Source organism: Tachysurus vachellii, chromosome 10 (genome assembly GCF_030014155.1).
Source record: "Tachysurus vachellii isolate PV-2020 chromosome 10, HZAU_Pvac_v1, whole genome shotgun sequence".
In the NCBI taxonomy this organism is placed as follows: Eukaryota; Metazoa; Chordata; class Actinopteri; order Siluriformes; family Bagridae; genus Tachysurus; species Tachysurus vachellii.
In genome coordinates this window covers 24,845,305-24,917,393 of record NC_083469.1, presented here as the reverse complement: position 1 = coordinate 24,917,393, position 72,089 = coordinate 24,845,305, and the positions used below count along the sequence as shown (strand labels likewise).

Sequence of the window (72,089 nt, the reverse complement as noted above, 5' to 3'; positions counted from 1 at the left end):
TAATTGTGTTCATTTGCACCTACAGAAGCCACACATGGACTAAACAGTTGAAAAAAAGCATCACAGCAGACCAAAAGTGGTGTATAAGATAAATATAAATGTAAATATCAATTTTAGGCTATGTTATCTAGATAAATATACAGATAGGCTTGATGGCCTTATAAGACCAAAGCAGAACCTTTTTTTTTTTTTTTTTGCAAAACTCTTAAAGATATTGTGTGTCACAGTGAAGCATGGTGGTGGCAGCATTATGTTATGGGGCTGCTTTTGTTCAGCAAAAATATCCAGCTATTTTGGATCAGCAGGAATCACAATCATCTCCAATCAAGGAAGAAACAACTTCAGAAGATAAAGATTAATGTTGTGGAACGGGCCAGTCTGAGCAAAGCTGTACACAAGAAATCCCTCTGCAATTGATGATAGAGTGCCGTATTGCAAGAAACAGTTGCATTAATGAAAACAATATTTAGGAGCGCACACATTTAGAGTAGAGTTTCTATTTGTTCTTAACTGGAATTTTGTTAACGGATCACATTCAAGGTGAAAAACGATCTGACGTAATTTATCTTATACCTTTCGAAGGGATGTTCTCCTTCCTTTCTTCGTAAGACACGGCGCACTCTTGCACACCCTAACTCATTTACTTGAATTTAGACAATTATTACCTCTGTGTATATTAGAGATCTCCTGCTCTTTAGTCACCATTTGGTAACTGGAGCAATCTCTGTCAGTCGTATTCTCTGAAGAAATACAGCTACAAAATTAGGTATCCTGATTAGCAGACACATGCAAGTCTGCCTCTCTAATAAGACCTCTGATTAAAATAACTGTTTACCAGGTCACTAAGCACTTTAGTTCACAGGAACCTGAAGGTGAATGTGAATTTCCTTCCACGGTTTAATGAGAGTCTGCTCTGTGGGGGATAGAAATGTCGTCTCAGACGACTTGTCTCATCTTTGCGCCTGAGATGAACTGAAACTGTACGGTGTCACTGCTGCAGTGGTAGTTAGATTATTTATGCATGCAGGGTTGCTGTCTCTGTTGCTGAAAAGACCAGCTGTTGTGTAACAAAGTATAAAGATGAAGAGTCCCACAGCCCACACATCACCGAGCAGCGTTTCTCAACTCCAAAGCTCTAATTATCGACCTCTTTTTCTTCGTGTTTTATTGTCGCTGTTGCATCAAAGCACTTTATTACCTGTGGAAGAAATCATTAGCGGTGATAAATGCTGTTATGGGAAAACAGTCAACTACAAAGTAGAGCATCGCAGCCTGATTCAAATTACAATTACTTTTACTACCCCAATTAGCTAATATGGACATTTTTTCACTAATTAAAGAACAATGGCATGTTTTTTTATCCATGGTTTAACACATGGAATTTTTAGATGTTAATATGATTTTTAATTTGTCCAGGAATCTGTTCTGTGGTATAAGAGAAATCAAACACTACAGTATGTGTTATTCTGAGAAACTTAAAGGTAGAGTCTCTGATTTTTGAGAAATGCTTCAGAAAACTGAGTCGGACCGAATAATAAACAAAACTAAAAACAAACGTGTAGCCAATGAGCAGAAAGGGGCGGAGAGAGTGTTCAGTGCGCATGTGTGACATTAGCAGAAAGCGGTTTTAACATTGACATGGAGGATAAAAACAAAGAAAGAAAGTGAAGAAAGACTTACGATAAGGCAAGAAGTAGGACGTGTTAATATAGGATCAGCTTTCCAGCGCTGGAGAGAACTGAAGGAGCAGGAAGTTGGTCACATATTCACAGATTGGAGTTTCCTGAGTCAATAACTCCTGAGCTAAACACTGTTACTACACAAATAACACCTCTTTTCTATCGTAGTAATGTAGAGACGAAGCTACAACCGTGTTTTGTGTAGTAACAGTGTTTAGCTCAGGAGTTATTGACTCAGGAAACTCCAATCTGTGAATATGTGACCGACTTTACTTAAGACGCAGAGGCGCTTTTTTCCTTCTCGATAGGTGAGTAACGTTGGTTTTGCTTTGTTTCATAGTTTGTTTTGGTGATTTCAAATGTCAACATTGGCTTTTTTCACTGTGAGACCCTACCTTTAAACTGCATACAACTACAAAACAACTTTTTGTAACCAGCACCTGTCATATATGGCTTTCAAAACCCACTACATTTTGACCCTCTTGGGTTTCCACATTCCTTATTTGGTCATTGCTTCCTGTTGCGGTAATCATTCATGCTGTTCATTTTCAACACGTTGTATTTGTTTCATTATTCAAAAGAGAGCAACAATTTTTCACCTCAGAAAAATGTCACATTTCGACTGCCGGAAATCTGTAGAGATTTAGGAATAAAATTTTCTGGGAATTTAAAGTTCTTTTAAAGTTAATGTTAAATATGAACATCTACTACTAATAATAATAATCTCTCTCTAATTTGACCTTAGTGTTTGAATGGGTTTGCGTGATGATCCAGGGTCTTCTGTACCGAGTATAAAGTCAATTCTTTCAAATCATTTCAACTCATACGATATTTCTACCACCGGGTTTGGCTAACATCCACACCAGAATTACTGACTGCACCTTTAAATACACTGCTGTCATTTTCTATTCTTGTTTTTCCCATGTATTTATCTGCTTCCTGCTTCTCTGTGTATTGTTATTCAGCCTGATTTCCTGATTCACGACTATTGATTCGTCTTTGTTTACTGTCTGCCAGGGTCTCGACACAGCTACAACCTGGGATATTGTATAAAGTTGAAATAAACCTCAACAGGAGGATGTTCACAGCTCTCCTGAGTACACCATGTTATAGCTCTGGCATAGAGGTGATAAAACTGAGCTACTTGGAGCGATGGGAACTGACTAACATTAAACAGGCCATAAAAAAAAAAAAAAAAAAAAAACAGGCTTTCCAGCCGCTAGGCAAAACACAGGATTATGTTAATGCACTGGCTTTAATGTGGATAGTGTTTCCATGGTAACAGCTATAATGTTCAGTGGGGTTTATTGAACATTGTATGGAAGGAGCCACCAGTGTCAGTGCTTTAGGGATGAACTTCTTCTACTAGAAATGTAACTATAAACAGATAACTTGAAACTATTATAAAAGTTGTTAAATGGTCGTGTTATAAGAGGATTAGGGTTGTGTATGGTGGAACTGAACTGAATACTGCTCTGATAGACACACAAATGGCAGCAAACCAGCAGTGACCATCTGTCCACTGTGAAAGTGTGTGGGTTAGTGGAAAATTGTCACCACAGGACGGGAGAATCTGTGTACGTATGAACGTGTGATCCACCGTCACTCTTCTCGCCAAACATTCACAAATACGAGCACATACGTTCGCCATCCAGTTTATTAGGAACACCGGTACACCTCGTATTTACCCGGTCGGGCAACACACTGAAGGCAGGTCAAGGACTTCGGTCTTGGCAAAAAGATCATGTGATGTTTACGGAGCTGCCTGTAGATTCCTGTTCTTGTCCGGTAGTCTGTTGTAGTCTGTCCATCTCTATTCTAAGATGCACAGTATACACGTGTGTTCATATTAAAGTGGCCAGTGAGTGTGTTTCCCCTCCAAACACACACACACACACACACACACACGTCATATGAATAGCCTGTGTGCTGCACCTAGAGGTCTTTCAAATGACTTTGTCCTCATATGCATGTGTCACAGCCAAATCAAGTCCTTCCCCATGTCCATGCCAAGAGGGCTCGCTAATGGCATTAAAAGAGCTTATTTTTGGCAAGCCATGATTAAAATAAAAGTTTGGTCAAAATCTCTCTCTCTCTCTCTCTCTCTCTCTCTCATCTAATTGGAAATATAATTCGAACAGTTTTAATTGTTAATTAAAGAGTCAAGGGTTCATCAGTGGCTGCTCTGGTATGATGAGTAAGAATTTTCTTATTAAACATTTTAAATCAGCTTATATCTTCTAATTCACAACACTAATAATAAACTAAAAAAAAACTAAATTAAAAAGTCTAAGAAATAATAATTGATTATGATCAAGTTTCTGTAACAGATGTTTATTTAACATTTATGAAAGAAGTCTTGGGGGGGGCACAGTGGCTTAGTGGTTAGCACGTTCGCCTCACACCTCCAGGGTTGGGGGTTCGATTCCCGCCTCCACCTTGTGTGTGTGGAGTTTGCATGTTCTCCCCGTGCCTCGGGGTTTCCTCCGGGTACTCCGGTTTCCTCCCCTGGTCCAAATACATGCATGGTAGGTTCTCAGGCGTCATCGGGCATCAAGGCAGGATGCACCCTGGACGGAGTGCCAACCCATCACAGGGCACACACACACACAGTCTCATTCACTCACACAATCACACACTACGGACAATTTTTCCAGAGATGCCAATCAACCTACCATGCATGTCTTAGGACCGGGGGAGGAAACTGGAGTACCAGGAGGAAACCCCCGAGGCACGGGGAGAACATGCAAACTCCACACACACAAGGCGGAGGCGGGAATCGAACCCCCAACCCTGGAGGTGTGAGGCGAACGTGCTAACCACTAAGCCACCGTGCCCCCCCTGGTGTGTCCAAAAAAAAATAAAAATCAGTTTTGTTGGTTAATGACTATTATATAATGTAATTATGTAAGTATGTGCATCGATTGCTTCATTAGATGCAAGCTCATTTGTGTAAACTAGATTTGTGACGATCACAGAGAGTAAATTAAATTATATTAAAGACGATACAAAGGCTAAGACGTTGTTACTGATAGCGAATTAGCACAAAGATCCGCTAGCTCTGTATTAGGTGTACAATTTCTGGCTTGGTTACTGCGTATCTGTCAGTGAACTTTAACCCCTGTACGAGTTGCTGAAAGGACAGCAAAAGAGACATGATATGATTAAATTATTGACTTTATAGAAAAGAGATAGATGCAGTGTGTGTTGGTGATGACAAGGTTTTGTAGAATGTGGTCTGATTCATACTGCAAAAAAACCCAACCAGCATAAAGTATTAATGAGCAATATGAGTTTGATTCATGTTTGGATTCATTTGATTCAGATATTCTTGTAAATCGATTCACAAGGAGTCACTGCAATCGAATCGTTTCTGTCCTACTGCAGTGCTGAAGTCAGGAATCAAATCCAAACTGTATGACCTGCCAAATGATCAAATCACGAAGCCATGACTCCCATCATGAGATTGTACTTGTCTTAATGTATAGGTTTGAAAAATCTGAAAATTCATTCATTCTTATCAAACGACTCATCCGAATCATTCCTGTAGTTCTGCAGCGCTTCAGGAGTGGTGAATCAAAGGAATCAGCATGTCGTCAAATGAGCAGTTCAAATGAATCAAGAGAGGGTTTTAGTCAAGAGTGAATACAGAGTGAGTCATTATAAAGCGAATCATGATGCCATCACTAAACTGATTCAGTCCATGAGTAAATGGACTGTGAATGGAATCGGCCATTATTGTGAATCGATTCGACCCCCAGTTGTTAAATGAATCTTTGTTTTTCCATAATGCTTCTGAGGCCTTGCAAAACAAATGAATCAAAACAGAAAGATATTGTTTAATGGAAGTAATCAAATTACAGAAGCAACTCATACATACTTCCTCCATCAAAGAGCTCTCTCTCTCTCTCTCTCTCTCTCTCTCTCACACACACACACACACACACAGTTGACTGAGATTAATAACTTAATCTACAGAATTAGTAAATCAAATCACAAGTGATTCATGGTGCCTATCATGACTTCCTCCTTTAATGCACTCTTCTTTAACAAGGCCATATATTAGCATTGTAGTTAAAAAAAATAAATAAAAAATTAGCAATCCTCCCATTTGCTTAGCCTTCAAGTTCTTTCAAATATTAATCAGCCAAACACACAAAGTAGCCGAGGGATAAATCGTACATCCACAAGACGACTGATGTAAAAGATCATAAGAGCTTCTGCGCTCTGTTGAAGAAATACACGAGGCTAACGTGATTACGTGTAATCAGAAACAGAACGTCTCAAAACAGTCTCCAGCGTTCAGGACCCAATTACCGAATGTAAGCGCTTGCAAAACGCTTTCTTTCTTCCTTACAAAAGTTGTGCAAAATTATTGACACCCCATTTAGACCGTGTCTTATTCGGCTCCTTTAAGGCAGCACGTGTCACGTGTCACGTCCTGTAACCATGGATGCCATGCAAATGGTAATGCAAAGCTGTGGACACCATTAACATGAACCTTCAGGAAGGAAGTGCAAGACTGACCTTAAAAAAAACAACCCAGAGGTAATAATTGTAGAATTGTTGAACAAGAGACACAAATGAAAGGTTTGAAAGGGTTCAGGGAAAGGAGGGATTATGGTGTTATATTATGAGGATTATAATCTGTAAACACGCTGAACCTTCTGTACGGCTCTGATTTTTGTGTTTCATGGATTACTTTGTGAATCTGTTTCAGTGTCACCTTCTCTTTGTGTGTGTGTGTTTGTGTGTGTGTGTGTGTGTGTGTGTGTGTGTGTGTGTGTGTGTGTGTGTGATGGATCATGTAAAACTGTACCTTCAATGCTGTTTGCCTGAAAGCCTTCATAAAAAATGTAAGATTCCTCTGTTATGCAAGGAGAGGATAAAATCAGGGTAGGAGCTTATGTAATATTTAGTGAATTGCTTCCACAGGAATGGCATCCATCCATCCATCCATCCATTCATTCATTCATTCATTCATCCATCCATCCATGTAAATTATATTAAAGGCTTCCTATAATATGCAAATCTCTTCTCGGATTCAAGCCACGCCCCCGAGTACAGCAGTAGGGCTGTGACTGGACAGTGACTGCATTTCTTCATTACCCTTGTTCTGTCTGTCTATCTATCTATCTATCTATCTATCTATCTATCTATCTATCTATCTATCTATCTATCTAGCTAGCTAGCTAGCTCTCTCTCTCTCTTATTGTTTGGTGGTTTTAATAACATACTCTAACTCCTATATCCTCCTCTGAGCAGTCTGAATTTTTAGGATTTTTAACTTGTATCATGGGGGCACGGTGGCTTAGTGTTTAGCATGTTCGCCTCACACCTCCAGGGTTGGGGGTTCGATTCCCACCTCCACCTTGTGTGTGTGGAGTTTGCATGTTCTCCCCGTGCCTCGCGGGTTTCCTCCGGGTACTCCGGTTTCCTCCCCCGGTCCAAAGACATGCATGGTAGGTTGATTGGCATCTCTGTAAAATTGTCCGTAGTGTGTGATTGCGTGAGTGAATGAGAGTGTGTGTGTGTGTGCCCTGTGATGGGTTGGCACTCCGTCCAGGGTGTATCCTGCCTTGATGCCCAATGACGCCTGAGATAGGCACAGGCTCCCCGTGACCCGAGGTAGTTTGGATAAGCGGTAGAAGATGAATGAATGAGTGTATGAACTTGTATCATGTTTCAGTATCAATTCCGAAAAAAATTCTGCAGATTTTAGAAAATTTCAGAAAAGCTTAAGAATCAGAGCAACAGCAGCCGGATATTAAATAAACAAAAGAAAACAAAACAAAAAATAAACAACAACTAACAAACAAAGCAAGCCAGAACAATTAAATTGAGCGCATATAATAATAAACTGAGCTCCTTTACTTTACTAAAATTCAACTGTGTCCCCAAGTACAGTCCAGTATTGTGACTACATTTCAGTGTAGCATTTCTTTCTGTCTTTCTTTCTGTCTTTCTGTCTTAACAACATGATGCAAAACCAGAACATTATGTGGAGCACACACGATGTGCACCAGTCGAAGTGAGTGAGCTGTTGCTATAGTAACGACAACACTTTAGAATAAGCACATTTCTACACATTTCTTGCAAATTTATTGAATATTCATCAACACCTTCTGACCAATCGGATTTAAGTATTAGGCAGTGCTTATTAAGTGATAATAAAGAACTATATCATAACATGCCAAAACCACAGAGTGAGGAGTGTGAAGCAGCTGTGTGAAATCTCTGTGTGTGTGTGTGTGTGTGTGTGTGTGGTCTAGCACTTGGCATAGAGCAGGAATCCTGTTTGAATAAATTAGAGCACGCGGAGTGAACTACGCCATTGCAGGTATGGATGAGATGGAATGCCAAATAGAGCAAGGATCAAACATACTTAAGCACACGCGCACACACACACACACACACACACACACACACACCTACAAGACAAACAGTCACCCAAGTGAAGGTTTACAAATTGACTCCAGACAGGAACAATGATTAACTAACACAACAGGAGAACACTGATGCTTCTTGGTAGCCGTGTGTGTGTGTGTGTGTGTGTGTGTGTACTATGATATACTTCAGGCTCAGATTAGCCCCAGTTTTCTCTCAGCAGTGTCCTAAATACAGTGCAACAGATACCTGATGCCATTCGTATCTTTTACAAATATGTATATAAAAGTAGAGAAAAACGAAATATGAAATATTATTATGTCGCTTTGTAGAAGCCAACATTCTGTTTTCCTATTTAAGCTTAGACAAAAATTTATCAAGAGTAACTCCTCCTAGGGCTTTCGAGCCACATGCACCAAATTCGGATATGTCGTAGACGCTGGTCTGAAGTTTGTTGCTATTACTTTTATAAGCGATCCGAGTACCGGTACTTCTGGTACCGGGTCTCAAAGTGGCCTTTTTTCCCATAGACTCCCATTATAAACTTTGGAGGTTTATAACTCGGCAAGCTTTCGAACTATCTACACCAAACTCAGCTCCTTTAGGGTGAGACTCTGAACAAACTATTAAATTGGTGTACCGACTGGCCTTTCGGTTGTGCCGCAGCCCCGCCCCCAAAATATGCAAAATCAAAAATTAGCACAACATGGACATGTGACATATCAAAACACTCCGAACAATGAGGGGAACTCATTCAGATAATGTCACATGCTTGTCTCCACTTGCCTCCAAATGTTTTGGCACCCTAGCTTTCTGTCCACTTGCTTCTAAAAGTAAAACTGTCCCTTATGTCCACTCGCCTCCATAAAGCACCGGCCTTTGCGAACACATGCTTCATCAAAGCCAACATCAAAGTTTGTTGTGACGAACTTTACAAATCTAGTTAAATATTTGTCATAATACTCAACATTGTTAAAAAAAGAACAAAATGCAACCTTAGTCTGAGACGGGTTTAACGCTTTTGTTTTTTAAAAGGTTAAATGCATGTTTTTGTACATTTGTACCATTTTAGACGTTTATTTTTGGACAAGAAATAAAACCCTGATTTATCACATCGGCGCACAAGCGTAAAACATTCCTGGTTTCTGTGACACAACCAGATGTGGCACAACTTGCTAAACGGGTTGAATGACGTTCTGAAAGTTTGCTAATCCCCAACACAGAAGATGAGATGTTTGGATCATATCCTTATACAGAACACTGGAATTTCCCTTGAAGCTAAAAATTCACTGCAGAAATGTAGGTAAAAGTGAATCAAGATCGCTTTTCATCCTGAAATCTCCACAATGGCTTGAAATCATATTTAAGCCCGAGCTGCGGCAGCAACACTCATGGGTGAAGATACCAACTGACCACATGCCACCATTCTTCAAACCTGAGATACTGTGTTTAGTTACTTAAATCACTGGAAATTAGATCAGATACAGTGGTGTCATCAAATACTGAATCGTTGTCTACCGAATCAAAATAGTTTTGTACAGATTCAGTGGCCTTATCAAACCTCAATATCATTATTACCTTACGAATCGAAATCAAACTGAATAGTTTCCTTATGAATCAGAGGAAACAGACCGATCATCTATCGAATCGTTCTGTTATGAATCAAAATTGTAATGAATCGCTACATTGAGTCAAAATGATACGTATCAGAATCAGTGGCCTCATCAAATATCACAGTTACCTTATGAGTCAAAATTGTATTGTATCAGATTCAGTGGCATCATTAAATATTGAATCGTTGTCCAATGAATCCAATTTTATTTGTACAGATTCAGTAGCATCATCAAATACTGAATCGTTGTCTACCGAATCAAAATTGTATTGTACAGATTCAGTGGCCTTATCAAACCTCAATATCATTATTACCTTACGAATCAAAATCAAACTGAATCGTTGCCTTATGAATCAGATTTAATGGATAAATCAACTATCAAATAGTTGTATTATGAATCAAAATTGTATGAGTCAAAATCCTATTGTATTTGATTCAGTGGTATCATCAAATATTAATATGTCGCCTCGTGGTTTAAAGTCGGATCATAACGGATTCAGTGCTGCCGTCAAATACTGAATCGTTGATTCATGAGTCAAAATCGTATCATTTTCAGATTCAGTGGACTCAAATATCAAATTGTTGCCGTATGAATCAAAATCGTACTGAATCGTTGCCTTATAAACCAAAATCGCATCAGATCAGAGCTATTGTCAAATATTGAATCTTTATCGCAAGTATCAAAAACATATCGACTCGTTGCCTTACGAATCAAAAGCTTATCAAATTGTTTCTCCGTGACTTTAATATAAACAGCAAACAGAAATGAACAACTGGGGGGGAAAAAACACCTTTAGAACAGTGCTGATATGGTACGAGAGAAAAAGCAGCTGTGTTGGGTTGTAATTATTAACCTGAACCCTGGAGGAATGTGGCTTGGGTTTAGTCAGGGGAAAAGAAAACAGTGAGCAATGACACATTCCATACACTGCATATATGCTGCATGTTTATTGCCATGGATAAAATACAAAAATAGTGATTAAATACAGTATATCAGCTTTACGTTATAATAGAGCATGTTATACATTTCAAAATATTGTATGAAAATAACATGAACCTTCTTATTTCAATAGGTTTTTTTTTCCCTTAACTTAGTTTAACACACGTTTAACATTGAAAGCCACTAAAAAAAAAAAAAAACTGACCTGATTTTGAAAATATTTTCTCTTGAATTTTGCACAGTGTACATAAACGAGTACAGTATACCGTGTGTAGATCCGCTATACAGGACGTCTGCGTCGGACATTTAAAGGGTTTATTAAAAAGACGAACGATATAAAGCGTCACACGAATAAGCAAAACTTCGACGTTTCAGTTCTGTAACACGTTCTTGTAGCTGATTAAGTGCAGTCCAGAGGTTGTGAACCGAGGTTTGAAAGTTTTAACCTTAAAGTCACCCGTCACTTGTATAAAGTTTAAACATGTACGATTAAGATCAGTGCAGTGTTTTTTGTGTATATAAAGAGCAACACCGTAGAATTACTAAATAATATTATTTAAAAAAAAAAAAAAACACTTTCCTGTGCTTGTACAAAACAACAGCTTTACATCTGACTGATATAAGGTGCTGAAACTGGAGACTCCTTTCCTTCCAAAACAAAATTTATTTATTTTTTTAAAATTGAGCACTAAAATAAACCTCGAGCTTCGGATACATAAACAAAAATGACACCTTCTGACCAATCGGAATCGAGTATTCAATAACGCTGTAAATCATGTACGCTGATAAAAACAATATAAAACAAATCATTGATGATATTCCGCAACTCAGCTGATGAAATCTGATGAAAAACAAACTCACTACACTACATGATGCAAATAAAAGAAACCAGATAAAACTGTTCACACGATCAGATCACGAATGCGTGTGTAAACGTATTAATCCGATTTATTTTCATCCGTTAACACAAATGAAGAACGCAGGTCTTTGGTGTTGCTCTTTAAGAAACACAGGAGATGAAATCGCTACTTCTAGGACATGACAAACGAATGTTATTACATCATAAAATATAAACAGCCTCTTATGTTCCAGTATGCAAATGAAGTAATACTGGTTTCCTAAAATGGAAAAAAGGGGCGGAGATTGTAAAGTAGTTTTAAAATGTTCATGCATATAAATATATATGTATTTTTTTTAAAAAAAGTGGCACCTTTACGTCAAGTTTCATTTAACTAACAATTTTACTTTGTTTATCAGACTGGATGTTAAAGTAAAAAGCAAGTTAGTGTGCGTTAATTAATGATTGTTTAAAATCTTTACTTCATTCATTCTTTTTGTATCGACTGTTAAGTCAATCCGTGATTGAAAAATCCAAAGAAATGAGCTGAAATTCTACATTATAAATTAAATCGAAAACATTTATTTATTTGTTTGTTTATGGATTTATTTTTAGCACATTACTGCAGATTCACCTAAAAAAAACTGCTACCGCCTGCAAGCAGTTCCTGACCACAACTGACAAAATCAGGCCCCTTTTTGCTCTCTCCTTAATCCTAAAATAGTGGAAAAGCTCCAGTTCCTATCTGTTTAACGCAATAAATAATAATGAGTGTCACTTATTTAGAGTTTTGTCAAAAAGATTAGAACAGTTTATAGAAAATAGCCTTCAGGGTGACTTCAATAGATTCTTCATGAGCATGTGTCTTCTTTTTTCGCATAATGTAGTTTAAAGGAACGCTTAAATCAAGTTTTAAGATATTCTACAGATATTTAACACTGCTTTCGAGTACAAAAATCCACCTGAGCTTCCTACAGTTCAGCTTAAAGAACTTGAGCAGGGTCTGGAATCGCTCGTCGTCCTACGTAAGTAAAACAAGCGCTCAGAACCGTCGTAATCATCTCCGAAACAGCTCCTCTAACGACGGACCTTTCTGATGGGATCCTAATAGAATAACTAAATTTGGTCCCGGTTGCTGTAGCAACAGCGAGTCCGCTGAGAAAAGTGAGCAAGGGGGCGAAGGGAGAAAAATGAATGCAGAACTCTGAGGTAAAAAAAAAAAAAAAAAACAAGAGGCAGTTTTAAAAACAAGGACATTCTTGTCCTACTGGGCTATTTTCACCCCGACGGCTGGACCCTTCAGAACGACCTATAAAAAGAATCCGGCTGAATGCGGCTGCGTTGTTAAAAACACAGCTATATATATATATATATATATATTTAAAATAAAAGAAAAAAATGTTTTTTCTAACACAACCTTATGTCCTAAAAATATAGAAATATATAGAAATAAATCAAGAAATATTTAAACAATTAAAAAAAAAAAAAAAAAAACTAAATAAAAAATCTAGCACAAGCACTAAGGGTTGGTGTTGTGTTCATGGTTCATCGAAAGCTACATTTCGATTTTTATTGGTATAAAATTTGATTTACTAGCGCTTTCGATAGCTAGCTAGTGTAATATTTGGTTGGGGCTTTGGTTGGATGACCAGAAATGTTCTTTTTTTTTTTCTTTGGTTAACCCATAATTCCTTTCATGGGTCTTGTTTTAAAATTATTAGTTCTTCAAAAAAAAAAAAAAAAATTAAAAGAAAATTTCAGTTCAAGCTGCGACATTAAACAGAAAAGTGGAGATGTGCTATGTTTATGTTTCTGATGCATAGTAAAGTAAATAGCAATCTTTAGCTCTTCTGCTACTGATTTAAAACGATCAAATTATTTTATATATATATATATATATATATATATATATATATATATATATATATATATATTATATCCAGGAGTTTAAATGCAAATGTTTTCGAGTTAGAATGAAATGAATAAATATGCCATGTTTCAGTACTGGTTTTAACATAACCTAGTGAACTTCTCCTTGGGGAAATCACTTTAAGGGTAGTTCTGTTAGAGCTAGCGTAAAATTTGTTAGCTGGTCTGTTGACGGCGCAAACGCTCGATTCAACGTAAATGTAGGCTTGTCAGAAGCGAAGACCAGAGCAACAAAATACTAGGAAATGTTTATTTTTAAACTGATTTATACAAACTTTAACTTAACGCTTAGCACTGAAGGAAATTCTGAAGTGCTATTTTATTTGGCTAATCGATTTAAATCCACTTTTTGTTTAAAAAAAAAAAAAAAAAAATATTAAGTTTATTTATTTTCATCCTGTCTAAACATGACAACTACATTGTATTGCCAAAAGTTTTGGGACGTCTGTCTTTACATGCACACGAACGTTAATGACGTCCTGCTCTTAATCTGTAGGGTTTAATATGGACCCTTTTCCAGTTATCAACTCTTCTGGGAAGGTTTTCCACAAGGTTTAGAGGTGTGTTTATGGGAATTTTTTTCCTACCGTTCCTCCAGAAGTGCATTTGTGAGGTCGGGCGAGAAGATCTGTCTGTTGATTTTACGTGGCCTACTGCTTCGTGGCTGACTTGCTGTTGTTCCTAATTGCGTCCACTTTGTTACAATACCACTAGCAGATGACTGTGGAATATTTAGTAGTGAGGAAATTCCTATCCCTAATCACGCTCGAATTCACTGAGCGCCTGTTTGTACAAGCAGTCTGCATGCCTAGGTGCTTGATTTTATACACCTGTGGCCATGGACATGATTAGAACACCTGAATGTAATGATTTGGAAAGGTGTCCCAAAACTTTTGGCAATATAGTGTACGTATATAACGGTAACGCTAAGAAATATTATCAAGTATTGTGATATGATATTTTTCGTCATATCGCCCATCCCTAGTGGCCTCTTGTGTGACGTAGGAGTTACGCGTCCACATCGCAAAGGAAAGTCGATAGAGGTATGTTAAAAAGAACACTGAAACACACACACACACACACACACACACGAGCGTTTTTCTACAGCGCAGTATATCGAGACACTGGAATAGAAATGTTTCTGCACTCAGTGAGAGCTGCTCTACTCTGTCGGTAATAAAATAAGACCGTGCAACAGCTCGAGTCGTGAGGAACAGGTTGCCAGCGTTAAAGCCAGCCTCCCACTCACACACACACACAGACACACACACACAGTTCTGCTGGGCCCAGCCGAGCGTGAAATATGATGCTACAGTAACTGAGCTCAGGTTCCTTCAGTGCATCTCTGCAGCTTGAATTTTTTTTTTCTTGGAAAAGAAATAAGTTAACACAACCATATTACATAACACGATTAATAATGAAGAATAGAATAATGTTCATTTTGGTGAACATTCCACAGATATTTTGGTGCTTGGTGGCCACGGAGGAGGTGATTCAGAGCAAAATAAAAAGCTCTCTCTACGGTGTGTGTGGGTGTTGCGTGGGTGTGTTCAGCTGGACGGAGAGTGATGTTGAAGCAGTATGTAGGTGTATGTAGGTGTGTGTGTGTGTGTGCGTGCGTGCGTAGTCGTGTGTAGGTGCTTGTTCAGTTGGATGAAGATTGATGCTGAACGAGCCGTGTGCATAGATTTTGGAATATGTGTGTGTGTGTGTGTAGATGACCAGGCAGATGATGATATTGGGGCAGACAACCGTCTACAGTAGGTGTGTTTGTACATGCATATGTGTGTGCATACATACAAATGTGTCCATGTGTGCAGTTATCTGTGTGTGCATGCAGGTACAGCTATGCATATGTATGTATAGGTGTGTAAGTTTGTGTATGCATGTAAATCTGTACCTAAGTGTGTATACTTTTGTGTGTGTGCATACAGAACTGTGTATAAATGTTCTACAGTGTGTGTGTGTGTATATACAATACACAGGTAAAGCTGTACCTATGTGTGTATACTTTTGTGTGTGTGCATACAGAACTGTGTATAAATGTGCTACAGTGTGTGTGTGTATATACAATACACAGGTAAAGCTGTACCCATGTGTGTATACATGTGTGCATATAAAGCCGTGTGTAAATTTAAAAGTATGTGTGTGCGTGTGTGTGTATGTGTAGGTCTGTGTTTAGGTGGGTGGAGGTCCATGGTAGCGCAGCATGATGTTAAAAGAGCGGGCGAAGTTGTTGGACAGCGAGCAGCTCGTGCCCTCGTCCATCAGGGGCAGGAGAAAGGCGAAGAGCAGCAGACCGAGGAGCAGCAGCTGCAGAGGGAGAGCCACACGACACACACGGTACAGGAACCCACAGCAGCTCTCCTGCAAAGAAACACACACACACACACATAAATGCTCTGATACACACACAAGCAACTTTGAGACATTCTGTGAGTCAGGATTAGAGGAACTGTTTGTTCTAATAAAGTTCCTGATTAAAGAAACGCCGCTAAACACGACTCTGACTCACTTCCCCCTGACTCATAAGTCAGAAAGAAATTAGCGCACGCATTTGAAAATAAAAACTCCTACTGCAGAAACGCAGACACAAACAGTGTTTATAAATCATGCCCCTAGCTCTGTACAGCTTTTGAATGATGGAAGTGAAGAACCACCCACACCTGCTAACAGCGAGCAAAGTGCAGCCTCTGATCCCTCCGTCCTTTCCATACACCCGTGTACCGCCTGTGTGTGTGTGTGTGTGTGTGTGTGTGTGCGTGTGTGAGACTCAGAGAGAAAGCCAGAGAGAGTGTGAGTGGGAGAGAGAGAGTGGGTGGATGAGAAGAGAATTTTTTTTCCTCTTTAGGCCTAGTCGACTTCTACTTGGCGAGTTCACTGTAATTACTGCTTGTCCGTCTCCGCCTGCGACTGAAGCTCGCAAAACACAAAGTGGGATGATACGGCGAGGTCGTTATATCTGTGTAAAGTCTCTCGTCATTCTCACGGGAAAGAAAAGATTAGAAGACTATGATTCGTGTCCCTGATGCTGAGGTTTCACACATTCAGACTCAAAAGCTTTTCAAGTTTTTCAGTTACTAATTCTCTCTATTGAGATTATGAGCCACAGAGGCCACACCTCCTCTATTGAGATTATGAGCCACAGAGGCCACACCTCCTCTATTGAGATTAAGAGGCACAGAGGCCACACCTCCTCTATTGAGATTAAGAGCCACAGAGGCCACACCTCCTCTATTGAGATTAAGAGCCGCTGTGTCCACACCTCCTCTATTGAGATTAAGAGCCACAGAGGCCACACCTCCTCTTTTGAGATTAAGAGGCACAGAGGCCACACCTCCTCTTTTGAGATTAAGAGGCACAGAGGCCACACCTCCTCTTTTGAGATTAAGAGGCACAGAGGCCACACCTCCTCTATTGAGATTAAGAGCCGCTGTGTCCACGCCTCCTCTATTGAGATTAAGAGCCACAGAGGCCACACCTCCTCTTTTGAGATTAAGAGGCACAGAGGCCACACCTCCTCTTTTGAGATTAAGAGGCACAGAGGCCACACCTCCTCTTTTGAGATTAAGAGGCACAGAGGCCACACCTCCTCTTTTGAGATTAAGAGGCACAGAGGCCACACCTCCTCTATTGAGATTAAGAGCCGCTGTGTCCACGCCTCCTCTATTGAGATTAAGATGCACAGAGGCCACACCTCCTCTATTGAGATTAAGATGCACAGAGGCCACACCTCCTCTATTGAGATTGAGCCACAGAGGCCACACCTCCTCTATTGAGATTAAGAGCCACTGTGTCCACACCTCCTCTATTGAGATTAAGAGGCACAGAGGCCACACCTCCTCTATTGAGATTAAGAGGCACAGAGGCCACACCTCCTCTATTGAGATTAAGATGCACAGAGGCCACACCTCCTCTATTGAGATTAAGATGCACAGAGGCCACACCTCCTCTATTGAGATTATGGGCCACAGAGGCCACACCTCCTCTATTGAGATTAAGAGCCACTGTGTCCACGCCTCCTCTATTGAGATTAAGATGCACAGAGGCCACACCTCCGCTTTTGAGATTAAGAGGCACAGAGGCCACACCTCCTCTATTGAGATTAAGATGCACAGAGGCCACACCTCCTCTATTGAGATTGAGCCACAGAGGCCACACCTCCTCTATTGAGATTAAGAGCCACTGTGTCCACGCCTCCTCTATTGAGATTAAGATGCACAGAGGCCACACCTCCTCTATTGAGATTAAGATGCACAGAGGCCACACCTCCTCTATTGAGATTAAGATGCACAGAGGCCACACCTCCTCTATTGAGATTAAGATGCACAGAGGCCACACCTCCTCTATTGAGATTAAGATGCACAGAGGCCACACCTCCTCTATTGAGATTATGGGCCACAGAGGCCACACCTCCTCTATTGAGATTAAGAGCCACTGTGTCCACGCCTCCTCTATTGAGATTAAGATGCACAGAGGCCACACCTCCGCTTTTGAGATTAAGAGGCACAGAGGCCACATCTCCTCTATTGAGATTAAGAGGCACAGAGGCCACACCTCCTCTATTGAGATTAAGAGGCACAGAGGCCACACCTCCTCTATTGAGCATTAGTAAGTGCAACAATAAAAGTCGACACCAAGTCGTCTTCTATATTGACTGATGATAAAGAGCTCTGCTTGGCACAATCCCAACCATGCTCATCGCTCAGAGAGAACCATTCCTAAAGTGAAGCATGGTGGTGGTAGCGTTACCCTCGGCATCGTTATTATGGGCTATTTAATGTAGGGTCATGACGCTACATATAGAATTACAATAGCCTCATAAAAGTGTCATGACAAGATTCTCGGTAACGTTTGATGAGAACAGAAAATCTAAGCTCACTCCTCAGTTCGGGATCTTTTCACTTCCTCCAGGGTCCTAAATCCCACCCTTTTATAGATCTCGTCTTCGCTGCTTAAACGAGGTTTAAGTCGATGTATGATTTGGATCACTATCATGCTTAGTGATCCAACTTGGATCTAGTAACCTCCAAGATGGTTCTTAAGGCCTTCGGAGGAAAAAAATTCCCCTCGCAATTACAGCTCCTCCACCATGAAGACCTTTCATAGGTTGGTGGAGTTTGCTCTATTTTCTGCAGCCTATGTATTGTCAAAAGATTTTATTAAGGAACTATTTGTAGTCAAAATATAGATCCGTGTATTTGAACCGGATCGTGAGTTAATAGCCGGAACGGTAAACGACGTAGCAACGTAGTAAGACGTTAAAACAAACAAAATGTCCTAACTCTAATTTCATACAGCTGCCTCTAACTTCTGAGCCACGTGACCTACCAGAATAATAAACTTAAACGTTAACTGCAGTGTATTAGAGCACTGATCAGTGGATCTGCTTCTCCTCCAGGCCTCGTCCGGTCCTCAGAGAGACTGAACAGATGGAAAGTCGGTCGGGAAACGAGGTGTGAAACAAGGTGCAAATCCTTAAGAATTTAGGAAATGAGCCAGAAAGCCGAACACGCTGCCTACAGAGAGACCGCGTCTGTGATGTTTCATAAACTCGGTGTCCCACAGAGCCTCGGAATTAAATTTGCCTTGTTGATTGAGAAAGCTCGTTAGTTCGAGCGGATTTAGCCAAAGTGATGGTCGGTGCCGGCCGGCTGCGTTTCGTCGAAACCTCTCGAGATCCGACCGAGTGGCGTCGTGTTTCCTTCACTGGAAATAAGGAGTGAAAGCACTTCACACGAATGACTGAACGTTTTTTTTTTTTTTTTTAATCTGCAAAGTGCTTCTTAAATAGAGGAAACGTGACCTGAGTGAGGGGAAAGAACACAATTGTATTGATGTGAACCCTTTTAAATAAACACATTTAAGTGAACTCTGATGGTGACGAGTAAAAGAAATTAAAATTTTTTTTTACATGTCAGGAATCATGAGCATAATTACTGAAAATAGAACCTGTGTTCGGTCAGGAATGGAAATATTCTTGACGTTTGTGTTCTATTGGGTTCGAGTTACTGTCTTAAATGACTGTTGCAAAGCTCTTAGGTGGAAAAAGGTTCTGAAGCAATATTTGTCATCTTTTCCGGATCCTTCTGTGCTTTGGCTTTGTGCTGCTGTGTGAGGCTTCCACATGGACCAGACTGGACTAGTCTCACCATTGCTACAGTATATGATCTCACCTAAATACTGTAGACTTGAACCCGAGAGCTTCTGCTATAATCAGAAAGACTGTCCTGGACCGTCCTTATTTCGAGATCTCGTTACTTTCTCCACCATCTTGCTGACGTGAACGACTGAAGCTTTTCTTTTTAACACGGGTTCTTTTTTATAGGTAGCGCTTTAAAGGACACCGGCAGCGAAATTCCCATATAAAGCATCTATAACATGCAGCAAAATGTCCCAACGTCAGAAAATAACAGACAGTTGAAAAGAGCTGACCGGCTCGGTTCAGATTTTGGGGGCGGGGCTAATTTGCACATTACATCATAACATTTATTATGGAGCTGCTGCACTATATACATACACATAATAAATAAATAAATAAAAGACCTTTCTGGACCGAACTAGCTCCTCCTGCTGAACTCCTTTCTCCTGCAAAAGACCCAAACATTTTTAGATCAATTTCTGCACCAAGAGCGCCACCCAGTGGCTAGAATTGATCACAGCATGTACAATCATAATCCTGTCTGATCCTTTTTTTTTTTTTTTTTTTTTTTTTTGCCAAACTAACAATTGACTAAAAGCAAGTGATTACGGCTTGGATATATTAGGAGGAATAATGACTAAGCAGGAGAAAAGAAAAAAAATAAGCGTTCTATCTCCGGGTACCTGGAGTTGGAGACGAGCTTTAACACCTTCAGCTTCCTTTAGTTTGGATTTATAAAGCATCCATCTGTAGCGAAGCTCCTCCAGTTCCACATCCTCTGTTCCTGCTTCAACCTGCCAGGAGCTCAGTAGCTGCTGGAACTGAGCTTGACCCCATGGTATGCCAGCGCGCAGCTCCTGCACACACACACACACACACACACACACACACACACACAAAAATGGTTTAATTAAAAGAGAGAGAGAGATAGAGAGAGAGATAGAGTGAAATCGAAAGAGAGAGAGTGAGAGAGAAACCAAGAGAGAGAGAGAGAGAGAGAGAGAGAGAGAGAGAGAGAGAGAGAGCGAAAGAGAGCGGACTCGGTTCACCACCTTCAGAGTGTTCCGTCTAATCGTTAGTTCTTTGGTGCTCAGTGCTCTTTGGTTGCTCATAATCCCTTCCAGTTTCTCATTTTTTTTACACAGCCAGGCATCGAACTCTCCACTGAGAAACTTCCAATCAGGTCTGTTCTCTCTCACCTGTGAGAAACGTACACAGTGTTAAAAACAGGCTGGTGGACCTCAGACATATGAAGACAGTGACGAAAGTGAGGGGAATCCTACTATTAAAAAGGGTGCTAATAAATATGAGCAGCAACCTGCAGGACCTGAATCCTCAAATCCTGTGTTTGGTTTTGCTAATAAACTTATAAAAGTGATAAAGTGAATTCCTGACCTGGGTGACGTCTGTGGAGCCGTGAGCTGGAGGGTCTACGGCGTGTGTAAACGCAGACAGATCTTCTGACCTAACATCTGTATTTGAGGGTTTTGCTGCATCAGGAGAATCACTTGCATAGTGGACTTCAATCGGTGGTGCAACGTCTTCCACCCCGGTTGAGTGCTCTTTAACCCATTCCTTCGTTCTCCCTCGATTCCCGGATCTCCTTAACGCTCCTGCCCCGTGGGCGTGTCTTTCATCGTCCTGCTGATATCCTCGTCCGGCGGCGATCGAGTCCACTTCGGTATCCTGACCTCTCGATTCGCCTCTCCAGACTCCTCGGATGTTCACAGATGGCGTCTGATCAGGACCTCGAGGCCCGAACTCCCCGTCGTCTGTTTGAGACGCGTCGTCGTGTTTGCTCACGGAGTCCCTGTGTTTGGCAAAAGCCTTGAATCCTCCTGAACCTCTGGCCATCGGTGAAGCCTCGGAAAGCTGAGGGACGTCTTCGAGCCCCGACCTGCTTTCTGCTCTGATTCTGACTGCGGATCCCTCCAGGAAATCGCCTGCATGGTGCGAGAGTGGTGAAGACTCCACTTCTCCTGAGGTACTGTGTCCATTCAAAAGTCTGGAAAAAAAAAAGTATAATACGTTTTTATTCGTGAATGTTATACAACTATTTTTAAAAGCTTCATGGAATGAGGTCACTTCCTGCAAAAACCACTCCCCCATAACACTTTTAGGAAGAAGAGTCTAAGACTAAGAATCAAAATCAATAGGATTTCGAATCAGAGCAAAAATCGTCCGGTTCAAGTGTGAGTCAGAATCAAAATAAGACTCGATATGACTCAGAATCACAGAATCAAAGTAACAATAAAAAGGAGTCAGAATAGGAATAAGATCCACAAATGACTCAGAATCAAACAATACGAATCAGAATCAAAACAATAATCTGGATAAGACTCAGAGTCAGAATCTCAAGAGTCAAAAATAATATTCGGTATAAATAATGAATCAGAATAAGAATCAAAATATTGTTAAGATTCTGTTCACCCTGGATAATAGACAGCACTATTTCCCACAATCCCATGCAGAGTCTCACCTGTACAGGTTCAGACTGAGCGCATGGAGAGACATCCAGGACTCACGCAGACGCCTGATGTCACGCTGAATGTGAACTTTGCCCTCTTCTGAGGTTTTCAGCAGCACGGCATGACCCTGCGCTTCGGTCCTGTGCAGCTGCAGCTCCTTTTCTGGAAACTCGCCCAGCGCCCTCTACAGGAGCCGGAGAGAATCGACATGTAAACCTTGTTGTTGACATGTTGGGACTGCTATAAAATCCGAGAACGTTTTCCTTAATATAATACCGGACACGCGAGACTTGTATACATGTCGGCACGACAAGTTGAGAATTGCCCCTTAAACACTATCATGTAAATTTGTGTGTGTGTGTGTTTGTACGAGTGTGTACTTTACCTCTGCTTCATGCTGTCGGTTCGCCACGCTCCACTCCCCGTTCGCTCCTCGGAACGACTCCAGCTTCTGCCTCATGATCATCAGCCATTTCTCCATGTTCAGCAGACTCTCGTGGAAACTCTCGTGCTCCAAAATACTCTCCTCGCTCTCGGTCACCTTCACCTTTGATTCATGTAAAATAAAATAAATAAAATAAAACAAAGTAAAATCATTAGCACCGCCTAGTGGACAACACTTATATTATCTCTGGCATGATTTCACTTAACACTGATGAATATTGATGAGTGTTAATTATATCATCTGGGTCCTAATACACAGGGTGAAGAAGTTCTTACCAATTATTCATTCTTTTTACTGCAAACCGCACCAAAACACTCGACATTTGCAAAGCTACGAAATCACAGACGTCCTTGGGGCCTTGGACTTACATACGGAATCAGAAGAACTTGTGGACCGACACAGACGTGGCTGCTTTCAGAGTCACTTTGTTTAATAAATAAACATCTCGCTGAGCCAAAATCCTCAGGCCAAAATAAGCACAGTTTGATCACCATCATCATCATCATCATCATCATCATCAAAGCACAGCAGGAGTCAAGGAATACACAAGCTCTCACAGAACTGCTTCAGGCTTGGATTTTGAAAGTTGGAGGATAGAAATAATAAAATAAATAAATTCTTACACGGACGGCTTTGTAGAGGAGCTTCCAATCGGAGTAGAGACGCTCAAACTTGGTCCTGTTAGCTGGGCTGGAAGAGACGAGCGTCTCCAGAGCGGTGATGTGAGCCTCGCAGTCTTCCAGATCTCTCTTAATAACCTGTCCGGAAAATATAAAAATAATAATAATAATAATAATATAAAAAACAGTAGTGAGTGGCATGGCAAGAAAAAAAACCCAGCAACAAACCAGTTTTAAATCATAAGATTCTTTCTATTCTTCCTTACGTTACCTGTGCTCCGGGCTTTCCGGACTATTTTCCTTATATGGGAGTTATTTCCTGTTCCTGCTGTCAAGATGCTTTTAGGAAATAAACAGCTCGCTTTGTCGAACTGGACACACGATGCACTTTATAAGACTTCTATATCCATATTCCTCTCATTCACTGTATTCGTTTGCTAGATTTTAATTATCTTAATTTTATTGTACAGCAAATTCTGGATTATTTCCACGTTTTATTTATTTCTTTTTTTTTATCAAAAAGGACATTTGTAAATAGCATTTCGCTGCATGTAGCGCTGTGTACGGTTGTGTACGTGACTAATAAAAGTTTCATTAGAATTTCATTTTTAATAAGAAGCTTAAAGGTGGGGTGTACGATGTCTGAGAAATGCTTCAGGAAACTGAGTCGGACCGACAAACAAAACAAACGTGTAGCCAATGAGCAGAAAGGGGCGTGTCTTGTCAATATGGGCGGAGAGAGTGTTCAGTGCGCATGTGTGACATTAGCAGAAAGCGGTTTTAACATTGACATGGAGGATAAAAACAAAGAAAGAAAGCGAAGAAAGGCTTACGATAAGGTAAGAAGTAGGACGTGTTAATATAGGATCAGCTTTCCAGCGCTGGAGAGAACTGAACGTCTTCAGCGTGAAACGGAGTTAAACCTTTCACGGTACAACACACAGTACTACAAAAACACATCTGTATTACCGTATTATTACTCATTGTGTTCATTTATTGATAAAAATATCCCCTCGGGCCAGCCGCCCCAACAGGTTCTGCCGTAATAGTTGCCTGGGTTACGTATGTATGTGTAGGCGGAGCTATCAATACAGGGGTGACACCCATTTGGCTTAGGGGCGTGTTTGTTTTGGTGATTTCAAATGTCGACATTAGCTTTCAGAGATCGTGCACCAAACCTTTAACCTTAACTCACCTTCACTTGGTCTGCCTGGCTCTTCTTGGCGAGGATGTCGGGCTGGAGTCCGTCTGCAGTGTGAAATCTCTCCTTTATAGACGAGAGCTTCTGTTGGATGGAGTCGTACGCTTCACCGAAGCTCTTCGTCTTCGAAATTAATTCCTGAGGAGGAAAAAAAAAAACCCACCTTATACAGAATGAATGGATATAAAACAGTGTTGTTCCAGTGAAAGAATCTGTGTGCTGATGTTTAAATAAAGGTCTTGACCTGTATCTATCTGCATGATGTTTTATCTCCACTACGTTGCCATGCTACGTGTTCGAACCCTCGTGTACCTGCAGGCGAGTTCTCCTCTGCAGCAGTTGGGTCTGAAGCTGTTCTCTTTTCCTCATGTCTGCACCGAGCTCCTCCAGCAGGCTGCGGGCTTTCTCTTCGCCGAACACGGAGCTCAGCAGGTCGGCTTTCACCTGCAGCGAGCTGAGCCTTTCCTGCAGCTGCACGCTGTCTCTCAGCAGCTTCTGAACAGCAAAAAAAAAAAAAATGGAATAAAGAATGGAAACCAAACCCAAACCAAACGTTTACTGGTCAGTTTTAGGTAGGGTTGGGAACCGAGAACCGGTTCTTATTCAGAACCGGTTCTGTTTTGTAACAGGAACCGGGAACCACATGGATTTTTTGAGTTTCGGTTCCAAACGCGGTTCCGATGCAATGACGGGCAAAGCGCTGTGAGCGGTCACTTTAAATAGCCACGTCTTACCTCATGAATATTCACTGTTTACAGTCACGCAACCAAATTAACGCAGCTTACCACAGAAATCAGTCACTCGCGCTGCTGTGCTGAGGTACGGTTTGTGTTAAAGGTGTCTAAAAAAAAGTCTAAAGTTGGAGATACAATAAGCCAGGAAAGGTCTCGTCTTCTCCCAGAGAAAGCAGACATGTTCATGTTTCTTCAGAAAAATTGCTAACTGTTTTGCTAAGTTGTAATTCTGGATGTTAAATTTGATGTTGGATTTATTTAAATTTAAATTGATATGAATTGAAATGCTCTGTTTAAAATATTTAAAGAGTGATTAATAAACACAAATGGAATTGTTTACGTATTGTGCATTATTTTTCACATTTCTTTTATTATGGAATCGGAATCAGAACCGGGAATCGTAAGGCAGAACTGGAACCGGAATCGGAACCGGGAAATTCCTTTTGATACCCAACCCTAGTTTTAGGTCATTTGTCATGTTTCAAGGTCCGGTTCGGTTTCAGCTTCGATTTTTTGAACCTAAGGTCTCACGTGTTCCTCAAGAACCTTCTGATACAATGTAGAGTTCATAGTGGATTCTATGATGGTGAGCTGACCAGGTCCTGCTGCAGCAAAACATCCCCAAACCGTAACACCTCCACCTCCATGTTTCACACTCAATATGAGGTTCTTTTGCTCTCTTATGTCTAACATGTCCTCTGTTATGGTGGCCAAATAATTCAGATTTAGACTCATCGGTCCAGCGCGCATTATTCCACAAGTCTTGTCCTTTCTCAAACTTTAGCAAAGGTTTGAAGGATAAAGCTTGCTGTAGGTCCCGTGATGTTGTTTCAGGGTTTTTTTTTTTTTTGAAGACGTCTTTAATCTTGCGGTTTGCTCTTTGGGTGAATTTGCTTGGACGTCCAGACCTGGTCATGTTGGCAGATGTTTTAAACGTTCTTCACTTGGAAATGATTTTCAGACAGTGTTGAAAGACAGAATACAAACACAAACGGTCAGCTTGCTAAGAAGACATTAGGGTCAGAAAAGCCACGTTCACACTGCAAGTCTTAATGCTCAATTCGGATATTTTGCTCAGATCTGATTTTTTTGTTTGGCTGTTCACATTACCTTTTAAAATGTGGCCTATATCAGATACCAGTGTGAACTGTTTGCTGTTTCGAACTGACCCGCATGCGCAAACGAACAATAACAATGACGTCACACGCAGCACGCCGTTGCGCTAAAGTTGGTGAGGTTATGGAGGAAGTAATCATGTTCGCTTTTCTTTCTAAATGTTTGTGTAACGGCAGCACAGAGACGCAGTGTTTTGAAAATGTTCGGATGTCGAGGGCAACTTTTGATTATTTGATCCATTCTGTAGGTGTAGTCACGTTTGCGTGCGAACTCGCCGGTGCATAATTGTGACGAATGTCGATGTAGATTGACGTAAAAGTCGCATCAAATCCGCCTCGGTTGTTCACACTGCGGCCACATTAGAAAAAATCAGATTTGGGTCTGATTCAGGACCACATATGGAAGTGGTCTGAATCTGATTTGAAAAAAATCAGATCTGGGTTAGATTTGAGTGTTCACACTACTCCTGAAGAGACGCGACGCGACGTGAAACTTGTGACAGCTACACACACAACTGCATTATGAACGTTGTCTTGAGTGCTTTTCCAAAGTGGAGAATTAAAACAGATGTCTTGCTGTTGGTCGGGTGCCGACTGATCGTGCGGCTTCTCTTATAATCCGTAGGCCTTCTACTTTCGTTTCCAGAATGTAAGACGGTGACACGTAATCTGATCCGTTCTACTGAGGAGGAGGTTACGGAGTCGGAAGAGAAAAGCAGCAATCGTATACGTTAGTGACTTATTAGTATCTTTGTCATTAGTATTACAGTCACGTCGACACAGAGCCAGTTTAAAGTCTGAGAGGAAAAATATTCCAGACTAAATAGACCAGCTTATTAAAAAGAAGTTGCACAAACAACGATTGTGAACACACACACATAGACACATACCCGCACACACACACCCCCGCACACACACACACCCGCATAGTCGTGCAAACACGTACACAAACACACAGACACAGAAACACACGTATAAACACATACTCACACACACTCACACACAGTCATGTACAAACACGTACACAAACACATGGATACACACTCACACAGAAACACACGTATAAACACACACTCACACAGACACACACTCACACACAGTCATGTACAAACACGTACACAAACACACAGACACATGTATACACACTCACACAGACACAGAAACACACGTATAAACACACAGACACACTCACACAGAGACACTCACTCAGTCATGTACAAACATGTACACAAACACACAGACACTTACACAGACACACGTATACACACTCACACAGACACAGAAACACACATATAAACACACACTCACACAGACTCAAACAGACACACACTCACTCAGACACACACTCACAAGCATAGACACACGTATACACAAACACAGACACTTACATACACACACACACTATAACACTCACACATACACAAACAGTCATGCATAAATATAGACACACAGACACACACAGACACACACACTCACACAGACCCAAACGTTCACAGACACACACAGACACACACGGACGCACAGACACACTGTATTTATTTAAACATGACTTTTCAAGTCTCATTTTTGTTCCGTTCTTTTGATGCTTATTTATTATTCATCAGTCAGAGTAGCTAAACAGACTTGTGGGTCATTTACTTTAAAGCGAATTTTCAATGGTAAAGCTGACGAGGCTGAAGAGTATTTCTACTCGATTCTCTGTAGAAGTCATCTTTGCAAATTGTTAAAGCTGGAATGATAAAAGCCGTGCGTTTTTTTTCCTCCACCGGGCGCCCGAGGCTTTGATCCGCTGAGTTGGTCTGAGGACTTTCTCCAGCAACATATCAAAGATGTATTTATCTTCAAGGCTATTTATTGTATCTGCGCACTGAACTGACGTGTTAACGTCTTAGCGTCGTGCTTAATATTCACATGGAACTTTCCAGAAAGCCTATTAAGGAGATTATAAGATACAGTAACAAAACCTGAAGGAGGCTGTTGTGTGAATAAGATCTCTGATGACAGAAAGTTAGTTTGATACGATATTTTATACGTCTGTAGAAAGTCAGATCCTTCCAATTAAACTCCAAGGCTTTATGGGACTGAATACATAATCTTCAGTGTGTTATCATCGGAACAGAATATAATCTCCTCTATAGCACCAGACGTCAAGGCTGAACGTCCGTCACGGTGTTTAAGATGAATATCAAACACACACACACACACACACACACACACACATACTTTACCTCGACGTTCTGCACATGCACAGCGATGTGGGAAAAGTCGGTGACCTTTGCAGAGGTGTCGAGCACCTGAGACGCCGCCTGACTCCACTGACTGAAGCCATGCAGAGGATCCTGTAGAAGCTGCTTCAGCGCTGCCTCGCTCTCTGAGCAGAGCCGGAACGTGCGACCTTTCACGCTGCAACACACACAGAAGCGTCAAAACACTGTCCAGCATGCGGGCAGTCCATGGAATGATCAGGAAAGTTAAAGACGATTCTATGCAAAATGAGCTAAATATCTCTCACACACACACACACACACATTGTATATATAATGAACAAAACACTTGGGGCAAGTTGTTTTGAGAAAAATAGGTGGTAGTTCCTTATTTTAGGAGAAAAATTAACTACCAGTTACAAAAAAAAAGATTATAAATTATATGACATACTTACACATATATGACATAATAAATATATAATAATACGTTACTATACTGAGTGTTAACTGTGAAGTTAATCATTATTGTGTGTGTGTGTGTGTGTGTGTGAGTGTGTGTGTAATCTTGATCAGAATGACATCTGGACGTCTGGAGTCTGAGAGGAGTTTGTGCAAACCTGCGCCTAATACATTTGACAGATTATGTGTGGTTTCTAAGGTTTAGGGTTGTGAATCATGTGAATGAGTTGAGAATCGGTTTTGAATCATATGCGAGTTGTGAATCATGTGAATGAGTTGTGAATCGGTTTTGAATCATATGCGAGTTGTGAATCATGTGAATGAGTTGTGAATCGGTTTTGAATCATATGCGAGTTGTGAATCATGTGAATGAGTTGTGAATCGGTTTTAATACGGTCAGAATGACATCATTCAGAGACGTGAGACGTCTGGAGTCTGAGAGGAGTTTGTGCAAACCTGCGCCTAATACTTCTGGCTGTACACTGATGAGTGATGAGCTGTGAAGCATGTGAATAGTTTATGAATCCTATGTAAACAGCTTGTGAACCCTGTGTAAGGTTTGTGAGTCATGTGTAAGGGTTCTGAATCATTTGTACAGATTATATGTGGTTTCTAAGGCTTAGGGTTGGGAATCATGTGTATGTGTTGTGAAAAGGTTTTGAATCATTTGTGAGTTTTGAATCTTGTGTGTGATCTTGATAGGAATGACATCATTCTGAGACGTGAGACGTCTGGAGTCTGAGAGGAGTTTGTGCAAACCTGCGCCTAATACTTCTGGCTGTATACTGATGAGTGACGAGCTGTGAAGCATGTGAACTATGTGGTGTGTGAACAGTTTGTAAACCTTGTGTAAGGGTTGTGAATCATTTGTACAGATTATGTGTGGTTTCTATAGTTTAGGGTTGTGAATCATGTGCATGAGTTATGAATCAATTTTGAATCATATGGGAGTTGTGAATCATGTGTATGGGTTGTGAGTCAGTTTTGAATCATATGTGAGTTGTGAATCATGTGTATGAGTTGTGAATCGGTTGTGAATCATGTGTATGGGTTGTGAATCGATTGTGAATCATGTGTATGGGTTGTGAATCGATTGTGAATCATGTGTATGGGTTGTGAATCGATTGTGAATCATGTGTATGGGTTGTGAATCGATTGTGAATCATGTGTATGAGTTGTATATAGATTGTGAATCATGTGTATGAGTTGTGAATAGATTGTGAATCATGTGTATTAGATGTGAATAGATTGTGAATCATGTGTATTAGATGTGAATAGATTGTGAATCATGTGTATGAGTTGTATATAGATTGTGAATCATGTGTATGAGTTGTATATAGATTGTGAATCATGTGTATGAGTTGTGAATAGATTGTGAATCATGTGTATTAGATGTGAATAGATTGTGAATCATGTGTATGAGTTGTGAATCGATTGTGAATCATGTGTATGAGTTGTATATAGATTGTGAATCATGTGTATGAGTTGTGAATAGATTGTGAATCATGTGTATGGGTTGTGCATTGTGTATATCAGGTTGCGAGTCAGCTGAGAACCATGTTTATGGGTCGTGAATCGTGTATATGAGTTATGAATTGTTTGTAAACCGTGCGTACAGGTTGTGTATCGTATTTAGGGCTTGTGTATCGTGTTGTGTGAGCACACCTCTGGTACTCTTTCACCGCTGTCAATACTTCATCAGCAATTACTTGGGAATCATGTGGGAACCGATATAACTCCTTCAGCTGGGCTTTGAGCTGCTCAACCTGAGGTTCCACAGCCGAAAGGACAGTCCTCACGTCCTGTAAAAGGAACGGACAGCACTAATAAATATACAGACATCAAGAACGTTCAAACAGCATTAATGACAATGACATGGTAAAGCCTCTGTGCCTGAGCTATGAATCATGGGTATGAGTTGTGAATCAGCTGTGATCCAGGTGTGAATCGTGTGTGTGTGTGTGTGTGTGTGTGAGGAGTTTGTGCACACCTGCGCGAGCTGTGAAGCATGTGAATAGTTTACGAATCCTATGTAAACAGCTTGTGAACCCTGTTGAGATGGGAGTCATGTGTACAGGTAGAGTGAGGGAGGCATGTCCTCTATGCATGGCCTGTTAAATTCACAGGAATCTCTTTGTACGATTCAACCAAAACCTCTAGAGAAATTCCACTTAATGTTATGATTATCTGTCTCACCCTGGTCAGGAATTTACCCCAGGTGTTTTAATTTCTACCCCATAATTACTGCCACAGAAATATGCAGGCTATGTGCTAGTTCGGCTGTTTCCCTCCATAGCACGTTATTACAGGGACCAGAGTTAGAAAGTGAGTGTGTGTGTGTGTGAGTGTGCACTCACTGTATAGCTCTTCCACTGAGCCACCATGTTCTCCTCGGTCCTCTCACCATCCTTATTCTCCAGCTGCCGGCTCATTTTGTGCACAAGGGCTCGGAGCTGCTTGATGCCCTCTGCCAGCTCCTCTCGCCGGGTGTAGTACTCTTTCTGGGCATCCATAGAGCCCTTCAGCTCGGAGCGTATCTCCACCAGCGCCAGCCGCAGCCTCTGCCATGTCAGCCGCAGCTCTTCCACCTCATCCGTGATTAGCTCGGCTCCTGCGGGTGACGTGTTGGTCTTCACAGCCCTGGCCTGGGCTTCGATGTACAGTAATGTCTCTTCTTCACGGGACACGCTGTCATCCAGGTCCTGAAAAAAGGAGCAGGTTTAGGTTTTGTAGCCTTCATGCAGGTTAATACAGTCTTTGTTACAAATTTAATCCAGCTTTCGGAAGTGAAGTTTAGCCCGATTCGATTCTGTGTTTTGACTCTGAATCGACCCAGAAAGTGAATCAAACCGGTCATGTGTTTTAGGGTGATTCACAGAGTCGTGCGCTCTGGATATTTGGAAGACGACAAGTCCTCAATCAACGTTGCTTTTGTTTGTTTCGTTTAACTGCAAAGTGTGAAACTTTGGAACTTAAACCTGGGCGGTTAAATAAAGTGCGACGATAAGCACATTTTTTTTGTTAAATAAGGCTGTGCAAGATGTTACTATGGCAACGATAATCAGACCGATACCACGTAAAAAAAAACAAAAAACAAAGAACTGAAAATAGCTACTTCATCTTGCACGATTGGACACTTTCACTTATAAAAAAAAAAAATTTGGGGAAGTCGTGGCCTAACGGTTAGAGAGTCTGACTCCTAAACCTAAGGTTGTGGGTTCGAGTCTCGGGCCGGCCCACGACTGAGCATAAATGCCCATAAATATATAATATAGATCTAATATAATATATATAAATAAATAAACCATAAATGGCTGCCCACTACTCCGGGTGTGTTTTCACGGTGTGTGTATGTTCACTGCTGTGTGTGTGTGCACTTTGGATGGGTTAAACGCAGAGAACAAATTCAAAGTACGGTCAACATACTTATCCGTATGTCACGTCACTGTCAGCTAATAAATAAATAAATAAGTTCGTTAAGGATTCGTACAAATTCTGGTTTAACTTAACGGTGATGAATAGAACTGAGCCGTATTCACCGTCAGCGTGGCTCGCTTTCCTTTGTAAAAAAATAGTTTTTTTCCTCACCACATGTGAAGTGAGTGAAAGTACCTGCAGGGCTCGCAGCCGATTCTCCGAAACGTCCTCGGTCTCGGTGAAACGACTCACTTCGTCTGTCTTGGACACCAACCACTTCTGAAACTCGTGAATGCGGCTTTGGTACTGCTGATGCTCTTCTGCAACCTTCTGCACCAGAGCCAGCCTCTCCTGCGGATCGGTAAAGAACACACACGTGACCTCTGTAAACAACCCGCTGGGGGACCTTTTCCCAGGCAGCTGTACGATTAAATGCGTCACATGAAGAGTGTCACAGCGAATAATATAATAGCACGGGATGAATTTATTTATTTATTTACTTTGTACTGAATGCTGGTATGAAATGTGTTCAGACTTGAGTGCGTAAAAGAAAAAAGAGGGACAGTTGAAGGACAGGACCAGACTTCACGCTTTATCCCGCATTCCAAAGATGTTTTTTTTAACGGCTAACAGAAGAGATACGGCACGCGACGTGCTGCGGGAATATTTACGTTCTTATCACGGCGGTCCCTAAAGTGTCAGCTTTTTATCTGCACGCAGTCACATTTAATGTTGTGAAACATCCACGAACGTTCCCTCGCTCTTTATTCTCTGGAAATTAATTCGAAGTTAAAGCAAATTGCTTGCATGCCACAGAGGAATCCATTTAAAAAAAAAAAAAATTTTTTTAATTATGATAATAAAACCCTTGTGGTATGTCAGAACTATCGCTAGAGAAAATTCATCAACAGCGAGATTTAATGCGAAAAGATCCTCGATTTTATTCCCAAGCCTTTTCTTGCTGGATTATCGTCTCCTCGTATCCACTCTGATCTCCTGAACGTTACCTCGGCCCTGTTGCGGACGTTGTCGTATGCCTCTTGCAGCGTGTTCTGAGCGTTCTCGTCCACGCTGGGGTCCTGGGTGCGGATATAAATGGCGGACGCCTCGTCCAGCAGCCGTTCCAGCAGAGGTTCCTGGGCCTTCACGTCACTGCAGATCACGTCGTGGTGGTCCACCTGCCACAGCTTCTCCCTCAGACCCAGTTGGAGCTCCAGCTGAGGCTCCACCGTCCGCTGCACCTTCACCAGCCACATGCTGAACTCCTCGTGGGCCTTCAGGTACTCGCTCCAGTGAAGCCACACCCACTCGATACGGCTAAAATAGAAACGATGCCAAAGACTCACGGGTGAAGTAAAGACCGACAAGGTTTATCCAGAAAAAAAAATCAGAAAGTTATAGATGATGAGATAAACTGTTTTAAAACGTATAGCTATGGAGCGCTTTGGAAGGCGATGGCGAAGGGTGCTTGGACCCCGCAGATCGCTGTTCATGGCTGTATTGCTAGTAACAGCTAGAAACAACAGCTTCATGTTGCCTGATGATGACTTAGCATCCACTGGCTTCCACTATTCCCTGCTTTACGATATAAAACAATAACATTCAGGATAATACGATGCGTCGGTTCATGCGGTTTTTTTTTGCCTACTGTGAATAGCGCGGCAAGAAAACCTGCGCGTAACGAGGGTCTGGAAATTTTCCCAGCGTCAACAACATTGTCCCGTTATTTTAGATTTATTTTCTCTCGTGTACTGAAAATCATCCTAAACGTCATAAAAACATACGGTATCGTGACTTCGCCTTGCTAGCTAGCAGACGAGACGGATAACACGCTAGCGCTATGTTTGATGTGTATTAGAAATCTCTGAACTTTGATATCTGGTTATCTTTGTTTTACGCTGCGTTTGTATCCTTTATATTACAACAAGTTTTGGCTTGAAATCAGTTTGTTTTAATTAAAAAAAAAACAAAAAAAACGGTGTTTATTGTTTAAAACTGCAGAATTAGCATGACTGATTACTTTCTGGGTTCCTGCTGTGTACCTTTCATTTCAAAGGGCTCTGTGTGTGAGTAGGAATATTTAACTCAGAATTATTCTAATAGCTCTGTGGGAATCCAGATCCAGTTTTCCATTCATTATAATACGGAATTTTTAACCTGATTTCCGTACCTGTGGCAGTGGATGATGTAGGTGGACGTCTCGTCCCACAGAGTCTTAAGTTCTTTGAGTTTGGAGTGTGTCTGGTTCTTCAACGCCTCGTCGCCGTTCCTCAGAAGAGCCTCGGCGGCCACCAGGACCACGTCCATTTTCATCCGGCCCTCCTGCTCCGATTCGTGGATTTCCTTGGGGTTAAAGCATTACCACGTTCGTTTAAGCGCAGCCAGGAGACGGCGTCTTTTTTTAAGATTGACTTAATAAATATTAAAACATGCAAAGCCAGTAAAAACAGTGCGCATCTCGTAGGGAATAAAAGATAAGCCGAAAGCCTATAGTCTGCTAATCGGGTTCTGAAGGGGTGAAGGATGACTTGGCGGTAGGATGTGGGCACGTGGTTTGGAGTGAAGAAAGAAACAATTATTGCTGTAGCCCAGTTACACATCGCAGCAGGCGAAAGAAAGTCGAAATTCGAGTCTTGGAAGGTCGGCGCTGAGTCGAGCTTCAAGCAGGCGAAACCGTGACTTAAGACAGAATTAAAGGATTTAGGCAACAGAAAGAATGTGCGTGTGTTAATATACGAGGAGAACGAGTTACTTTCGCAAAACCTTATAGTATGCATAACTTGTATGTCCTCCGCAACAGCTGACCATTGCGAAAGCTACTTGTGAATGGTGCTTGGACCCCGCAGGTCGCTCCTCGTGGCTCTATATAGTTTAGTTTCTTGTCTTCGTTTAGAAAGTAGCGCACGATTTACTGTCAGGATGCAACGTAATAAATAAATACATAAATAAATAAATAAATAAAATGCAAACTGATAAGATGTGCAGGATCAAGTGCTATTTTAGAAGCTATTTTAGTGCCATTTTATGTAATAATTACAGCAAGGACTATTAATATATAGGCATTAAACTCAACTCTGGTGCATTTACATTGATGGGATTTACACAATACTTTATGAGTAGACTGTATGTATACGTACAGACGCTGTCGCTGCATGTGAGGCTTTAACTACTGGGTATTTAATCAGACTTTTCTTTATGTCTGTGACCTGCTGTGATGATGATGATGATGATGATGCGTGTGAAGTCGTGGAATAAAGACGTGGCGTTATGAATGAGCTGTTACTATAGAAACAATCACATAATCTTACTACTATAGCGGAATCCTGTTAAAATGTTCAAAGTCCCAGACATCAGATATACAAAGGAGGTGGAGTTTTTTTTAATCCACCTCCTTATGATTAACGTCATACTGGATACATGACAAAAACCCCTCTTTATGTGACACTCTAAAGAGAAGAGAATATAAAACGTTGTCATTCTGCAGCTTGTATTGACTTGATTTACAGCCAGAAGTGTTTTTTTTTTTTAATCTCTGTGCCCTTCATGTATAGAACTGTTTAATCTCTCTGTCGGCTTGCTATAATAAGCGGAAATATCTGAAGCTTGTAAGATGTGGTTCGTGGTGTCACCTCTGACTCTCTCAGTCGAACCCCCAGAGCTGCTCTGGGTCCTTCGGTGTTGTCAATGAGCTTAAGTCTTTCCTGGACGGCCTGCATCCAAGCCTGTGCGTCCTCCCAACTCTCCCTGAACTCATTCTGCTCCTGTTGGGTCATGGGTTTGACCTACACACACAGACACACACACACAGACACACACACACAGACACACACACACAGACACACACACACAGACACACACACACAGACACACACACACAGACACACACACACACACACAGGTTATAATAACATCCATTAAACAAGCTCCCAAAGTAGGAATCTTTTTTGATTCGTTTTGATTCGTTAATTCATTTGATTCATTTGCTGCATGATTCGGTTTCACTTTGCACTGTGCCGCAACTCAACAAACGACCACCGTATTTTTTGCCCAGGCTTAAACACCGTTCAGTCAGGATTTTTCTTGAACCGAAAGTATCAAGTACGCGCTGGTTCTGACTCGACTAATATGGAAACATATTCCCCAAACCCCAAAACAAAACTCTCCATTTCACTGAACTCAAAATCAAGATCCACATAAAAGCTATGTTATGTTTCATGTTTCTACTAAACAGAGAGATCTTCTTTCCCCCCTCTAGTGAGCAGCTGTGCTCTATAACCAGAACTGGATGTTTGAAATGAAATCTGTTTCCTGAGTGAGTCACTTTCTCCCACCGCGAGCACGCGGCAGTGCTCCCGAATCCGGCTGTGCGCCGCAGACGAGACTACAAGAACTCCGCTGCTAGGATTAAAGCAAGAATCCAGCCGTGAACGAAAAGTGCACCGTTTTCCCTCGTGTCCAAAATGGAGCTGATTCTCTAAAAAAAAAACCTGATGACTAATTTGCTTCCTTTCTGCTGGAGGTGCAAAGAAAAGCTATTAAAGTGGAACAGGAAAAGACATAACCATAAATAAGTTTGTTTAAATGTTCCCCGTTCTGGAGTTTGATGTGAACTGAAGCTCTTGACCTGTATCTTTGTTCTATTTTATGGTGCCACACGATTGGCTGGTTGCTTAACAGTAAACTCGTAAACGTGTTCCTAATAAACTGGACACTAAACGTTTACAGGCTAACGCTGCGTCCATGCCGTCCGGGTTGCTGTTCTAGTCAACTACATGAATTAACAATCTGCTAAATGACACAATTATGACAGAAACCTTCTTTTCCCTTTAATCTAATCTTGTAGTTTAGAGAGGGATTTTTTTAGTCACTGAGCTTCCACTTTTTTTTCTTTCAATTTTTTTTCTTTCAACAATAAATAACTTCTCCTTTCTCTCAGTGTCAGTTTTGCATCGCTGAAAGACTGCGATTCATATGCAAATACTCTGGACTCCACCTTTACTTTGGTGCAGCGTTGCTTGTGCATCAATGAAACTGTATAACATAACGAACACAATAATGACATAACGAATGCAATAACAATTCACCTGTGCAAAGACATATGTCATTTATGACATATACATTTATGACACAACTTCAGTCCAATGTTTTAATCATGGATCGGAAGCTTTCTTTCTCGACGGTCTGTTTTTGACATTTCTAATTATTTTGAAATTCTGTTTTTATGCTGCAATTTGCACAGTAAAAATTGTTTACATTACAAATAAAGGCCCAAAGTCAGGAAAAAAAAATACGTGACCAGCCGTGAAGTCGGCAGAAATGATTTTTGTCACTACACGGACCACCACAGGACACCGACGTCACCACTGCTTAGATTTTTCAATCTTTAAAGCAATAAATAAACATGTAAATAAAACCAAAAACAATAACAAAAGCTCCCTGATTAGGATCCGTCGTGTTCGGTGGGTGTGATAAGGCACAACCAAAGATTTACCAAATGATTCAGATGTTAACATGATCACCACATCGTGCATTTTAACAGTTTGTAGTTAGGTTTAATGTTGAGAAAAGTTTTCTCTCTCTCTCTCTCACTCTCTCCCACACACACACTCACTCTCTCTCACTCTCTCCCACACACACACTCACTCTCTCTCACTCTCTCACTCTCTCCCACACACACACTCTCTCTCTCTCTCTCACACTCACCCATTCTCTCCCACACACACACACTCTCTCTCACTCTCTCCCACACACACTCACTTTCTCTCACTCTCTCCCACACACACTCACTCTCTGTCTCTCACTCTCTCCCACACACACACACACACACTCTCTCTGTCTCTCTCACTCACCCATTCTCTCCCACACACACACACTCACTCTCTCTCTCTCACTCTCTCTTACTCTCTCCCACACACACACTCTCACTCTCTCCCACACACACACACTCTCTCACTCTCTCCCACACACACACACACTCTCTCACTCTCTCACACACACACACTCTCTCACTCTCTCTCACACACTCTCTCTCTCTCACACACACACACTCTCTCTCTCTCTCTCACTCTCTCTTACTCTCTCCCACACACACACTCTCACTCTCTCTCCCACACACACACTCTCACTCTCTCTCCCACACACACTCTCTCACTCTCTCCCACACACACACACACTCTCTCACACACACACACTCTCTCACTCTCTCTCACACACACTCTCTCTCTCTCTCTCTCTCACTCTCTCTCTCTCTCTCTCTCTCTCACACATTCTCTCTCTCTCTCTCTCTCTCTCTCTCTCTCTCTCACACATTCTCTCTCTCTCTCTCTCTCTCTCTCTATCTGTCATGCTGGGAAACTTTCTTTGTCTGTTACAAGTTTACTAGGAAACAGGGTTCATTTCAGACGAGCAGAGATTCACAGACACACAGACACACACACAGACACACACACACAGACACACACACACAGACACACACACACAGACACACACACACAGACACACACACACACACACACACACACAGAGACAGCTATACGATAATAAGATCAGTGGCCCGAAAAACAGTGTATAATCCGGTATAATGTTGATATTATCATTATCATTATTATTCTAATTGTTTTCCACCAATCCACTGCAGATGCTTTGCATATCAGTTGGAGGCAGGAATCCTACTGATAAAGATCACGATAATAATGATAATAATAATCAGACTCTCTGCTTCTTTTTCAGAGTGATATAAATAACACTGTCTCCATGATTGTCACAATCCAGGACTAATATTTGATGAAACGATATAAACACGTTATAAACACCACAGAAACACTGTTAGCTAACAGCTTCAGCTCCTCAGCGCCTGTAAACTTTGTCCTGAGACACTAATACACTGTAATATCACATGAAATCTACTCAAATCCTAACACACACAAGGAAACACGCTTAAACCAGTCACTTACTGTTACTTGTGCATCTGAAACGCAAATAAAAACGTCTCTGGAGCTTTCGGAGTACAAAAGTTGTACACAGGGAGCTAGCAAGCAAGCAGCTACTGTATTACTGCAGCTTAATAACCGACCTGAGAGACGCTCTGAACTGCGCTTGCGCAAGGCGGTCACGCATGCGCAGTAGACATTTAGCGTCACCTGGGCTTGTTTGTATTGTTCTAGTTTTGAATCGACTTTAATTGTTGAATTGATTACTTTTATGCACAAATACGTATTTATACGTATATCCAGCTTACTCTCCTTTTATTTTTATTTTTACTTAAACTTGCATGATATATGAAGTTTGATGCTGAAGTCTAAATAGACAATAATAGAAGGATATAATAAATAATAAAATGCATGAGGCCAAAAGTCTCAAAACATACACTTGAAAGAATAATAAAAAAAAAAAGAAATAATTTTTTCCAGTGTTCTATTTAGGCCTATAATATGTATAAGTTATAGAAAATATTATTTTTGGCTATACAAATGACAGATTAGGTCTGTGAGATTAAAAACCTTTTGTTATTAATCTTAATTTTAAATTATTACATTTATTTTATTTATTGTTTATTCATTTCTATAATAAATATAAATATAAATAACACAACAGTTACCCGAACCATACATCATCCTAATCAACAAACAAAAAGAATCTCAGTGTTCTTGAATGACCTGATGTCCAGATCTAGCCACAGATCTTTTTTTTTTTTTTGGGGTGCACATATTTATGCAGCTAGGTTCATTTTTTTTATTTATTTTTTTTTAGGTTTCTGCTTGTTTTTCTGACATTTTTTCTTGGTTTCCTTTTGGTCTGTTCATTTTATTTTATTTTATTTTATTTTATTTCCTCACAAAAACCTGAGACTTTACCACGGGGTGTGCGTGTAAACTTTTTAGACGCTTTGTACTTAAATATCATTTAGAGCTTAAAAGTCCTAAAAGCTAGTTTGCCCAAGGCTCACTGTAAGCTTTGTGCAGTGATCATCAGGCTCACTGTAGATCATCTCGGCTTAAAAAAAAATCCTTGAAAGAATTCTTCATTCCGATTGGTCAGAACATGTTGACTAGGTTTTCTGTAACAGCAGAAAGAAAAATATGATTTTGTTCTTGGCTTTATATACAGAAAAAACCATATTACTGTTTTAATAATTTTCTTCTTTATTGGTAGCATTTTAAATTATTACTATGATACTGTCAGTGTTTTTTCTCAGTTCTGTGAAGATTATTACCATCAAATACAGTGCATTTAGAAGTATTAATGAATTAATTGATGCTGCTGAGGAATAATTTTAGGGGTAGGCTTATTGTTTTTCACTTAATCTGATCTTTCAACGCAGACCCTAGTATTCAGGCCCCGCTCCACGGGGAGTGGGGGGGGAGAGAGTGGGCCTGGCCCAAACCAATCAGAGGCTTGGCCCACCCTGGCCCCACACCACATAACAGCCAATCACAAAATTGGTGCGATATTCAATTCAGCTCGAGATACGTTATTTTCTAATTTCTGCCCAACCTCCTTTTTTCCACCCCTAGACAGACAGACAGACAGACAGACAGACAGACTTAGCTCATTCATTCACATTCACATTTACCTTTGAGGTAAACGGACGTGCTTATAAAGCAATAAACGACAGTCACAGTAACTTTATTAGAACTTTATTAGAAAACCACTTTAGCTCTCCAGGACACAGCTACCACCTCCTCATCCATTTGCGGCAATGAGGTCGGAGAAATGGATGAGTCGAGTTCATCTGCAGCTTCCGATGGTGTCAAAAGCACAAAAGTACAAAAAAAAAAAATTAAAAATGAAGAAAACACAACAATAACAAACAACCCTAACAATTGTCTTAAATATATAGTATTAAAACTATAGACATGAGAGATTAAAGCATTAAAAAAAAAAATTCATTTTCTACCGCTTATCCGTGCCTATCTCAGGCGTCATCGGGCATCAAGGCAGGATACACCCTGGACGGAGTGCCAACCCATCGCAGGGCACACACACACACACACTCTCATTCACTCACGCAATCACACACTACGGACAATTTTCCAGAGATGCCAATCAACCTACCATGCATGTCTTTGGACCGGGGGAGGAAACCGGAGTACCCGGAGGAAACCCCCGAGGCACGGGGAGAACATGCAACTCCACACGCACAAGGCAGAGGCGGGAATCGAACCCCCAACCCTGGAGGTGTGAGGTGAACGTGCTAACCACTAAGCCACCGTGACCCCCACAAAAAAATTATGAAAGAAAATTTCTTCTTCTACTGAAGACAAGTGAGAATTTTAAGTATGTTAAAAGAAACAATCTAATAATTACAATAAAACATTTTTAAAAGCTATTTTGGGTTCAGTTACAAAACAGACAGACAGACAGACAGTCAGACAGACAGATAGAATGACACATTGAAAAGAGAGAGAGAGAGAGAGAAAGAGAGAGAGAGAGAGAGAGAGATAAACATACAAATAATCATTAGATAGACAGACAGACAGACAGAAAGAAAAAAGAAAGAAAGAAAGAAAGAAAGAAAGGCAGACAGACAGACAGACAGACAGATAGATAGATAGATAGATAGATAGATAGATAGATAGATAGATAGATAGATAGATAGATAGATAGATAATATTGTACTATGTAATTCTTGGTCAGTGCTGTCCCATTTTTGACCAAAAACAAAAGACTTTTTTAGTGTGTTGATTTGTTTTCTGAGACTTTTACATAGTTACATGGCAGGAGAGTGTCAGTCTAGAACAGTGTTACTCATTGCGCGGCTCGCGAGCCTCCTGCGGCTCGCCAAGCTTTAATATGCGGCTCGCATGGCAGTAAATAATACGATGATACGATCATGTGCTTAAAATTTATTTTTCATTTAAATAACATTAAAAACAATCAGGGAAGCATAGAAAAACGAATGTGCTCTATTACAAATAATAATATATCTTTATATTATTTATATATATTATTTGACTCGTCACTGACTCACTGCGTTCTGCGCAATAGCCAGTTTTTGACGGCCAGAAGCTAGTTTGTGTTTCATGCTAGTTAACAACTTGTGTTTACTGTACACACGGAATAAAAAATGGATCGATTTCTTAACAAACAATCCCGCGCAAAAAATGAACAGCAACAAAGCAATGTGACAGTGACAAAAGAGGTAATAAATAATGCATAATAAAGAATGATTTTTAAGTAATTATTGTATTGCAATATTGTACATTGTATTTAAGCAGATAAGCTATTTAAGACTGAATAACTTGGCATACTTTGCGGTGAAAGTGGCTCTCCTATTGACTTTGTCCTATCAGTGTGGCTCACATGAAAAAAATAGTGAAGACCACTGGTCTAGAGTGAAAACACACAAGGAGTTTTCCCTATCATTTTATTTCAAACACCCAAATAAGAAAAGCGTGTCGTAGAACACATCAAATCCAGCAGTGCACACATCTGTCCGCAGTGATGTACAGTATATAAACGATCCATTTAGTCTTAAATGTGATAAATAACACAGCAGATAAGCAGACTAACAAAAAGGACTACTACCAATCCACCTCTAATTCTAATTATTATTCACACCAATGCTTCAGCAACATCTGATGAAATACAAGAAATATGTTAAACACCTGGCCAGGTGGAAAAAAAAAAGGATCAAACCAGATCTGGCAACCTGTATGGTGTTGTTTTTATTCCCAAACATTGCATCAATATTTACAAGGAAGAAGTTCCTCGTATTCAGAGTCGGGTGGCGCAGCTGCTTTTGTTATTAAATTTCCTTTGTGTCGTTCAGGCCTCCAAAGTTGCTGTCAGATGCAATACGTCGGAAAATAAAAAGAGGATTTGAGAATGTTATGAAACATGAATGAGAATAAAGACGTCAATTTCCATTTTAGGTGTTTCATTGAACAGAATCATAAAAAGTCATAAAAAGTAAGCACATCCTACACTGAAAAAATAAGTAGTCTTATACACACGTGGAGAATAAACAAACAAAAACGCAGGCTATGGTGAAAACGCCTTCCAGCGCCTACTGGTGGTCTAACAGGGAACTGTCCCAGTAGCTCCTGGCAGTATGATGTAGCGTGAGCGTGCCATAGTATTGACGTAAATCAGTTACTATGTGAAATCTAACGATGCTGGGAAAAATATTATGGGGAAAGTTATTTGGCCTGTAGGAGGAGTTGGAGCAGGTGTCTAGCTCCACCCCTTAGAATCTTGGTTCTGCACCTAAAGTACAATGGAGCTGGAGAAAAATACAGGAAATCGGAAAGAGACAATAAATAAATAAATAAATAAATAAATATGACATCTTTCCCGTTTAAATTCGACATATAATTTGTTTACATTTTTATAGTGAAACCTGACAAGGGGAAGTTGTCCGTCTGAAACGTCAACACAAAAATAGTCCAGATGTGGTCATGGAGTCTTCATGTCCCAGACATCAGCAATAAACAGACCAGTATATGAGGTTGAAAAAGATGTAGGATCCTGGAAAGATCATGCGTGAGTACTTGTCGATGACGTGTGTGTTCTGGATTATGCTGAAGTTGCGCAGGCCTTTCTTCTTGGTAGCCGTAGAGGCGTTACTGACCGACAGGTGCACCACCATGTGCTCACGTTTCTCCACCTCCTGCGGCATCATGGGGGCATCGGTGTATCCGGCCAGGCTGTTAGCGTCCGCCTCGCTGCACGTCCCGTCCAGCATCATGGTCCTGGTGTGGGACAAGCCACAAGAGCAGGACAACGACTGAAACAAAACAAGACACAGTAAAGACAGTGAAAGCAGGATAGACGTACGAACAGCTTACGTTTTTACCCTGCAGCGTGGAATTACCTGTGCTCTGAGTCGCTCTCTGAGCTTGCGCTCCCTCCTGTCCTGTACGGTGGAAAGGTAATTGACTGCGGCGTACTCAAGCACCGAGAGGAAAACAAACACAAAGCTGACCCATAGATAAATGTCCACAGCTTTGATGTACGACACACGAGGCATGGACGCGTTCACGCCGGTGATGATGGTGGACATAGTGAGCACTGTAGTGATACCTGTGAGGAGGATAAATGTTCATTTTCACTAGCTACCAAAATATCTGAGCAAAAATTCAGTAGTAGCAACTAGGGATGCACCGATCCGATATTTTGGATCGCTATCGATGCAGATCCAAGCATTTTGAGTGGATCGGGTGTCTGTGGTGCGTGACCGATCCAAATCCGATACCCGTGGTCATGGGCGTCGGAACCATTATATGTGTGTGGGATAGGACACACCCACTTTTTATTTGCTTCCGACGCCTATGCCCATGGTGGTTGATTAATGAACAGCAAACATCATAGACTATTGTTTGAACTTATAAGAAAAATACACTTATATATTAAATTACATTAATGTAAATAAATATAATAAATTTTATGGGACATATGTTGCACAACCGCCTGCGACAGACAGGCAAGTTTAGCAGGCGCCCTTTCTATTTACCTCAGCGTGTTAAACATGTCGCTCATTTGGGTGCAAGGTTTACTGTTTAATACATTTTTTGTTGTGTTTCAAGAGTTCTAATATAAGATTCACTTTAAAATATTGCCTTTTCTTCAGAAAATAATTTAATTTAATAATTGCAGTATAGGGGGCACGGTGGCTTAGTGGTTAGCACGTTCGCTTCACACCTCCAGGGTCGGGGTTCGATTCCCGCCTCCGCCTTGTGTGTGTGGAGTTTGCATGTTCTCCCCGTGCCTTGGGGGTTTCCTCCGGGTACTCCGGTTTCCTCCCCCGGTCCAAAGACATGCATGGTAGGTTGATTGGCATCTCTGGAAAATTGTCCGTAGTGTGTGAGTGCGTGAGTGAATGAGTGTGTGTGTGTGCCCTGCGATGGGTTGGCACTCCGTCCAGGGTGTAACCTGCCTTGATGCCCGATGACGCCTGAGATAGGCACAGGCTCCCCGTGACCCGAGGTAGTTCGGATAAGCGGTAGAAAATGAGTGAATGAACTGCAGTATATATGGTTTAGATACCACTAACTGTTAAAAGTACTGTTTGCTACTGCATTAATACTTTAAGGTTTCTTGTGTTTTCATTTTTCATCCAGTAATAAGGGCATTTTTGTATTTCTTTGCCAGAAACAAATAAATCTTAATATCTAAGCGAGTTGTAAACATTCTTTAGTTTTAAAGATAGAAAAGAACACAGGTATCGGATCGGTATCGGTATCGGCCGATACTGGCAAACTCTGGTATCGGAATCGGATCGGAAGAGAAAAAGTGGTATCGGTACATCCCTAGTAGCAACTAAATAGTATCGTTTACAAAAAAATACCTGAGTAATATTCCTTGTATTTATACCTACAATATCCTTTAAGATGAATAACTAGTAATAATTTGTAGTAGTCAGTAAATAGTGTACATTAGGATAATCAACAGACTTTTTGACAAATTACTGAGTAATAATTTACAGTAGTGATAAATAAGATAATTTAAGATAAATAATTGAGTTGTAATCCATGGAAATGAATTTTTAAAAGATATTTATTTATTTGTTTGAATTTTTTTTATATTTATTTTAGGATAAACAACATATTAATTAGGTAATAGTATATGTAGGGATAAATTAAAATTAAGTAATCATTTAAAGTAGTCAACAACATACTGTACTCTGGGATAAATAACTAGATAAATAATATGGTAATTTGGGTTAAACAACCGATTACTAAACAGAATTTAGGATATATGACTGATTTATAATTTAGGATATTTAGTAGATACTGTAGTAGAATATAGTATTTCATTCTAAGCTTGGGATTTTGGTGGTTCGATTATTTTAGTCTATTGATAAAAGCGCTAGGAGATCAAATCAAACTGAATTGAGGGTAATAGTTTTACCCAGGGAGACTCGGGCTGGTACGGCTCTGCGATCGATCCAGAAGGACACCCAGGACAGCATGACCATGAGCGTGGCTGGAAAGTACGTCTGCAGCAGGAAGAAGAAGATGTGACGCCGCAGTGTGAAGTTGATGTACAGCCGGTTGTACCAGCCTGAGGAAAGACGGGGAGAGAAAAGTCGGTGGATCAGTGACTCCTAGATGTTCGCCTGATGTTTGAGTATTTCACTGCTGTTGGGAAACGACCATGTCCATGAGAGCGGTCGGAGGAGGAAAACGGAAATCTGACTGAAATATTAATAACTCTTTACAGACGTGTCGAGCAGAAAAGTATCTCGGATCGTATGAATGGAAGATCAGGGCTCGGATTCATGAAACGTCTTAGTACGAAGAGTTTCTCCTACTGACGTAATTCTAAGAAAATTCTTATAAATGTTGACGTTTTCCCCTTCAAATGAAAGAGAAGGTCCTAGTAAAGATAAAAGTTCTTCATAAAGCATCTTAACGCTTACAAGAGCTCATAAGGTCAAAAAGTGTTAGGAGTCGTGAGGAGGACTTTTAAGAGGAGTAAAAGTTTCTTAATCAGAGGAGAAAATGGCTAAAAGGTGAAGAGGGAGAAGAAAATGTGTTGTATACAATATTTAATAATGATAGTGAGTTAATAAGATGATACAGATTAGATTGTGTGGGGATTATTTTTGTGACCAAATCAGATTAGAGATAAAATCTCAGACACAGAAATGATATAATTTGTCTCTATGACATCTCTGCTCTGTGTCTTTACGTTACATTTATTACATTTATAGCTGTAATGAGTCTGTCTGTGTTTTGCCCTGTTTCTGTCTGCTGTCTGCCTTGCTGTTAATTGTTTGCTCCGCCCACTCATTGGTTACCATGGACACTAATTGAACTCCATCTCTCCCTCAGGTGTGTTGTCTTAGTCACTGATTGTCTCTGCTTGGTGATTGGTTCCTGTTTGGTATATCTACTCTGTTTGTTCACGTCCCTGGTGTTAATCGTTATATGGTGTGTTCATGTCTCTGTTCCTGTTTCCTGTCTTGCTCAGTGTTCGGCCCTGTTTTGCCTGCTTGTTTTTTTGCTTGTTTTGGTTTATTAAAAGTCTAAACTGCATTTGGATCCTCACCCGCCTTTGCCTCATCGTGACAATAACATACAGATGTTATACATAACATCTGTAATACGATCGATCACGAACGTAATCCCTACACGATATAGACTCAAATATCTTAACATAGAGACAAAGTGAAGCTTTATAACAGACCAGATTATAAAAACGCTCGTACTTTTTTATTTATTAGACGTAGTTAGAAATCTTCAAGCTAAATTAAGAGCTTTCTGAGATCATTCATAGAGTCTTTATGAATACGGACCCAGGAGATATTTTTCCAGCTGTTAACTGTTAAATGGGAAACCAAACGGAAAGAGTAGCGCTGATCGACACCGTGCTATATGTTTCGGACCTGTGCTGCTGTAGAAAGCCAGACGAGAGGTAGTGTGAAACTTCTGGATGAGGAACTGAGACAGTGAGATCCTGTCGTCTGTGCTTAGAGACTCGTCCCCGCTCTTCCAGTACAGCATCAGATCTTCATCTGTGTAAGCATCTGTGAGGCAGAGGAACAAAGTTACACAGGAACGACTCAAGAACCAAGAACAGTGTGTTTTTATATTTGGAAAGCAGTAGAGGTGATAATAAATGAGACGCTACAGTAATTGGGTCGATGTTAGCTCTTGGCTGTTGTGTGTTAAGAGTGTATTCGTGTGAACTAAGAATATGAAATACTGCATCAGACCTAAATGAAACACAAAACAGTGACATGATAGTCTGTGTTAATCGCTGTGAATTGTGATAAATAGAGAACTAACAGAGAACTGTTTTGCTAGAAGAACTGTGTGTGTGTGTGTGTGTGTGTGTGTGAGCGTGTGTGTGTGTGCGTGTGAGTGTATGTGTGTGTGAGTAATTTATCTCACAGCTCTCGAGCTCTAGAGAACAGGTTTGCGAATCTAGAGGAAAGCGGCTGAAGTCCATGTTGCAGGCGGCTGTAACCGTTACTCTGAAACACACACACACACACACACACACACACACATTTTTGACAAACTTAAGGTACGATAACCTAAACAGTATAAAGAGTATAACATTTAATCTGACATCTTTTCTTGTTTAGACCTGGAAAGTTTGAAAGTTGCTAAATTTTTGCATCCAAAAGATCCTCGATCTTATCCACAGAGAGCTGGTCTGAGTTTTAACCAAACCAAATAGAGACAAACCTGATATCCGAGGAACGAGCCGAAATATACAGGTTGTTGAGTTGGAATTTGTGTTGTTAGCCAGTTGTGTAATTGTGTTTTAATTACAGTATTCGTGAAGATTTTGAACATTCAAGAAGACAACAACCTCCTAATAAATAAACAACTATCAGACTGTATCTGCCTGTAGAAAGGACATTATTCATAACAACACGCTCTGGTGTTTATAACAGTTTATAATCACACCCTCCAGTTTGACCCAAATGAGGATGAGGTTCACGTTTGAGTCTGGTTCCTCTCAAGGTTTCTTCCTCTTCCATCTAAGGGAGTTTTTCCTCACCACAATCACCACAGTCACCACAGTCACCTCAGGCTTGTTCATTAGTGATAAATACAAACATATTTAATAAATATAAGTCTAATATTAATCCTGAACTTTTTTGTACTATGTTTCTTATGATCCATAAAGCTGCTTTGAGACAACGTCTAATGTTAAAACAAGAGTGAGATGATCGACTGTATTATTTAGAGTATATACTGTATAGTGTCATATTGGTTAGCGGTTGTATTGGACACTTGACCTACTCTCACTCACTCATCTTCTACCGCTTAGCCAAACTACCTTGGGTCACGGGGAGCCTGTGCCTATCTCAGGCGTCATCGGGCATCAAGGCAGGATACATCCTGGACGGAGTGCCAACCCATCGCAGGGCACACACACACTCTCATTCACTCACGCAATCACACACTACGGACAATTTTCCAGAGATGCCAATCAACCTACCATGCATGTCTTTGGACCGGGGGAGGAAACCGGAGTACCCGGAGGAAACCCCCGACGCACGGGGAGAACATGCAAACTCCACACACACAAGGTGGAGGCGGGAATCGAACCCCCAACCCTGGAGGTGTGAGGCGAACGTGCTAACCACTAAGCCACCGTGCCCCCACACTTGACCTAATCTAATAAAACCATTTGAGTTTTTAATCCTCATCTGTAATTTTGTGGGGGTGGTGATAATGGCAGCAGACGATTACATAATAAAATAATAAACTGACATAACTGGCACGATCTAAGATGTCTATAGTTTGTGTCAGACAATTAGTTAATTATTAACCAAAATAAATACGAGATTACAACAATTATGTCAAGAGAAAGAATTTAACGCCTTTTAATTAAAATAAATAGAGATATTTCAACCGTCTGAATAAGTTTCCTAAATATTTAGGTAACTCTTATTTGCACTTTATTTCGACTTTAACTTCTAACGTCCAGTTTTAAAGCTTTTGAAGCGCAAGCCTATTTTTTTTATTCTTTTTTTTTATTATACTAACCTTGAAAAGCATTACATGTTGATACCCCAAGCATCCAAACTGACATGAAGAGATGATATCAAGGGTCAAAATTAATGTAATGGGAATAAAAACGCAGCCTATATATTATTTATCAATCCATGAGTCTTGATTGTTTATTTATTTCCTGTTCTGTTCTGTAGGAGGAGTCGCTCCTGAGTCAGCCCGGTCCACCTTGTATCGGTCAGCATAAATAAAATAGGCCAATGCTGTCAGGACTGACGTTTTCCCTGCAGCAACGAGGCGGATATTTGACTTTGAAATTAGCCCTGGCCCTAATACACGCGAGTCGCTCTGTGCCCAGTTCCTCCCTCTCCTCAGAAGAGACACAACAAAAAACATCACCGCAAGCGACTCCCTCATTGTACATGCAGGCAGCATGCGTAGGTAATATCACCAAAACCGCTGTAGGCCATGGGTTGCCTTTTCACAGGCCAAAAATATCCCTAAAACTAGTCCATGGGCTTTGGATGCATTTGGAGGTATTTCATATTCTGTGGATACGACCTGTATGTCACCATTAATTTTCCAACGCTATGAAAAATTGTTAAAGTAAATTTGTATAGTATATTTAAAAAAATATTGTTTATTAATACAGTGCAAAAAAATAAACCTTGGAAAACATTAGTTTCAAGTAATATTGTTTCATTTTGTATTTATAAACCCTCTTGCGGCAAGCAAACACAGTTTTTATTAATTTTACTCAAGGTTGATTTGTTTCAGTGCAGAAACTAGGATGAACAACCAACACTGATAAAAGTGGACTTCTGTCAGGGTCAGCACTTTAAAGTAAAGGTTTTTTTTAAAGTTTCTTTAAGTTTTGCAACACAGACAAGTCTGTGGACAGGACAGAGAGAAAAAAAAAACAAGTAGGAATAAAGCACTTCGGGTGGTGCTGTTTTAGGAAAATAATCAACCTTTGGGTTGTAAACGTAACTCCAGTTCATGTGGGTAATACAGTTCAATGTATTATATCACACCTTCACATAATAAACAAGTTACAAAGGGTCCCTAGTATGTTCTCACAGTGCCTTGTTCACATGCTCCTATGTTCCTATGGTTCTATGTATCGAGTGTCTTATGTGTCCAGGGTCATATGATCCCAGGTTCTATGTTTCTATGAGCCTATGCTTCCATGGCCCTATGTCCCCAGAGTCTATGTTTTCAGGGTATTATGTTCCCATGGTCCAAAGTTCCCAGGGTCCTTTCTTTCCAGGGCCTATGTTCCCAGGGTCCTATTCTCTCAGGGGCCTATGTTCCCAGGGTCTATGTTCCCAATGTCCTATGTTCCCAGGGTCTGTGTTCCCAGGGTCCTATCTTTATAAGGTTCTATGTTTCCAGGGGCCTATGTTCCCAGGGTCTATGTTCCCAATGTCCTATGTTCCCAGGGTCTATGTTCCCAGGGTCCTATCTTTATAAGGTTCTATGTTTCCAGGGTTCTATTCTCCCTTGGTCCTATGCTTCCAGGGACCTATGCTCCCTTTGTCCTATGTTCCCAGGGTCTATGTTCCCAGGGTCCTATGCTCCCAGGGTCCTATGTTCCCAAAGGTTCCCAGGGTCCTATGTTCCCATGGTCCTGTGTTCCCAGAGTCCTGTGTTCCCATGGTCCTGTGTTCCCCTAGTCATGGGTTACCAGGGTCTATATGTCTATGATCCTATGTTTCCATGATCCTATGTATACAGGGTCTATGTTTCCAGGGTCCTATGCTCCCTTGGTCCTATTGTCCTAGGGTCCTATGCTCCCTTCGTCCTATGTTCCCAGGGTCTATGTTCCCATGGTCCAAAGTTCCCAGAGTCCTATGTTCCCAGGGTTCTATGTTTCCAGGGTCCTATGCTCCCCTGGTCCTATGCTCCCAGGGTAATATACAGTACTCCCAGGGTCCTGTGTTCCCCTAGTCATGGGTTCCCAGGGCCTATATGTCTATGATACTATGTTTCCATGATCCTATGTATCCAGGGTCTATGTTTCCAGTATCTGTGTTTCTATGATACTATGTTCCCAGGGTCCTATGTTCCCAAGGTTCTATGTTCCCAGGGTCCCATTTCCATGCGTGTGCAACCTAGTTAATTTTTCATAACTCAAACCTAAGTTCATAAATGAATACATGCCAAGTGTAGATGATGGAGGCGATTTTAACTAATGTAGCTTGTTATTCATTTCAATGTTCTTTGATGTTTAAAGTAAAACGGTAACAGAGTTAATATGACCATGGAAAAATTAATCCTGTCTACAAAACCTTTGAAAAGTTTACTTAATGCGTTTTAAGAGAATTCTGAACTGGGGAACATAGGACCCTGGGAACATTGGGCTTATTCTAAAATCCTCTGTGCACTAAAAAAGCAAAGATTAAATTAACTCTCATTGTGATGAAAAGAGATGAATTCTGTACCTCAGACTGTAGAGAACATGGCCGTCAGGGAAAACCCTCAGCATGATGTTCTCAGTGGTGGTGTCGTGGATGAAGGATCTCTTTGAGTGTACAAAAAACACATCTGGGACCCAGATCTTTTTCACCAAGCGTCCGTCGAAAGTCATGCTTTTGTTCGTGGTGCTGGTAAAGGACAGGCGCTCGTCCTTCCAGTAGTGTCTAAGGTATATGGTCATGGTGAAGTCCTGCATAATGAGAATAAGTTCAGTAGTTTACAAACTGCCACGTCACAAACTCATCAATCACAGTTAAAATCTAGTTTATACTGTAGTTATAAAAATGTCTTGACCTGCAGTTATTACTGTACTGCACCTAGTGGTTAATATAGGAACTGCAACAAAGACTTCTAACAGAGTCTAACTGGGGAAGGAATCATGCTGCCACATGCTTAATCTATAAGCATTTTATATTGGAGAATGGAGGAGCTGACTAGCTAGTTAATAAGACTTATTAGGTTGCCAGATTGTGTAGGATTGAGCACAATATCTTAAATTAATTCTAATGAAAATGAAATCTAATGCATAAAAGAGCATGTACATCGTTTCTGTGTGATTGAATTAAAACACTTTAAAACAATCAATAATGTGTTTTCGGATTTGTTAATGTGTTTTCGATTTGTTAATGTGTTTTCGGATTTGTTAATTTGTTTTGGGATTTGTTCATTTGTTTTGGGATTTGTTAATGTGTTTTCGGATTTGTTAATGTGTTTTCGGATTTGTTAATGTGTTTTCGATTTGTTAATGTGTTTTCGGATTTGTTAATGTGTTTTCGGATTCGTTAATGTGTTTTCGATTTGTTAATGTGTTTTCGGATTTGTTAATTTGTTTTGGGATTTGTTCATTTGTTTTGGGATTTGTTAATGTGTTTTCGGATTTGTTAATGTGTTTTCGGATTTGTTAATGTGTTTTCGATTTGTTAATGTGTTTTCGGATTTGTTAATTTGTTTTTGGATTTGTTCATTTGTTTTCGGATTTGTTAATGTGTTTTGGGATTTGTTAATTTGTTTTCGATTTGTTAATGTGTTTTGGGATTTGTTAATTTGTTTTCGGATTTGTTCATTTGTTTTCGGATTTGTTAATTTGTTTTCAATTTGTTAATGTGTTTTGCACTTCTCGGCCACCGTATCAAACAGAAGTGAACACCACACACACTCCTGAGTCATACTAAAGATCGAACCAAGAACCTTGCTGTCGTGCAACAGCCACATTAACCCACACACACATCTTAAGCATGCTAAATTATTTTATTTATTTTTCCCCTCCAAATGTGTAAAGCTGTTTGTTTTTTTCACTGTGTATAATATATATTACAACACTTGATCCTCTAGGCTCTACTTTAAATCACTGGAAAGTACATCATCCACCTGATCTTAACCCCTGTTACGTAACCATAAACATTTGGCATTTAGTGACCTGTAATTATGCTCAGTTAAAGAATGGCACTTGATGGCACACAGGATTCGCATGAAAGGAGTTCAAATGTAAAATAGGTGATGGAGGTGTTGTATATTGTGTATATTGTAAGATCACAGCTTTTTTCTGTAACAGCAGCTCGGCTGGAATTCGAATCGATGAATATCACATTCCCAAAGAGCTTCTGTGAAACACAGAGACTCTAATTCACAATAATTGCCTGGTGCTGGTACCAGACTCCAAGAACAATCAGATCAGTTCTCTTACATCCAGTAATCCTAATTCTGATCACTAACTCCAGCTCAAGCTCATTCATATCGATCATTTTTATAGCCTTTTTTTTAAGGCTATATTGCCATAGCCATAGAGTCTTAGTTTACTGAGCCACATTCATGGATGTAAAATATGCATATATGCACAATAGAGATTAAAAAATGGAGGAAAATTTTCTTAGTCATAGCCAACGTTTCTAATTAAACATGGTGTTTCCTGGCAGATGGTCTCACTCTTAATGAGCCAGGCAGCTTCAGTCTGACATATTTCACAACTAACGTGTGCCAATATTTATGAATTCCATCATTTTCATAAATAACGTTGATGAATTAATTGGGGGGGGGGGGATAGAATATGAAAAGGCTTCAATAGAAATGAATGAATAATGAACAGATAGAAGGATGAATTATTGGGAAGGCTTAAGTAGTTAATAAGATTCTAGGTTGTTGATTGGAAGATCGGCGTTCAAGCCCCAGTACTGCCAAGCTGCCACTGTTGGGCCCTTGTGTAGGGCCCCTAGTCGTCACTGTTCCAGTGGCGCTGTATCATGTCTGATCCTGTGCTCTGACCCCAACTTCCAAACTTAAGATATATAAAGAAAAAATTTCACTGTGCTTGTAATGTATACGTGACAAAATAAGGGCTTCTTCTTAACTATAGAATAAACACAAATTTGTCAAAATTTTGTATAAATATATCCATTTTAATCCTCATCAAAAGTCCAAGCCTCCTCAGATTAGTGCACAGAGTCTCAACTTCAACCAATATTTATCACGTAAACAACCTGTACGACTTAAATACTGTTAGCATGTAGCATGGCATGTTTGCTAGCAAGAGCCATTTCTTGTGTGTATATTGAGGTGATACAGACTTAATATAACAAAATAAACTGAAAAACAAATTGCGGCAATTTATCAAAATGTAATTTTTATATATAAAATGTCCAAAGGCAAGAGCATCTGTTTAAAGGCAGTGAGCTAAGATCCCAAATTAAATAAAAAAAAATCTGGCAAATTCAAATCTGGCATAAACTAAACACGGATGGATTTCAGTGTAAATGCAATGCTGACTAAATTTCCTACATACTTATTTTAATTTACAGATAATAAAATAAAAGATTCAATTCACCATATCTACTTCTGAAATACTGTCCAAGCTTTCGACCTGGACGTCGACGCCCACAGGAATCGCGGGACCTGAAATAAAGAATAAACATACATTTTTTTATCCAACCAATTCAACTGACACACAGTGCCAACAGTTTTGCATGATATTCATCAAAACAAGTGTTACGTAACAGCTCATTAACCCACAAACTGTGTACATTGATTAACATTGATCACACGGGTTTGTGCTAGAAAATTTTCCAAAACGTGAACTGGGTGTAGTTTTTAGGCCACTGGTCCACCAGACGCTTCTCTATAAAGCAGTGTGTAATAGCCTTGTGTGACATTTATCTAAACCAAACGACTTATATACAACCTCAGAGGTTTCTGTTACAATAACGGCTGAAGGGATACTTCCTGTTAGAGGTCACCGAAAGAAGAAGAATCATCTGTTTCCAGCTCTAACTCTATCCTCAGCATCTTCTACTCTCACACCAATTACCTTCATGCCCTCTTGACCTCAGCTCCATCTCCAACATCCTTCTACCAATATAACATCTCCCTCCTCTGTACATGTCCAAACCATCTCAATATAGCCTTTCGGACCTTGTCCCCAAAACAGCCAACCTGAGCCGTCACTCTGATGTATGACAGACAGACAGACAGACAGACAGAAAGAAAGACAGACAGACAGACAGACAGATAGACAGATAGATAGATAGCAGTTAATTGACTAGACAGATAGACAGAAAGAAGAAAGAAAGAAAGAAAGAAAGAAAGGCTGACAGACAGACAGACAGAAAGAAAGAAAGAAAGAAAGAACGAAAGAAAGAAAGACAGACAGACAGACAGACAGACAGACAGATAGATAGATAGATAGATAGATAGATAGATAGATGGATAGATGGATTGCAGTTAATTGACTAGACAGACAGACAGACAGACAGACAGACAGACAGACAGAAAGAAAGAAAGAAAGAAAGAAAGAAAGAAAGAAAGAAAGGCTGACAGACAGACAGACAGACAGAAAGAAAGAAAGAACGAAAGAAAGAAAGACAGACAGACAGACAGACAGACAGACAGACAGACAGACAGACAGACAGATAGATAGATAGATAGATAGATAGATAGATAGATAGATAGATAGATAGATAGATAGCAGTTAATTGACTAGACAGACAGACAGAAAGAAAGAAAGAAAGAAAGAAAGAAAGAAAGAAAGAAAGAAAGAAAGGCAGACAGACAGACAGACAGACAGACAGACAGAAAGAAAGAAAGAAAGGCAGACAGATAGTTAGATAGATAGATAGATAGATAGATAGATAGATAGATAGATAGATAGATAGATAGATAGATAGATAGCAGTTAATTGACTAGACATAAAGACGGACAGACAGACAAATATAAAAACAGACAGAGAGACAATGAGAAAGACATAGATAGATAGATAGATAGATAGATAGATAGATAGATAGATAGATAGATAGATAGATAGATAGACAGACAGACAGACAGACACAGGCAGATAACTCTATGATTTGTCAGTTAATTCATTAAGTAATTTATTCCACACTGTTAGGATGCAGTAATAATTCTTCAGTAAGCCTCTTTTAGTAACCAAAGTGTCTATTTTGAAGCACAGAATAATTCCATGTGTCCTCCAGATTCTGAGCTTTTTCAGATGTCTTCCATTCGATCTTTGACATCAGTGCCCTTTTGAGGTTCACACAGCTGAAAGTGCAGCATTGATATCTTTCTCTAATATCCATCTAACTCCAGCGTATGTGTGATAAGGTTCTGGTCATAATTTGGAAAACAGAACACGACAGACGAGAAAACAACTGCATGACAACAAGCTCCACAAGCTAACAATAGCAAAAATCGACCTGATCCGACAGCTACGGAGCCATGACGACCGAATCCAGGGCTATTTTAAGTTGCACAGAAAGAAGTGGGACGACTTTAAGGTTACATTCATTACCTCGGAATAGCAGCACCTCCATTGTAACGCTGCCACCGGGTCCTGTCAGAAATGAGACGAGAGCTCTCGATTGCCACAACAATGTCATAATTTACTACTTAGGATCTCGTATTTTTCACTGACTTCCCGTGTTTCGGAAGGAGCGCATGAATAACAAGAAGTCACAATACAAAAATGAAAACACAATATCAGAATTTGCTTCAATTAGCTTACTCTATTTGAAAAAAAACTTCGCTCGGTAATTAGCAAGTCGGCTAATTACAAGTAGCATCATTTCTGTCACACGAGAGCTCATCTTAGCGAAAATCTTGAAACTCTCTTATACTATTTGCAAACAATTAAGTTTATTTCAAGCATATGTTTAGTCTAATCTTAAAATTTACATTCTATTCAAACAACTCAATGATAAATCAACATTTCTTACAAAGCTATTTTTAACGCAACACCGTTTTGTTTTGTTTTAGGTTTTTTCCAGCTAGTAAAGTAAAACCAGTCACATTAAGTGTGTCTTTACTTATCGAGTACTGAAAAATGCCACTTTATTATCTTTGATTTAAGAAAAGGATAAAAATGTATAAGAAACATTGATTTATTTTTTTTTATAGTGACTCACATAATCCTAAAATCTGAGCTAATCTGGCAGCAGTCACACATAAAACCGTTCATTTTCCTCGTCATGTGCCATTTCGGCTTGATATCAGACTAAGCAGGAACTCAGCTTGTGAGTGAAATCAATAAGCTCTAACTAATCAACTCCCTGCTACATATCTGTCTGTGTCTGAAAGTGCCCTTGGCTGGATTTGTCCCATATTTGTCCCATATCTCATTCAGCTCTAAACTTCGGTTGCTGTTAAAGCAGAACATGAGCAGCCTTGTGGGCTAGTTCGAGTTGGAGAACATGTGCTAATTGCTAATGCTGCTTGTGCTAATCCACGCGGCTAGCACACAGCTCGATCTCGTGGTGAGCATTGCTACAGTTCAGCATTGCATCCAGATGGGCAAATCCGGAGAGCTGCCGCTTAAATCTTTAACCGGGGAAAAGAAAATCATCAAGGAACAAGTGCACACTTTAGCTGTCACTTCTAGCACCTGCATGCTGTCTGTATATACTAAGTGCAGTCTTTTTTCTTTTCTTTGCTCCACTGCCTAACCTAAACACTATACAATACATCTATACGAACTGTTTCTTATTTTTTTTTTGCTAGCAACATTGTTTGAGTGCCTACAATGACACATATCGTCGCTGTCGGGCGGAAACCTCGTATGTCCAAATTTGGTCAATTTCATATTTTTTCACATATCGATGCTATTGGTCAGTCCCCAGGTGGGTCTGTTATTTTTACAAGTTATTAACCAATCTAAAGTCTTGAAAATAGCTTGAGCGCAAATCTCATAACTCCATTGAACACTTCAACTGTCCACCTCTTCCTCACTCCGCCGGAGAGCTTCACGGCATATTTCTCCTTATTAAGAGTCGCAACGAATCAACACGTCTTCTGAGGTAAATGTCTTCAAAACACTGGGCTCAAAGAAAAAAAAATCTTGACCCCCGCTAGTTCTGGTGCTCGTCTGAGGACAGGAATTTAGTGCAAGACAATCCACTGCAATGCGGACTAAACCCTGTGCACTGCAGATAAGGTACGGCGTTTTTTTAATTTCCTGAAAAATAACGGTTTTGGAGATACGAGGATTCCGCCTGACAGCGACGATATATTATTTAGCGTAGTCTGATATTTTAAATAAATAAATACACATACACCAGCAAGTAAAGCATAATCTGTCCAGCATAAAATGTCCACTAATCCCACATGCATGTAATCCATGACAGGACGAAATCCATACTGCTGTGGTGTGATGTTATGCCCTCGATTTACATGAAACTTCTCAGTCTGAGGATTATCCATGACCTTAAAGCACCATTAGTAGCTGGGTGTAGATTACTCCTGACTTCACCCCAGACTCCTGTGACACTTTCTACCAACACCAAGCTAAGGACTCTATAGCCCATATACCTTAATAGCATTAAAGGAAAACACCACTTTTTTCTTACTTCTGATATTATCGAACCATATCGTGAATACCCAGCATGCTCAGCTGGGAACGGTAGCACACCAGTGACAGATCTGTGGATTCAGTGACAGCCTGAATGTTGGATGAATGTGTTCCAGTGTTTGGGATATCTTAATCCCCTTCTGTGTGGCCCCCCGCAGAGGGTGATGCTATTCCGCAAGGTACACACTGTCAGAGAGAATCACACACACGCAAGCAAGTAACACACTGCTGCGGTGAAGAAACATCAAAAAGACAGCTGCTCTGTGTCAGAGTGAAGAACTGGATTATAAAGGTTTCTGTGTCTGTCAGAATCAGGAGTCCTTTACTTTGGAAAATAAAACCCACTTTGACCCTGTAGGTGATGCATGAAAAGGAAACTCTGACAACGTGACAAAACATTTACATGTCAAAAATATTATATTAATAACATGTTAAAGGGTGCAACAGATGCAGAGAACTTCTTAAGTTCTTAACTTGTTGGGAATTTCTTAATATCCAGCATAGCAAACTCTTTGTTACGCCAGGAAACAAAGGAGTTTGATGATTTCATAGCTGCTGAGTCGACAGGAAGAAAAACGTAAGTGCTTTTGTCATGTTGTGGCAGCAGTCAGAGAATATATTTGACTGATCAGCCGTTTAGAAGTGTATGAGCACGTATACAACCACAATGCAGATTAAAGAGGGATTTGGCTGAATATGTTTTGTGGTGATGTCACATGATGTATCTTTGACCCAAATCTAATTTTTTAAAAATTGCAACCTTGTCCAAAAATCACAGAATATTATATAGCGTATACTGTATATAGCTTCCAAATTTAAAGAAATCCACTAGTTATTACTGCTCCTAGTGGTTAAAAGTAGGAACTACAACAAGCACTAATAGATTTTTAATGTTTAATGATGTTTAGATGTTTAATGATGTTTAATTTTTGACATCATTAAACGCTATTATTGTATCTATATTCACTTGAAGTCATTTAATAAATAAAAGCTGTATGGATATTGATGCAATATTTCAAAAGGTTTGCACATTCTGTATCAGTGCGACACCAACACCATGGTAGTATTTTACCATCAACCACCAAAGGGGCAGCAAAAATGCAAGTGATTAAAGTTTAAAATAGGTGAACAAGCTCTGGAAGTGGGCAGACACAGACCTTCTGTCCTTAATAGCTGCCAACAGAGTCAATCTGTTTGCAAACAGACCGCCAACTCAATGCTCTATGTGTTTCCAGGACCTTTTGGCACGCAGCTGCCGAATTCTACAGCTGAAAACCTCCCGATCGCGGTCAGTGTTGGATGCAATATAATATGTGACAATACTATGCAACTGTTGTTGCTGAGATGGACATTCTCGCTGAATAGACACACCATGGTTCCACCTGTTGTTGGTCTTACTGACCCTCGATGTGTCCGAGGCCTGCTTTCCCAGATCACTGTGGTAAAGCAGAACATACAGCATAAAATTGTCCCTTTGAGAGTGTATGCTGTGTGCAGGAGCAAAGGAATTTGAAGAGGTTTCTCAGTATGTGGTAATGCAATTTGGATAAGTAATCCGAGTAAACAACAGGGATAAGTGATTGAGATAAGTATTGATGCTAGTGGAAATAATTGAGAAAAATATATAGAGTGAGGGTAAATAATTGGAGTACAATTCGAGGGCTTGAAACTAATATTTCCAGGGACCTATTTAATTAGGATAAATTATTCATTCATTCATTCATTTTCTACCGCTTATCCAAACTATTCTCGGGTCACGGGGAGCCTGTGCCTATCTCAGGCTTCATTGGGCATCAAGGCTTATACACCCTGGACAGAGTGCCAACCCATCGCGGGACACACACACACTCTCATTCACTCACGCAATCACACACTACGGACAATTTTCCAGAGATGCCAATCAACCTACCATGCATGTCTTTGGACCGGGGGAGGAAACCGGAGTACCCGGAGGAAACCCCCGAGGCACGGGGAGAACATGCAAACTCCACACACACAAGGCGGAGGCGGGAATCGAACCCCCAACCCTGGAGGTGTGAGGCGAACGTACTAACCACTAAGCCACCGTGCCCCCCTAGGATAAATTATGATGTACAAAATTGCTTTACATAATATAGTAAATATTTGATTTGGGGTTATGGCTTCACCTCCGAATGCTGGTCTCATGGTGAAGTCATGATCATCCACTCTGAGTAGCTGCTCTGTTTTCACCTTCCTGGATTTGGTCACATCTGGAGGCTTCTTCGCCAAAGGGCTAGAACAAAAAATGATAATCGGAATGTGAGTCGGTGATTCAGAATGTGATTCGGTGATTCAAAGTTTTATTCAGTGATCTAGAATGTGATTCAGTGATTCAGACTATGATTCAGTGAATCAGAAATGATTCAGTGATTCAGACTGTGATTCAGTGACTCAGAATGTGATTCAGTGATTCAGAATGTAATTTAGTGATTCAGTGACTCAGAATGTGATTTAGTGATTCAGAGACTCAGAATGTGATTCAGTTATTCAGATTGTGATTAAGTGACTCAGAATGAGATTTAGTGATTCAGACTATGATTCAGTGATTCAGTGACTCAGAATGTGATTCAGTGACTCAGAATGTGATTCATTTATTCAGATTGTGATTCAGAATGTGATTCTTTAAATTTAGTATATTATTTAAGACAAATCATGCACTTTAAATAAGTATAAAGGACTGTTTATAGCCAATAAAGGTGGAAGTTCTACAGCATTAAAAAGCTATGAAATGTTTAAAAAGTATTTCTCTTTCAAATGTTAATTCAATTCTTTCTGTAGTAGCTTATTGATTTATTTTATTGGACATTGTGATTTTTTTAAAACAGAATTTCTGTTTGTCTTGTAATCCTGCTGAGATAAGAACCAGCCTTTAAAGTACTTGTTATGCATTATGTGTGCTGGTTTTTAACATTCCATTATACTACACCTAACAATTGATGAAAAAGGTACACTGTACCATTCCCACTCACTACACCTCATCAGTTCATGTTTGATTCTTTATCCGACAGATCCAGACTGACTGTGACACCACAGCAAGGTGAGAATGGATTTCTACTGTTCATAATAAGCTTTTCTTTCCAGCCCTTGTGCTGATGTCCTCCATACAGGAGATTATTTGCTGTGATAGTGGCATTAGTTGGATGTTGTGTCATCTCAGTGGTAAGTACCAGATGGAGGAAACGTGTGCTAGACACGTGGCCGGCGTGTGATGTGCGATGATTGGCGAGACACAGCATGTACACAGTGTGTATGACAATATGGCTGTGTGCTGGATGTCTGGGTCATGTTAATTATGCCCTGGCCTTTTCCCTTTCATTAAGGGTAAAGATGAGTCATATTGAAAAAAACAAAACAAAACAGGGTTTTAAGGGATGGGGGTTGGTTGGTTTACTAAATAATAATAATAATAATATTAATAATAATAATAATAATAATAATAATAATAATAATAATAATAATAATTACAATAATAATAATAATAATAATAATAATAATAATACTGAGCATTTTACCTTCATCATTATTATACCTATCATCTCCTTTTTATCACAAAAGTCTTCCTTCTGCGCATTCATCATCATCATTGTCATCATCATCATCAAAATCAAACAGCACACTCAGGCTGCTAATTATCACAGTGATCTTAATAACAGTCATCACAATCAGCATTCTCATCAAAGCTTTTTTTCCTGATCATCATCATCATCATCATCATCATCATCATCAACATCATCAACAAAAAACAACCACCAAACTGACCATCATGATGATTCTGATTTTGATGATCATAACCATAACCATTCTTGTCATATTTACACCTGTAGCATCATGATCAACCTCATCATCATCATCATCATCATCATCATCATCATCATCATCATCATAACTAAATAGCAAACCGACCACTATAATGGTCCTGATTATAATGAATACAATCATCATTCAATGTTATTTTACATCTGTGGTATCTTCATTATCATCATCATCATCATCATCATCATCAACACCGCCACTATCATCATGCCATCATCACTTAATAACAAATTGACCTCTAAAATGATCCTGATTATTATAAGCACAATCGGCATTCTCGTCATTTGTAGCATCATCAGCAGCAGCAGCATCAGCAGCATCAGCAGCAGCAGCAGCACCAAGTATCCTCACATTATCACTAATATCTCAATAATAATCATAGTCACTTTTCTGGTCAATATGATTAAAACTAAACTGCATTTCTACGAAAACCTTTCTACGTCTACAGTATCGTTACTTTCCTGACCACCTCCACCTCCACCTTCACCTTCACCACCACCACCACCACCACCACCATCATCATCATCATCAGCAACCAAATAGCAAACTGACTAACACAATGATCCTTATTCTAATTGATCATAATCTCTATTCTTGTCATTTTACATCTGTAGCATCATCATCTTTACCATCATCATCATCATCATCATCATCATCAGATACCAACTTATCACTATTGTGTTAATAACAGTCATAATCTCCAACCTTTTAACGTTTTAGTATCGTTAATTTCGTTATCACCACCATCATCATCACCATCATCATCATCATCATTAATAACAACAAACAAATCTGTCATTAGATGATTTATAAAACAAGGGGTAGATTTTTCTCCCCGGAAAGGACAATAATCCACTTTGCAGCAGTGAGCTCAGAACTATCTGCATGCACCATTTCGACTTCTCAAGTCCACCTCGCGCTTTACCGAGTGGTTGGAATGAAGAGCAGCACTCACACTCCTCGCTTCTCGGTCTCAGCTCCGGTCCAGCGTTTCTCCCGCGCTGCGCTGTAACTCCTGCACTCCTCCACAGGAACCAGACACACGGCTACAATCAGCAAGAGTTCCAGACCAGGCATCCTGCGCGTCACCCTGCACGGCCACCCTGCACGCGGATCATCCCTGAGCACTCGGACCCGGGATCGGCGGCACCGCTCGGGTCAGAGCGCGCGACGGGCTGCACCGCGCATCGCTATGGCAACCGTTTAAATCTCACCGCTATAAGCGCTCCTCCTGCTCCTGCGCGCTATTGGCTATAAAACAGGTTGCCAGATTGGGAGGACTTTTTTTTTCCCAACTATTGATGTCAACTCTTTTCAGGGGAAAAAGTAAGTGCTTATTCAGAACTGACCGGATGACGTCATAAGGGTTGAATCGAAGTGATCAGTGATTGGTTCTTGAGGCTTAACTAAATAAGGATTAGTGATTGGTTCAATGGGAATTAATGATGATCAGTGATTGGTTAGTTGGGAGAATGCTGATGAGTGATTGGTTCTCTGGGAATAATGGTGACTAGGAATTGTTTCTTGGGGATTAACAGTGATCAGTAACTGGTTCATTTGGAATAATGATGATCAGTGATTGGTTAGTTGGGAATAATGATAATCAGTGATTAGTTCTTTGGGAATAATGATGATCTGTGATTCATTATTTGGGAATAATGATGATCAGTGATCGATTAGTTGGGAATAATGATGATCAGTGATTGGATCTTTGGGAATAATTATGATCAGTGATTGAATAGTTGGGAATAATGATGATCAGTGATTGGATCTTTGGGAATAATTATGATCAGTGATTGAATAGTTGGGAATAATGATGATCAGTGATTGGATCTTTGGGAATAATTATGATCAGTGATTGAATAGTTGGGAATAATGATGATCAGTGATCAAGGTTGCTGAAAATGCTGTTTAGTGATTGCATCTTAGAGAGTATTAATGATCCGTGATTAGTCATACAGTGATAAAGGCTTGAATAAGGATCACTAACTGAAGGTAACTCAGGTAAACAGTAACTGTAAAGAATTATATATCAAAATAGATTCATAAAAAAATGATTTAAATTTATGTTGTTTTTTTTTTCCAAACCCAATTTCCTGGCCTTGTTTTGCTGATTAAAAATATCCTTCTGTAGACCAGACGCTCATTCATTCTCTCTTTTTAAGCCATTTCTGATTGTGAGTCCGATTACCTTGATGGAAATTGGATTCTTTCATGTTTGGCAAAGCTTTTTTTTTTTTTACAGAGAAATCACACAGCTAAGAACAATCAGGTCTTCTTTAAACTTTGCCTTGTGTCCCATCCCGCGTTAGTAGTGCTGACTTTGGAGATGTGCCACATTTCTGATTCACATGTGCAATGCATCATTAAAATCTTCACTTTATTGCTCCAAAAACTGCTTTAATTTGAAATTACAAGGTGTAAAAGTTCTATGGGCGGTTTAACGTGTTTACTGTATCAGAACCCCAGATTCATCTTAAGGGTATTAATTAGAATTTATTGGTTTCTTCTGAAATGATCGTATACGAAGGAACATGACTACCTCAGCATAATACGTTATCTTTTCAGTAGAAAACGATCATTTACAAATGATTAGCACACATAAAAGATCGAAGACCAAAAATAAAACATTCAAATACATTTTTTTGTATTACTTTAATTAAGCTGCGTTTTGTGGAACATTAAATGTAGCTATAAATGGATAAAAAGTATAATGTCATTCATAAAAAATGAAAATATTGCTGTGGTGTAGGAGGAATAAAACACTTAACAGTAACTCAGACCTCCTGAAGTTTTTTTACTCCTTAGTTATAAATCTAAGAAGGTTTGAAACAGCCTCATAAATATATTTAGCCACTTTATTCCAGAGGGTATATGATATTGTAGGAATACCCCAGTGGTCACGGATCTTGAGAATAATCTTGCTGTTTTGGGGTTGGGTTTGGTGCCTCGGGTGCCGTCGTTCCACAGCAGCAGATGGTGTGTCGCTTTTCCGCACATCCTCCCTCCCTCTCGCTCTCTCTCCATCTCTCTCAGCTTTGTGAAGCTGCAGTTCGGCTTATCTGGGATTTCAAGGCGATTCCCTGCTGTCGCTCTTGAGCTCTGCATCCGGACTGCACCTGATACCGAACCACTACGTCTATCTCCAAAGCATCTCTTATGTAAAACATATCTTTCAATATTTAAAGGATAAATCTGGCTGCATGGTTTATGTGGGTGGTTTTTGCGATGCCTCTTTATCGGCTTGACAAACTAGGATTTTCATTTAATATTAAAATCTGTTAACTTTGAACTAATATGCAAACTTTAATATTGATAAATATTTTTATGATCTATTTAAAAAAAGTCAGCTTGCTACTAAAGACTCTTAAATCGTAACATTCAGATTTATTTCTGTAATGCCTACACAGCTCAAAACGTGTGCAAGTGTTGAGTGCAAAAGTTTGCACCCCCATCTACAGTATTTTATATTAATTTCTCATAAGAAAATCCATTACGACACCCAAACTAAATATTACAACAACTAATTCACAGCCAACCTTAATTACTAACTTAATTTTTTTTTTCACCCTTATTTAATATTCTAGGTAATGTAGAGGTGTGTGCAAAAGTTTAGGCACCTTGTTTTGTGACAGCAAAAAGTTTGAAGAGTTGGAGAATTGATCGTACTCCACATTTATTATTCCGAAGGATAATTCTTGACCTGAATCTTATGTCAATTACAGCCTAGTGAGTCAAGTTCCTCAAATATAAATTAACATTGGCGGGAAAATGTTATCTAAAAGTTTGCTGTAAAGGTTGTTCGCTTACTCTTTTCGATCGGGGGTGTACAAACTTTTGCGCACAACACCATTTTAATCTGTGTGTTAGTAAATGCTTAGTAAACTACTTAATATAAGCAACATGAATTTTTTTATGGATTATTTAAAGAGTAAAAAAAAAAATGGGTGCGCAAATGCAAACGCTGTTTGATGTGAGAAGTCAAAGGAAATAATTACTGTGGATGAGGAAAGCTTTTACAGGATGAAGAGATCCATCAATTGTCATGCGGTTATAAAGTTATAAAGGCTTGCACAACGTTCTTAGAACAACGTGTCTACAACGATCCTATATTTGGACAAAAACTAACATCCATATCAGTGCTCTATACAGTAATTAGAGCTGCAGGAATATTTATAACTGTTATAGAAAACACATAGAGTTCTTAAATAATATCAGACAGGAGAGAGTTTGCAGATTATACACTTTAATAGATTTTCCATTTTATTTATCCTCTTTGGTTTGATTAGTACAGAGAAGATTCCAAGCCAGAGAGAAAGAAAATCACACTTGGAGGAAAACGTAACCCACTGAAAAGCAAAGCTTTCTTTGCAACTCTTGAGTGCAAAACAATCAACAGATGATTTCTTTTTTTTTTTTTTTTTGAACTGAGCTACATTTCACTTAAATGCCACAACAAATACAATAGCTGTCTAATCATAGCACTCGGGACTGTAGCTGTAACTAGAACGTACATTTCCTGAAGAAAACGTGAATGGTGCTTGCACGTGGCAAATCCCGGAGGCTAGTCGAGATGAGCATGTGAAGTCATCTTAATACTCTTGAGGAAGTTTTCCTCATTGTGCTGAGTGTTTTGATATGTCACATGTCCATGTTGTGCTAATTTTTTATTTTCACGTGATGTCATCACGTGACGTCATCAAAACACATGCGAGGAAGTTCCTCTCATTGTTGTGAGTGATTTTGCATATTTTGGGGGCGGGGCTGCGGCACAACCGGAAGGCCAATCGGTACACCAATTTAACACCAATTGTTCAGAGTATCACCCTAAAGGAGCTGGCCGAGTTTGGTGTAGATAGTTCGAAAGCTTGCCATGTTATAAACCTCCAAAGTTTATAATGGGAGTCTATGGGAAAACAGGCCACTTTGAGACCCGGTACCGGAAGTAAAAGTCATGGCACACCTCTCCTCAATAAGCCGGTCGATTTGACACGTCATTCATGGGTCTAGGACAAAAGCTGCGGGACAAGTTACGCGCCGAAGTTTTGTCCGGCACAATAGTAATAATGTTGCTTTGCAAGCACCATTAATTAGAGAAGAGACAAAGGTCCTGGAAGTGTCATTTTTCAGAACCTGTGGTCCTGCATGGAAAAGAAAGCAATATGAAAGGAAGCTTATTATCGGCTCGTTATCTCTGATTTATTATTGCACTGAACCTTTGATCAAGTTTTTAGAAATAATACTTAAACTTTACTCAATAAAGTGACATACAAAAAAATACAGCTCAAATCAGGACATGGAAGTTATGCAATAAAATGTCTTACTTATCTACATATTTGAAAAACAAGGCAATTGTTCTTAATGTTGATGACATGTTAGTTGCTTAAAGGTGGGGTCTCTGTTGTTTGAGAAATGCTTCAGAAAACTGCGTCCCCAAACAAAACAAAAACAAAACTAACGTGTAGCCAATGAGCAGAAAGGGGCGTGTCTTGTCAATATGTGCGGAGAGAGGGTTCAGTGCGCATGTGTGACATTAGCAGAAAGCGGTTTTAACATTGACATGGAGGATAAAAACAAAGAAAGAAAGCGAAGAAAGGTTTACGATAAGGTAAGAAGTAGGACGTGTTAATATAGGATCAGCTTTCCAGCGCTCTAGAGAACTGAACGTCTTCCGCATGAAACGGAGCTAAACCTTTCACGGTACAACACACAGTACTACAAAAACACAGCTGTATTACCGTAGTATTACTCATTGAGTTCATTTATTGATAAAAATATCCCCTCGGCCAGCTGCCCCAACAGGTTCCGTCATAATACTTGTCTGGGTTATACTTGGGTTATACTTGTCTGGTGTATGTGTGGGGCGGAGCTACCAAAACAGGGGTGTGACCCATTTGGGTTAGGGGCGTGTTTGTTCTGGTGATTTCAAATGTCAACATTGGCTTTCAAACAATGGAGACCCCACCTTTAAGCAAGGAATTTTATAGAACTAGACATTTCTGGGCGTGGCTTACAGTATACGCAAGACTTGACCGAGTATCACATCAAGGACAACGTTTCCTTAGACAATGGACTAGACATTTTCCACATATGTAATGATCACTTTCTCCCTCACACCCATATCCTGAATCATTTTCTTCTCCCGCATTCAATAACCAAGTCCTCGATTGTTCTAACAAGGCAAGCTACAAAAATGTATGATGTTTGATGTCTAATGGGTCAAATCAGAAATCTTTTTGAAGTGAAATTATATTTTCCAATTAGCCCAGAGGTCAACATCGCAGTTCTTTTGATTAAAGTCATGTTTGCTGACAGAATAATGACATGTCTTTCATGAAGCAGGAAGCTCCTGAATGATAACGAATAGCACGAAACGAGACACCGAACAAACACCGGAGTCAGTCGAGGACAAGGAGTTTGCTGTAAAAATCAACGCTTAAGAAAAGCAAGACAAATCTCAATTTTAGACACAATATTCGGTGAACGTTTTGTCTAGATCGACTCAAATGTAAACCAGTCGATCACATAGATTTCCAGAGCGATTAAAATCTTGATCAACACACAATGATCCATAGAGATATTAATTTATGGTTTTCTAGAAGGTCATTTCTTTATTTATTTATACCCATTGCTCTCGATGACTGACAGAAAACGGTTGTCTCTGGTGGGGACAAAAACAGAGCCAAATGCAGGGATAGACAGACAGGGGTTTTGTTAATAAAAAAAAACAAAACAAAAAAAAAAACCAAGGAAACAGTAGGGGAAAAACAGTCAAATAAAATCCGCAAGATATAAAAAAAAATGGAAAACAGAAAACAGAAAAAAAACGGGTAAGAATCGACAAACAAAACAAAGGCCACAGACACACAAATACACACAGAGGAATAAGAGAGAGAGAGACAGTCAGAGAGCCAGACAGACAGACAGACAGACAGGTGCACACACACATCGGGTATAAATAGGAGAGGTAATTAGTGAAGCATAAGGACCAGGCCTCGTTTTAATGAAACAACTTAGTACAAAGAATTTCTGCCCCTTTTCCACCAAAAAGAACCGGGTGCTGGTTCAGAGCTAGCGCTGGTGCTGGTTCAAAGTTGGTTCCACTGTCGAACCTTCTAAGAACCGGTTTGTCTTTCCACCGGCTAGAGAGCCGTCACAGAGCCGAGTCTGACGTCACTGTATACGTGTCACGTGTCCCAGCAACGTTAACGCAGCAGCGGAAAACACAAACACATCAACAATGGCGGATGTTGTTTTACTGTTAATGCTCATGGCTTTGTGAACCTACATTAACACCCAAACGCGGCAAATCCAAAGTGTACGTGCAGCTCCATGTAATCTGTATAAACGGAGGTTGTAATCGAGAAAGTACATAACATTATTTTATCATTAACACAGAAAAAAGTTAGCCTTAGCATGTAGCTACCTACTATCATGTGTGCTGATAATGTATCATATCGCGGTAAAGTAAAAGTGTATTAAACATTAGTATACTTAAGGTACATTATCAATGCGCTAACAGTAACCCCGCCCACAGCCCCGCCCACAGCCCGTAACGCAAGCGGTTCTTAAGTCTAGACCAGCAACGTTTTAGTGCTACTTAAGAACCACTTTTCCTGGTTCAGAGCCGGTGCTTTGGCTGTCGAAAAAGAAAGAACTGGTTCTAAATTAGGCTCCGAACCAGCACTCAAACTGCCTCGGTGGAAAAGGGGCATTAGTGACATAATTCTAAGAAAATTCTTAGAAATTCTTTCCCCTTAAAATTAAAGAGAAGATCTTAGTAAAGATAAAAGTTCTTCATAAAGCATCTGAATCCTTAAAAGAGCTCATAAGGTCAGAAAGTGTTAGGAGTCGTGAGGAGGACTTTTAAGAGGATTAAGACATTTAAGAGGATTTCTTTATCGGAAGAGAAAATGGCCGAAAGGTGAAGATGGAGAAGAAATGTGTTGTATACAATATTTAATAATGATTGTGTTAATTAGATGATACAGATTACACTTATAACATACAGATGTGCATCCCTAATAAACTCATTCTCTACTTAAACCGATAAAATGATACGATCACGTTTTCTATCTCTTTTTTTTTTCTAACTTAATGGAAGGAGTCTCCACTTCCGGTCTTTCCTGACAGTTTTCCGCTGTAATTGTTTAACTGATGGTTAAAACTATTCACATCTCAGCAGCAGATAAGCCCAGATTCAGATCTGCTGTTTACTCATCTAAAATTTCTGCCTTAAACTCCTCTTCAGAGGCTTTTCTAGATTTTTCTCATGCAACATCAGAGGCAACTGTTGTGCAGGCACCCTGCTGTAGGGTTATAAAATATTCACGAAAGACAAAAAAAAAGCTGAAAACAATGTCTTCGCGGATCATATTTTTCCAGTCTATGTTTTGAAGTATGAGCAATAATAAATGTTATTGTAACTCTTGTGCATGTCTTCCTTTATATTTCCCCGAATCTCGAGCATTTGATGGAGTTGTGCTTAGTTGTAACTTTCTCTATACACGTGTGTGTCTGTTTCATTTTCTCTTATTTGATGTACACGTGCAATTATTTTCATCGTAAAAACAAGACGCTGTTAAATTTCTTAAATCTGATTGGTCAGATTTTTATAACAGCAGCACTGACCGTCGTTCCAGCTGCAATTCATATTATATGAATATACACCGATTTAAAAACAGAAATATATTAACAGATATTTATATAAAATTGTCTTATTACGACATTATAGCGGTGGAAAATGAAAGAAAATGAATACAATAGGGGGGGCACGGTGGCTTAGTGGTTAGCACGTTTGCCTCACACCTCCAGGGTTGGGGGTTCGATTCCTGCCTCCACCTTGTGTGTGTGGAGTTTGCATGTTCTCCCCGTGCCTCGGGGGTTTCCTCTGGGTACTCCGGTTTCCTCCCCCGGTCCGAAGACATGCATGGTAGGTTGATTGGCATCTCTGGAAAACTGTCCGTAGTGTGTGATTGTGTGAGTGAATGAGAGTGTGTGTGTGTGTGCCCTGTGATGGGTTGGCACTCCGTCCAGGGTGTATCCTGCCTTGATGCCCAATGACGCCTGAGATAGGCACAGGCTCCCCGTGACCCGAGGTAGTTCGGATAAGCGGTAGAAAATGGATGAATGAATGAATGAATGAATGAATACAATAGACACGATAGAATACACACGAAATTATAAATATGTGTGGAATTGGTGTCGTGTCCCGAATGACCCGATGGTCTGTTTAAAAAAGATGTGAATGTCAGCAAAAGTGTGAGTCTTTATTCCCTTCTGCAGTTTTTCATACTTGTACCTGGAAGGCACAATATATTAAAATGCTCCCTGTATGGCTT

General features: G+C 40.1%; 2 protein-coding genes across 2 annotated transcripts; both read right to left on the bottom strand.

The window, feature by feature from the left end:
- Positions 1–13,749: 13,749 nt before the first annotated feature.
- On the bottom strand, positions 13,750–39,253 carry syne3 (spectrin repeat containing, nuclear envelope family member 3). The gene is made up of 18 exons (XM_060880468.1): positions 39,144–39,253; positions 35,820–35,972; positions 34,361–34,533; positions 33,198–33,507; positions 32,386–32,541; positions 31,131–31,475; positions 30,439–30,575; positions 28,339–28,513; positions 24,574–24,756; positions 24,256–24,399; positions 23,064–23,198; positions 22,381–22,542; positions 22,007–22,179; positions 20,923–21,532; positions 20,580–20,726; positions 20,211–20,384; positions 19,932–19,973; positions 13,750–15,752 (listed from the first exon to the last, which is right to left on the bottom strand). The coding sequence occupies exons 2-18, from the start codon at positions 35,961–35,963 to the stop codon at positions 15,564–15,566; spliced, it is 3,399 nt and encodes a 1,132-aa protein (XP_060736451.1). The 5' UTR covers positions 35,964–35,972; positions 39,144–39,253; the 3' UTR covers positions 13,750–15,563.
- Positions 39,254–43,150: 3,897 nt separating this feature from the next.
- gabrr2a (gamma-aminobutyric acid type A receptor subunit rho2a) lies at positions 43,151–63,970 on the bottom strand. Its single transcript, XM_060879136.1, has 9 exons — positions 63,704–63,970; positions 61,062–61,168; positions 54,904–54,971; positions 52,052–52,275; positions 48,030–48,112; positions 47,522–47,662; positions 46,042–46,194; positions 44,006–44,214; positions 43,151–43,918 (listed from the first exon to the last, which is right to left on the bottom strand). Exons 1-9 carry the CDS (start codon positions 63,823–63,825, stop codon positions 43,613–43,615), a joined length of 1,413 nt encoding a protein of 470 aa, XP_060735119.1. The 5' UTR covers positions 63,826–63,970; the 3' UTR covers positions 43,151–43,612.
- Positions 63,971–72,089: the final 8,119 nt, after the last annotated feature.

Excerpts from the sequence above, each read along its gene's own strand:
- syne3 (XM_060880468.1), bottom strand. The coding sequence starts at position 35,963 with ATGACCCAACAGGAGCAGAATGAGTTCAGGGAGAGTTGGGAGGACGCA. Across the intron at positions 20,727-20,922 it reads GCTCCACAGACGTCACCCAG|GTGAGAGAGAACAGACCTGA; the intron begins GTCAGGAATTCA and ends CGTTTCTCACAG. Across the intron at positions 19,974-20,210 it reads AAGCTCGTCTCCAACTCCAG|GAGAAAGGAGTTCAGCAGGA; the intron begins GTACCCGGAGAT and ends GGTCTTTTGCAG.
- gabrr2a (XM_060879136.1), bottom strand. The coding sequence starts at position 63,825 with ATGCCTGGTCTGGAACTCTTGCTGATTGTAGCCGTGTGTCTGGTTCCT. Across the intron at positions 52,276-54,903 it reads GTATTTCAGAAGTAGATATG|GACTTCACCATGACCATATA; the intron begins GTGAATTGAATC and ends CTCATTATGCAG. Across the intron at positions 44,215-46,041 it reads ACCAGCCCGAGTCTCCCTGG|GTATCACTACAGTGCTCACT; the intron begins GTAAAACTATTA and ends TCCTCCTCACAG.